The 72,089-nt window shown below is 42.1% G+C and overlaps 1 long non-coding RNA gene across 1 annotated transcript; it reads left to right on the top strand.

The window, feature by feature from the left end:
* Nucleotides 1-39,363: 39,363 nt before the first annotated feature.
* On the top strand, nucleotides 39,364-67,005 carry LOC140691353 (uncharacterized). Its single transcript, XR_012066981.1, has 3 exons — nucleotides 39,364-39,405; nucleotides 55,105-55,245; nucleotides 66,012-67,005. It is a non-coding gene; the product is annotated as an uncharacterized lncRNA (long non-coding RNA).
* Nucleotides 67,006-72,089: the final 5,084 nt, after the last annotated feature.

Here is a 72,089-nt window from a genome sequence, read left to right as displayed (position 1 = left end):
TTTCTTCCAAACTTCTAATACTGGCCAACAAACCCCACATCTCTGATTTGACCTCTTTTCTTACCTCTCCCTCGAAACCTGCCTTCTTTCTGTTCCTCTCATATAGTAGCTCATGCCTACTCAAGACCTTTGCGCAGCGGTTTCCTGGAAGGCTCTTCCCACACTTGATTGCAAGGTTGGCCCTCTCTGTTCTTTTCAGGATTAAGCTTCAGTATCATCTCTTTAGTGGCAACTTCCCTGACTACCTTCCTCCATCCTACCTCAAACATACATTCTCTATTACATCGCTTTGCTTTGTTTCCTTTGCAGGAACCGACTATCTGAAATTCTTGTTGAGTGATTGATCCCTTTCCTTTTAAATTTGTCTATCTCCCCGATCCACCCCCACCACCGTGGAGGCCACACAAGGGCGAAGGCCTGGTCTACCTTCTTCACAGCTCTCCTAGTGCCTGGAACAATGTCTGATAAATGATGATTGATCAATAAATACTGTTGAAAAAATGAATGGTAGTCTGTAAAATCATCTGTTGTGTGTTTGTTTACAATACCAATTCCTGGGTCCCAACCTTAGAATATCTGTTTCAGCAGTTTGAGGATGGATTCCAAAGACCCTAGGTTGAGAAACAAAGTCCTCAAGTGTGTGTCCTTTACTGACTGACTGAATTTCCTTGGATAATGGCTATTAGAATTCTTAACTTCTTTTAGAAAGGCACTATATCATAAAAATAGGATCTATCTCTCTTGGCTTATGAGCTAGGGTAGATTTGATGTGGCTCCCAAACCCTGGGGACCTCATCAGACCACACCTCTGATCTACTGAAGCAATACTTCTGGGTATCAGTTCCAGTCATTTTTAGGTCTTAGAGGATCTCCAGGTGATTCTGATAAGTACTGAGTTTCGTGCAGCACTGGAGTGTGAGGGGAGGGACCCATTATTAGAACTGATAGGACATGAAGCAAGGACTGATGTTAATTCTTCACATGCATATACTTGAGGCTTGTGAATAGCATGCTGTATCTGATAGAAATGCTTTTGGGGCAAGGAACGACAAAAAAATTCTCATCAACAGTAGATTAAACAATGGGTGCTTTTTTTCCTCTTTCATAACAGGAAATCTGAAGTTAGATGTTTCCTGGCATTGATTCAGCAGCTCTGCAGTGCCGTCAAGGATTCAGATGTTTCTGCCTTTCTCTCCCGCCATCTTCATATGCTTGCTTTCTTCCACAGGCTTGTAACTTCGTTTGCATAAAGCACACACAGCTTCAGGCATCACGTTCATGTTCAAGGTAAAATGAAGAGTGAAGGGCTCATCTTTTTATCTAGAAAGAAAAATCTCTCCCAGGAGCTCCCTCAGAAGACGTCGTGTTTTCCTTTGGCCAGAACTTGGCATTCTACCCTCGCTGCAAGGAAGTCTGGGGTGTGAGCAGAACAGCTTTCCAGACCATAGTGGGAGGGAGGTGGCCAGTGAGGAGGGGAAGGGGGATGGCTTTCAAGTGGCCAAGGAGCAGCACCTGCACCCATGCCTGTTGTGGGAACACTGTTCAGGCCAAGGTGGTGTGCGAAACGGACACTCCCTCCTTCTCCCGCTCCATTCAATACATGCTGTTCTAGGATTATCTTTTTCTTCGCCTAAAGGATTTTTACCAAGCGACTGATTTTCACTTCCAAAGTCTTTTTTTTTTTAAATTGAGATGTAATTGACATATAACATTATATTAGTTTCAGGTATGCAACATAATGATTTGATATTTGTACATATTAAGAAGTGATCACTACAATTAGTCTAATTAACATCTCTATCACCTCACATAGTTACAATTTTTTTTCTTGTGATGAGAACTTTTAGACTCTACTCTCTTAGCAGCTTTCAAATATATAATACAGTATTATTAACTATAGTCCCCATGCTGTACATTAAATCCCCAGGACTTATTTATTGTATAACTGGAAGTTTGTACCTTTTGACCACCTTCACTCATTTGCTCACCCCCCACCACTGCCTCTGTCAACCACGAGTCTGTTGTCTGTATCTATGAGTTCACTTTTTTGTTTGCTTTTTTTTTTAGATGCCACAAGGAAGTCCTTCTCTGCCTGATTTATTTCACTTAGCATAATGTCCTCTAACTTCCTCCGTGTTGTTGCAAATGGCAAGAGTTCCTTCTTTTCATGGCTGAATAGTATTCCGTTATCTATCCATCCATCCATCCATCCATTCATCCATATCTGTATCACATTTTGTCCATCCATTCATCTATCTTTATACATTCATCTATTGATGGACACTTAGGTTGCTTCTGGGTCTTGGCTATTGTAAATAATGCTGCAGTGAACGTGGGGATGCATATATCTTTTAAAGTTAGGGCTTTTGTTTCCTTCAGGTAAACACCCAGAAGTGAAACTCCTGGATCATACAATAGTTCCCTTTTTAATTTTTTGAGGCACCTCCATACTGTTTTCCACAGTGGCTGCTTCAATTTACAATGCTACCAGCAGTGCACGAGGGTCCTCTTTCCCCACATCCTTGCTAGCATTGGCTATTTCTTGCCTCTTTGACTACAGCCATTCTAACAGGTGTGAGGTAGCTTATTATGGTTTTGATTTGCATTTCCTGATGATTACCAAATTCTTGATTTACCCCTGGTGGTAACAACAACAACTTACATGTTTCAGGCATTATTTATAAGCGTTTTCTATATATTAACTCATTTAGTCTTCATGAAAAACTTATGTAGTAGATCCAGTTAGTATCTTCAGTTAACAGACGAGGAAACTGGGTTAATAGAGAAGTTAAGTAACTTGCCCACAAGGTCACTCAGCTAGTGAGTAGTAGAGTGGGATTCAAAGCCAGGCAATTGGTTCTAAAGTCCATGTTCTTAACCACAATAATATACTTTACTCCCTTGCGTGGGTACTTAGGCTACAGTTCGCTGACTAAAGGAACGTAACTCAGTCAAAGGTGGGCTTCGTTAGTTGCTGTAGGAAGGGACGCACATCAGGGGAAGAGTGAGGAGCCTCAAAAGGGGAAACCAAATGAGGGTTTGGGGAGCAAGTGTGAGTCCTAGGAAGGTCTTGGCAGAAATGGCTCAAGGATTTGTGTACCAGACGAGTTAGCAGAACGCTCAGCGACCTTATCTTCAGAACACATGAGGCTGTGTGGAGTTACTCTTAGAGCAGTTGGGTCTGAACAAGCTGGAGTTGAGAGAGTTCGAGCTTAGTTTGTCTTCACGTCATGTTATCTGTTTTGTGAGTTGCCCAGTTTTGCAGGTGCTGATTTATGTTTTGATTTCTAGTCTCCTCACCAGCTAGCTGCCAGCAGGGCCACTTTTCATTCATTACTCATTCTTCAGTCTAAGAGGAAGGGAAGGTCATTATCTTTCAGGGAAATGATGAATCCAGATTCATACCACTGTCCAATGGATTGTAGTAGCATCTCCTATCTCAAGAGACAGGCCTTCTGAATCTTTTTGTTGGAATAATTATTTGTGGAACCTTCTGGAGAGAAAGTGGCTCTGGAATTATGCACACTTAGTGGCTACAACACAGACCCCCTGAGACAAGAAATTACTTAAATGAAACATGATCCATGTGTCCTTTAAGCTACTTAAATCTTTTGATAACCAAGCGCCCTTTTCCTCTGATGTAATGCAGGTGGTTCCACATTGTCCATGTCTGGAGGATGAATCTAGTAAGCGTTGGGGGTGAGGATGTTGGGAGTACTATGAATAAAGGCTAAGAGTGTCTACCCATAAGTTAGGTCCTTGAACCAGCAAAGAAGGAAGGAAATAACCAAGAAGATAAAGAACAAAAAACTTGCAAAGAAGCATGTGGCAATTAGTGGCTTTGGGCACCTGGGGTCTCGGGCATAAACCATCTATTTCTCATTGTCTTCTGCTTCTGGACCAGAACAGCCCTGAAAACTTGACTCAGTCATAGATAGTGCAGAGCGATGGGGGGGGGTGTTATCTGTGAATTTATTCCCTCTAATATAAATGGTCCTTTATTGAGTTTCTTTAAATGTTTTTTTTTTCCCCCAGAAAACTCATTTCCTCAATATTTCAGTGAGAACTCTTAAAGATACATGTTTTGGCCAAGAGAGAGGGGAACTCCATTTCAAGTACCAAGAAAAGGCTCTGAGTTCATGTTCTGTGTACTTAAGGTCAGGTCTACACCAGTGCAAACATATTTGAATAGACAACATAAAAGGGCAATCCGTCATTAATTTCCCCTAAAACACACTTGCACCTGCAGACTTCCTGGAGGTTCTTCTGTTTTTTGTTTTTTGTTTTTTTCTTTAAGGGGAGTGTCTTGAAGTACAGGGACTCTCAAACACCTGGAGGCCAACAACTGCAGATGTCTGCCTGAAGGCAGAGATTTGATCGAGTTGATGAAACCAGCATGGTATGTCCTAGCAAAACAATGATCTACAGATTACAAAGCTTGAAGTGGTTTTAATTCTGAAGATATGCAAATCCTATGCCTGCAAGAGGGGTGGGAGATTCCGCAACAAAAGTATGAAATGATTTCCAAATGTGTACCATCAAGAACTAGAATTTTGGTTGACATTTACGGTTTTGTTTTATGCACATCAATTCTATGTTGTTTGAATATAGTAAGACAATCTGTGGTTGCATCAAATACGGCTGAAGAAGAAAAGAAAGGAAGGTTCTTTATTGCCTTGCATTCAGGATCTGTTTTGTCAGTGGTCCAATGTGGGACTCCCCTAACTTTTCCCGGAATTTGAACAAAGTATTAAAGATATCAATATTTACTTAAAAAAATTTCTAAAATCTTTTTGGCTACTTAAAATATATCAAATACTGATATTTGGAATAAGTGGGAATGATTAAGTAAATTTCTTTTGATTAAGAAATTAGCTTCCCTTTAAAATAAAGAGGAAAGCAAAACTGTTTGCTCAGAGTTAAATCAGCCAAGATGCCTGTTTGAAAAGATGTTGGGTTTGCTGATCCCAGGCTGTTCTTTTCTGATTCACACAGAGGCCTGTGATGTTGTGGACAAACCTGCCCATTTTTCGAATGACTACAGTTACCCTGCTCCGAGTGAGAATCTTTATGGGACTGTGTAAAAATTAGGCATTTCTCAGGCTCTTGTCACATCACGTAATTGCAAAAGTTCTTAAGTCTAGGTCAACTTGAGCAAGTTTGTTCTTGATTTATGTGCTATTTCCAAAAATATGTCCAGGTATGTATTCGCTTTCAGAATAGACTGTATCTCCATTTGCAAAGGGGCGGTGAGGTAAGCATGGATATGATTGCACATCAGCCTGGAAATCTAGGACCAGCTTTTTGGATTTGGGTCGCACCGATTTAAAAACTTGAACTCTTCTGGTCACTTCTTGTTTGCTAATATCATCTTCTCAGTTTTGTTCTCAATTATTTTCTTTGTTTTGTGAGACTAAGAAAGAGCCAGGAGTCCAAAGCCTTCCACTCCTCTGCTCAGTTAAATGCAGGCAATTAGGTGGAAATGCACCTTTAAATACAGGTTTGAGCACATCAGCTGTAATTCGCAGACTTACCTGGATCCAAGGGTTAACCTCAAGAATCTCTTGACTCATGCTATAAGTTTTTCAGAAATATTTACTGGGGAAAAAAAAATCTAGACTCTGAGCCAGCTAACACATGATCTCTCCCATTATTTAAACTGTACATTTAGAAACCATCATGCTGTTCACAGTGGCAGGGTGATATGATATAGGGCTGACGGAAGATTATTTAGCTTCAGGAATACTAAGGGGAGTCTCACATTGGAAGAATCAAAATATTTTTTTTTTTGCTGATTTCTAAATGTTATTTCAGACAGATTTATTCTATGGCTGTTAGAACTCCAGAGAATGAATATATATATTGAATATATATATATCTACCCAGCCAACAAATCAACATATTCAGAGAGGACTCTATTTTTTTTTTTCAAAGGCTTGGTGTATTCTCCCAGATTCATCTACAAACTGATAAAATGATCCACCAACACAGGCAAAGATGCAAGTCAAGATCATTAAATATCAGTTGCAGGCTCTCTTTTCTCCTCTAGCTGTATTGACCTGCTGCTGTTTCTCTATGGGGTGGAGCACGGTTGACTTTCTCCTTCATTGTGTCTTGTGTTGAGAAGAAGCCAGTTTTGGGTGGAGGGAGAATGAGCTGATCAAATCACGTTTAGACCAATGATGAGAGAACACACACCCAGCTCACCGCTTCAGCGTGGGTAGCAGAGTCATTTTCATACCCAGCTCACCTTACCCGTGGCTCTTTCACATCAACCCCGAAGATGAAACTAGGAAACCCCAGGAGTTAACTGCATATAACCAACCGAAGCCATAAGTGGACTGAGTGTCCTCTAGGAACGGACAAGACTTCTCCCCTGAACGTTTGCTTGTTGAGCAACCAGGAATAGGATAATAAAATAGTCTTGAATGGAAGACTAAAGAAATTGTGCTTGAATCAGGATTTTGGAAAAAGTGACTTTAACACTTTATTTTCAAGTAGGAGCAATGATTAGACCAACTAGATCTGCTATGGAATTAACCTCTTCCAAAGTCACGAGAAATCTAGTGATAAGAACTTAACTGTCCCTTCACCCCCCCACCCCCACTTGCCAGCCTCCTGTCCCCCATTTTTCAGTTTATTCTCCACTTCTCTGTCAGAGTCCTCTTTTCCAAACTTCCAATCTAACCATGTTATTTTTCTGCCTAAAAGTCTTTGATGGATTCCCGTTCCCTTAGAAAATAAAGTCCAGTCATGTCGTGTAGGCACTAGAGGTGTTTCATAATCTGGTCCCTGTCAAAGTTCCTAGACTCTTCTCTCTTGACCCAGCTTGTCCTCAGCCATACGAAGCTTTTCACTGTCTCCTGACCCCACTGACTCACCCGTGTGGTTCTCCCTACCCAGAATGCTCTTTCCCCACCAGGGTCTATGCATCCATGACAGCAACTGAGCTCTGTCCATTTTGCCCTCAAAGTAGAAGCAACGCCCCTGCTCTGAACTTGCCACGTGGCATTTTTGGTAGTTAGGTACGTGTCTGTCCTACCACACTGTGAACTCCTTGATGGAAAAGATGATATATTATTTATCTTTATTCTCCCAGTTCCTTGCATGGATGTGGTACATAACACATATTCAATAATTGGTGAATTGCAGAGTGTTTGCTGAACGGCAAATTTGGGCAGGATATGCTGCAGACGTGTGATAATAGTGTTAAAATATTGACTTATTTATTTTTGGTTCCCGTTACTTATTCTGCTAAGGCAGTGATGTCCAATATAAATAGAATGTAAGCCACAGATGCAAGCCACATATATAATTTAAAATTTTCCGGTAGCCACATTAGAAAAAGAAACAGGTAAAATTAATTTTAATAGTGTTTGTATTTAACCAAGTAGGTGCAAAATATTATCATTTTAACATGGTATAACATAAAAACGATTAATGAGATAGTTTACATTTTTGAAAAAGTCTTTGAAATCCAGGATGTATTTTTTCCACATCGCAGTCTGGACTAGGCACAGCCCAAGTGCTCAGAAGCCTCCTGTGGCTTGCAGCTGCCATATTGGACAGTGGCGTTCTAGAGATTTCTACTGCTTCCGTTCTGGAAGTTGCTGTGTGCTCTGTAACAACAGCTTCAAGGCAGTGTGAAGACCTGGAAAGCCAGGGTGAACTTTTTATCCTGGCTTTGGAGTTTCAAAAGTCTAGGTCACTGTGGGGAAAGGATAGCTTCATGCAGGGGAAATGAAATAGATTTGAGAGAAAGTTTATGACGTGAAAAGGAGGCTTCCCACACCTTCTCCCATAGGTCCGACGTGAGCAGGGTCCCCACGCCAGGCAGTGGGGGAAAGCTGAAGGAGCAGGAGAAAGAAAACAGACAGTGAGTGCTCTTGAGAAGGAAAGGCTCACACCTTGCTCTCCTCTCTCTCTCTCTCTCAGGTTTAGAGGAAGAGGACAACTGAAACTCAAGCTGGTTTGGGGACATGGGAGCGGCGGAGGTCTGGGTTCCCTTTTCCAAGAAGAGATGGAAGACGGGAGATGGCACGTAGAAAGGCTGCTCTGTAGTGTGTCCAGGCTGGTGGCCTTGAGATGGACTCACAGAATTCCCATGGGCCCTGGGGTTTTGTAATTAGCCCCACGCACGCAAGTGTAGCTCAGCCACAATGCCGGCCGGTTAACAGCCCCGTTGGGTTTTCTGTAGCTCATTGTTTTGTAGGAGAGGCAGAAGGATCCCGTGCCCCAGAAGGAGAGAAGCATGAATATTAGCAGAGAGAGGCATCAACAGACAAACAGATACAAACAGATACAGACAGGCAGGCAGATGAAACACACTGACCCGGAGGAGCCTTGGGGATAGGCAGGGAGGACAACTGAGCAGTGACCTACGTGGACACGGAATCAAAGATCGGAGAGAAACAGGACAGCTGGACAGATGTCAGCATGCACAGGTGATGGCTCCGATAAAACGACACCCCCTCAGGCTTGGGTGCCACATACGACTCCCTGGAAATTAGACTCTCTCCGTGGAGAGACTGACAAGCTTAAACTGACCGGGCTTCGGTTTCTCTTACCAAAACATGAAGACGTAATTAAAATGAAGTTCCGTTATGAGAAATACAGGAAGCTACGTCTCTCACAGAGCTGATTTCGTGGACTGAGATTCATGAGCAGATCAAAGGACATTCTGGACTCCTAGTAACTGGCTGTGTATTTTTAACAGTATTTAGAATGTAGTCTCCTCTCACCCTTAAATGTTTTTATGCAAGAAGGCCTTAAAGTCACACACACAAAAAACCTCTAAATGTTTTCACTTGTGCATTATAATTAAGTATAATTAACTAAGTGTTAGGAGATTCAGAGCATCTGAAAATGGAAAGACAGATGTCTCTGCATGTAGTCAGGAAAGGGGAGAAATGAAAATATAGAGGATGCTGAGAAATACAGGCTTGGTGAAATTAATAATTGTCACTACTGCTCCAGATTCGTGCTGGCCATGAACCGTGATATCCTTCTACAGGGCTGCAGTGTGCCCTGTTACTCTTTGTACCTCATTTTACGAATTATTGGAGAGAGAAGGGGAGGAAACCTAAGCTGTATGAAGATGAGGATTCGGTTGTAGATTTCTCATAGGGAAGGAACCAGAGCTCAATGGGCCTGAATTCAGAGGGCGTGGGTGAGCGCCTGCCTGTCTATGTAAAATCCATGCCCTGTCTAATCATCGTAGGTGGTTGGAGGTTATGGGGCTGAGGAGGAATGCAGGTAAACTAAGCCTAGATTCAGGATAGAATATATTTAAGAACCAAGGTTTGATGAGGTCACACACAAACTCTAAAGTTACTTAAACGTTAGTCCCCAAGAGACTTAACTTCATATTCTTTGGAAATCCTCTCCTTTTCCAAAACTAAAAGAGAGAAATAACCAAGAGTTCACTGGTCCCAGAGTAAAGATCTTAAGCCCACCACTTCCAGAAAAACCGTTGATTTGACTCATCCTGGAAGTGTACCTGACCCAGCCGGTCAAGAAGAAACAGATTTCAAACTTTCCAACAAGCTCAGAAACGTACAAGGGAATTAGCTGGCAAGTGACAAATTGAGACCCTTCTGCCAGAACAACCTTCAAATCACGTGACTCGTCTAGGGGTTAAATATATTGACAACTCTTAAAGAGCTAGAAAAAGAGAGACTGAAATACCAAGAAAAGCTCCGTCCCTGGATAATGGGGCTGGGCCTTGCCTCCAGGGCTGGCTTTCTTCTTTCCACCACCTCCCCAAGGAAGCCAGTTCTCCCCGCCCCCACCCCGACCACCAGGGCCTTGTTAAACACTGTTTTCCCTTTTTCCGGAGATGAGATAGAGGATGAGAGAATGCAATGTTTCACTTGTGCGATGGGGCTGAGGAATGCAGAACAATAGTCAGGCGCTCTCCTGACTTCCGCGTCAGGAATCTTCGAGGCGATCTCGGCGGGCGATCACTGCAGTGTGGTGGGAACTGCAGGTGCTTCTGGCCATCTCCCGTTTCTTCAAAGGTGAAAGAGTAATTTCAATTCTTGCAGAGGTTTCTTAAAAGAGAGCAGAGGAAAGCTTGGGAGCTAGAACTCGTGCCAGCAGAGAACGTTCCTGAAGATGTTCGCTCTGTGCCCGTGTCAACATCCTCTCCTTGGGATCCAGCTGATTTTTGTGGTAGTTGTAGCAGCGGTCATATTAGCAGTGGTCGTTACAGGTGTAAGTGGAGTTAGGAGAAAGGAGGAAGGTGTAGGAAGTGAATACTTATTGAGTTTTATTATGGTGCCATTTATTATTGGTAGCAAGCCCGTAACCTGGAGTAATGAATTTAATATTCATTATAACGATTGTTGTTGTTATAATGAATTATTATTTCCATTTTACAGATGAAGAGACTGAGGCTTAGGGAGGTGAAAGAACTTTGCCAAAGTCGCATAAACAGCAAGTGGCTATTTTTTGTCTTTTATCTAAATTTTATTTATTTTTTGAAGGGGGAAGATCATTAGGTCTGTTTATTTATCTACTCATTTTTTTAATGAAGGTACTGGGGATTGAACCCAGGACCTCGTGCATGCTAAGCACGCGCTCTACCACTGTGCTACACCCTCCTCCTGTTTCTGTCTTTAATTTTAACAAGAACATTGAATGCCTACTACAACCAGGACAGTATACATAATTGGTAGGGCCTGTTGCAAGGTAAAAATATGGGACCCTTAGTTTAAAAATATAAAAATGTCAAGATGGTGCCACAGAGCCTTAAACCAAACTGGGGGCCCTGTGTGACAGCACAGATCTCAGGCCCAGGAAGCTGGTCTTGACTGTATCAAATGTCTGGGGGTGCAACTATGAATAATACACCCAGCTCATGTCCTTTAGGACCTACAGTCTGGTCAGGGGAGTAGACAGGTAACCAGCACATTTCTCTTACTTACCAGGTAAGATAAGGCTGCAGACAGAGAAAACGCCACTCAGCCTGGGGCTTCAGGAAATGCTTAGTAATTATTATTTGTAGTAAATGCAATAAGGGAATGACTTCTCTTAGCTGTCTTTTCTTTCTCACTCCTTTATTTCCTTCCCTGGTTAAGAAATCTGACACAGCAGAGAGAGAGAGAGAAAAAAAAACAATGTGGCCGTAATAGTGATAAGCCAGTGGGAGAAGTGGCCTCAGGGCGTGCCCGAGTGGGCTGGCCCCCACACCGCTCCTGACCGAAGCCCCTGCTGCCCGGTCCCAGGCCCTATGGGGCAGTTGGGAGCCTGGTAGGCTGCCGAATAAGGGGACCTGCCCCACTCAGTCCCTGGCACACGGAGAGCGGAACTGACTGCCTGGGAGCTGGCAGACCCAGTAGAAGTGCTCAAGGTCTTCTCCAAAGGAGCAGGGTGAGTGAGCAGCAGAAAGCTGTCAGGAGTGGTGTCCAGCGGGTTCCCTCCACCTGGAGTCACACGGAGGGCAAAGTGAGCCTCTCTCCCAGCGGGTCTCATAACTTGTTTTAGGCTAGGTTGGCTCATGTTTTAATCTGAGGACCAAGCTTTTACATTCTGGCATCTTGTAGGTCCATCAAGATGGAAGTGGTCTTTTACTAAGTTCCCTGATCTTTCTTATAATTCTATAATGATTTTTGAAGCGTGGGAAAAGAGTCTGTAATCGGAATATTATTCTTTCGATTTTGTTTCAATCCTTAGGGCATGGGGAAAATCTTTCTTTTCTTTAGACAGTGAGAGGCTTCTGGTTTATCCTTCTAGAGGCAAAAGATTTCCTTTTAATGTTTAATGTTCTGGGTTAGATTAGAGAATGACAAGGTTGAGTGAATAGAGCTTGACCTGACTGAGGTAAGTAGATGAAGACCCCAAAGCCTTCTTTGTTAGAGCTGTTTATTACACCAGTGATTAGAAAACAGGGAAATGTTTTAAAAAAATTGGACTCTGTATTGGATTTTCTTTTCCCTTCTTTTTAAGTGAATGTTATAAATATGTTTTATTCTTATTTGTTTACTAATGGTGTGAGAAATTCCAAAGGCAGTTTCCCTGGGGTGTGTGTGTGTGTGTTTGTGTGTGTGTGTGTGTCTAGGACAGTGTCTCTGAAAAATATGATTCTTGATTCTTAGGCAAACTATACCAGAATCACCAAGGAAACTGTTTAAAAATGTGCATTCCTAGATTCCACCATACCAAATCTGCAGAAGTCTCCATCTGTACTATGCTCCGTAGATGAGTCATTTACAAACTGAAGATTCGGAGGCCCAGAAATCCATTTAAAATAACCCATCTCTGTCAGTACTCAATACTTTACAGTGGATGTGAAGTAGGGATGGGGTGGTCCTGAATGAAGGTTCAGAGGAGGAAGCATTGACTTTGGGCTGGGTGGCTGGGTGAGGCTATGAGCAGAGGGAAGAGAACAGACTTGAGCAGAGGGAAGGGAGGATATTTCAAACGGGGAGAGGGTGAAGGCCATGGGGAAACTTTTTGTGGGTCCTCTTCAGGAGGTGGGAGATGTGTATTTCCTCTGGGGGAGGCGGGGGGACGTGGAGAGCATACAAATCACTGACCCTTTCTGCAGTTTTCTCATTCCTGACTTAGAGTGGAAGACAGTCACTGTCTCATGGACAAGACTGTCACTCTCTTGGTCCTACATAGATGGAGGAAGAGATGATGTAGACGCAATCTACAAAGAAGGTATCACAATGAAGATGTTGACTGATTCCACGGGAGAGATAGAAGCCAGGGTTCATAATCTCTCTGACATGTGGACCATAAAGTCTCCTACGTCTGGCAGGCCAAAGGAGATGAATGAATACATTTATCAGCCTTCTTTGAAGCCGTAATTTGGGTTTTCAAAAGTCTCATTGGGGAATCTACTTCTACATCAATCTGCACCCCCTGTCAGCTCCCCTAATGAGCTTTCACTCGCACCCCTTGTCACCCCCCACCCATGAGCACCTGCAGTAGGGGCCCCTTCCCTCGGGAAAGCAGAGCCAAGTTTGAAGCTTGTTCTGGGGTTTGCTGAAAGGTGATCTGTAAGTCAGCAAGCTGAAGGTTGGTGACATAAACCCATAAACCAAGAACTTGTTTTAGAAACACAGTTTAAAATATATTTACAGGATTCTCTGACTACCCCCATTTCATATTTTGTAGCACTTTGTCTATTTAAGTCCATATTATTAAAAAGAGAAGAGGGGAACCCACAACAAGGATTGTGGGTTTTTTAAAAAAAATATTATCTTTTTTTTAGTTGAAGTAGAGTCAGTTACAATGTGTCAGTTTCTGGTGTACAGTGTAACATTTCAGTCATACGGATACATACATGTATCCTTTTTCATATTCTTTTTCATTATATTATCTTTGAATACAATGCAGTATTAAATTTCTACAGACTAGGCTGTTCTTTTATTTATTTTCACACTATATTAAGAGTCCAGGTCGGAGCTCTAGTTACAAAGACTTGGGAGCCGGTTCAGACAGCAGCCTTCCCTGTGCATGCGTAGAACACAGGTGGCCATTGTGTTGAGCTGAGGTTGAGAGGATCTGATCAACTGTCATCTGACTTACTCTGCATCCCCTCCTACCCCCGTCCCATGCAGCCTTTCTTCTTCTTTCCCTTTTTTGTTGCAATGAAATATATTTCCTCTTTACTTCCAGGAAGTACATGAGAAGAGAGTAGGTCCAGGGTACCTTGTTTGATCCTGGGGTAGCTCAGGAAATCCTAAAAGAAACTGAATCTTTGGAGCCATACAAGACTTTCCTACCAATTGGCTCTGTCCCTGGGTGCTTTGAGACCGCCTGAACGCTTGCTTCTTTCTCCCAGGGCCTATCTTACCTGAATTCTACCCACTGCCCCCAACTTCTAGAAGTGTGTATACTTGGAGGTGCAGGGAGTGGAGGGGAGTGGAAGGTAGGAAAAAGATCACAGGTCAGTGAGACATGAGCAGCACATCTTTCAATAAAGAGAAACCTGTGTGTTGAGATTTGACCCTCCCAGGTGAATCACCTGCTTGCTGGGCTGCTGTGGTCAGTGGCAGTTCTGGCCTGAGGCAGAATTAAGCTGCAAGGGATGTTTGTTTGGCACCCCTTACATTGCTCTCTACACCCTTCGCTCCCCAGTCCTCCATATTCTGTGGTATCCTTTCTCTTCTGACAGACCTACCTAGTGATCATACAGACCAACATGATGACATTTACTTTGGATTCTGAAACCAGCTTGAATGTTTCTCCGTGATGGCAGCCAGCTTCTTATGGTCTCCTATACCTGGCAGGGCATATGCCACCCAGCTAAGCATATAACTTAGCAAGGTGCTCAGTAAATATTTGTTCATTGAGAACAAAGACCAAAGAATAAAATCGCTTGTGGTGAGATGTCAGTTAATGTGATATGCAAGATATTTTGGGGAAAGAGAAACTTCCTTATACTTCCAGTCATATATGTAGTGTTTTTATAGGGTGTGGAGAGCTAGACACTTCTCAGAACTGTAAGGATGTCTGTTGGGGCTATGATGGCCCCAACCTTCCTATTGCAATGGTATCAGCACATGTGAGGTAGAAAGATTGGGTAGAAGATATGGGGGAAGGGGACTTCAGGTCTTCTGAAGACATTTGAATTTCTTCCTAAATCTTTCAAAAAATCTCTGCCCACCATTGAAAAATAAACAGCTTGCTTGGGATCAAAAGATTTATGAATATTTGCGTCCTTATCCATCTGAGCCTCTGAAAAGGAGCAGATGCATGAGAACTATTTAGCAACAGTGCACACTCCACTGTTTAATTACTTATATTAATACTTCTTGGAAAAAATGTGACTTTTACAGTTATGCCAGACTCTATAATATTTGTTGAAGTGTCATAGTTTCTTTAATCCTAGTTAGTATAATTATTAGCCAATTTTTCCATTGTTGAAGGATTATTTTTGTTGCCAGCTAAAATTACTCTTTTCGTTTACATCACAAAACTCTTAAGTGGTTTGGTGGACTGTGAAAACATCGCAAAACTTCCCTTGAGATGCACTGGATACATATTGGAATAATTTTTATTCCTCTGAGTAAAAAATGGAGAATTTGGCTGTTCTATTCTTTCTTACCTCAGCAGATTTTTTTTGGACAAGAATAATTGCCATAACAAATTATTTTTCTCATTCTATAAGGGGCAGTGTCTAGTTCAGAGTTCATTTTGGTATATTTCTTCTTTACAAAATGCAGAGGAAATAAAGCCAGAGGTCTTTGGAAATTCTAACACTGTGTAGTAGCCAAAGAACATAGTGATCGTTATTTTCTCAACAATTTGTACAGTCATACTTGTCACTGTAAGAGGAAATGGTAACTAAAAAAACTAGAATGGGTTAATAAATTGCCTCATTCATATACATATATATGCACATACACAAGTCTATGTATGTATGGTTTTCTTGTCGGTGTGCAATGCTAATTAAAAACTGAAGGAGAATTTGATTTCTTGTAATAACATATAATGGAGAAGAATTTGAAAAGAAAAAAATCTATATGGATGCATATGTATAACTGAATGACTTTACTAAAATTGTACACCTGAAACTAACATTGTAACACCTGAAACGCACATTGTAAATCAACTGAAACTAACACTGTAAATCAACAACACTTCAATAAGATGTCCTTTTTTTTTTTTTAAATTGAAGGAGAACTTGAATTTTTAGTTATTTTTCGTGGCTTCTAGGTTAAATTTCAAATGACAAGAATTCCCTCATTTTGATTTGTAGCTCTTCTTGGAACTAGAACATGTTTCAATTAGAAAGAAAGAAAGTAGGTCACATTAGTTAAATAAAAATCAACAATGCCTAATTCAAAGGCTCGAGGCCAATTTATCCCATTGTGCCTCTCATCTTTTTCATCCTTGGCCGAGACCCAAGTGCAGAACTTTTGATCATTTATCTCCTAAATCCACAGCCTGATACTGCACCATGCTCCCTCCTCTTGATCTGTTCTCTTTTTTCCCACTATGCTTCCTGGAAACCCATTTCAGAATGTACCGAGATGAATAAATCTTATTTTTTTTCTTTTAGCGGTACCCCCTTGAAGTGTTTTGTGGAGTGAATGCCCTGATGCACCCACACCGAGGCTGGGCCTCCTGGGCCTGTGGGTAGACTGCTGCCCCAGGAGAACACGGTCAGAGCTAGACTGCACTAGATAAGACAGGAGATGGGGTAGATGGAAGGGCCATGTTAGTGTCCAGGAAGAGACAGTGAGACTCAGGAGCTGGTAACCCGATGAGTGACTTGGAAAGACTACCTAATGAGGATCTTTGGAAAGAAATGAGGATCTTTGGAAAGAAATGCTATGTGCTGAGTAATGTATCTCCCCGTGCTCAATCCCAAATTCTTAAGTTGATTTTGTATGTTGAGCTGGTGCCCTGTGTAGCAGTTCTTCTTTGGGGGGAGAAGGTGAAGAAGTTTGACATGAGGCAAAAATAAAGTTGCCCTTGATCTAAAGTGTCCCGGTATGTCTCTCCTTTTAACTGCAGAAAATTTCTAGAAAGACTGGTTCACCGGCTACCTGCACTCCCTCGCCTCCCGTGTACTTAACGCACTCTCCCTGGTCAAGTAACCCCTGCCTGTGGCTCACGCTGCTGTTCATGGCTGATTCGCAGGAGTGTTCTCTGATCTAATCTGCTCTCCCGAACTTCAGGCTAGCATATCCTTTTCCACCTGGATGTTCCATAGACCTGAACTTCATCTTGAGACTTCTGGGTTTTCCATCAAAGTCAGCATGTCAAATCTGTTCTCCTTAAATCTGCCTCCCCTTTTCCTACACCTGCTCCTTCTTAGGCTTTTCTGCAACCTAACGTTACCAGGACGGGTCAAGCATTCTAAGCCAGACATCATAGGAGACCCGTTCTCCAACTGTCAGTCGCCTTCCACAACCTACCCTCGGTGCAGCAATCACTTTATATTTGGCATATAGATTTTTAAAGATTTTTCTCTGCTTATTTACAAACTTAAAAAATGGGTTCTACTAAAAAAAAATGGAATTTACCTTCAATACCTTGTCTGAGCCCTGTATAATTTCTCATTTAGAAAAAAAGTACGTGAAACTTACAACTCCCTTTTTTTAAAGACGGCATTGTGTTTGTATTCGTCACTCGTCTTGAGTTCTTTGATGGCAAAAACTGTCTTACTCATCCCTTCCTTTGCTTATCTCTTTCTCTAGCGTCTAGAGCTTAATGTAGTGGATCATTTATTTATTGCCACATAACAGACTACCGTGAAACGTGGAGGCTACAAACAGCAGATCTTTATTTGCTCATGATTCTGCGGGTCCGTGACATGTGCAGGGCACGTCTGTGATGTCTGTCTCTGCGCTCCGGGGTGTTGGCTGAGCTCATTCATGCCTTTGCGGTTAGTTGGCACATCAGCTGGGGACTGGCTGGTCTTATTTGGCTTCATGTCCCTGTCTGGCCCTTGACCGGGGCAGTTGGCTGGGGTGTCTTGGTTCTCTGCCGCGTGACCTGTCCTCTCTAAGACGGCTCGCCCTGGCTTCCTGGTACAGAGGTCTCTGAGCAGCAGGAAGTGGGGAGAAGTTGCAGGTCTTCTTCAGGTCGAGACCCTGAAACTGTATGATTCCACGTCTGCCACATTTTTATAAAGTCAAAGCAAATGGCAAGGTCAGGCCAAATTCAGTGGTAGGAGAAATAAACTAGACCTCCTGATAGGAGGAACAGCAGTCACACTGCACAGGAGCCCGCATGTGGGGAAGAGGGATTCACTGGGGCCACATGTTGCTTCTGGCAGGTAGTTAAGCTTCACAAATGCCTGAAGAATAAACCAAGTGGATGGCTGGGTGGAGGGACAGATGGTAGGACGGATGAGAGACCAGTGTCTTTGGCATGCTACCTAGAACACTGTGTTAGGAACCCCAGTCCTGAGATGCGTTATTACTAATTATTTGACCCTGGGCAAGCCACTTTCCCTCTCTTATCCATGTCTCCTTGCCTCTAAAATAAAGGTAGGAGACTAGAGGTAGTCCAAAGCTTTTGTTGAACTAACAATTCTGATTCTGTAGCTATTAATCATATAATTATGCCACAGGTAGCAATGACTGCTTGACACTTGCCTTCCTGAAACGACTTGATTCATTTCTGGGCATTGCACGTTGCTAAGGAAAAAATCATGTTGGTGCTCATTTCATAGGAACATCCCAAATGGTGTTTCTATTGTCAGTCGGCCAACTAGAAGCAAGAACACGCCTGTAATAGGTATTCTCTTAGTTTTATTCTTTTTGTATTAGAGGTTCTTTTGAAATGACTGTCAAGACTTCCTACTTAACACTATTAAAAATGTGATTCCTGTCTTGAAATGCAGTGTAGAGTGTAAGGGCTTCCTCTTCATTCATCCCTTTTCATGGAGGCTGGTTGGGAAAATATTGTTGGATACTTAGACAAGATTAAGTTTGCTTAGATTTGTACTCACTTTGCAGAATAGATTCTTTCAACTTTTTTCAACTTTGACTCTGTTTGGTATAAATCAAATAAAACATGTCAACCAGTGAGTTTGCAAAGGCTTAATTGCCAGGTATCAAGTAAGTTATTTCCTTTGTGCACTGAAAATAATATTTAATCTTTCAAGCCCCTGGAAGATCTTCAAATTACATAGTAGGACAGAGTTGAATTATATAAATATTGTTTGAGTTTTACCTTTTCAATTCCTTCTTTGATATAAAGCGGGGTAACATGCTATTGATTTTTTCAGTTTTCTGCTCAATATGAATTCATACCACTAATGGTGGTGGGATGAATGGGGAAGAATGAAGGGGGAAAGCAAAAGGCAGTGTTCATAATAGTCCTAAGAATTCAAGGCCATGGTATCTGCCTTAGTTCATTCACACAATAAGCCTTTTGATGTTCAAACTAGTCTCCTCCTATACATTTTCAGGTTGGTTTTATTTAGATGACATTTTTTTTTAAAAGAACCTACATAGTAAGGAGTGTTAATAAACCCTGAAAAAAAAATCAGATGCAATGAATTTGCGTGTACTCTTATATTAGTTAGGTCTAAGACCTGTGCTAAAATGAGCAACTTGGTTCTATGAGTGGAATTGCTTATAAAATGAACAACTGAGTTACATGTGTCTGGATTTTCGTGAATGACCAAACAGCTAAAAATACAAAGCATTCAAATGAAGAAAGAAGGATTAAAGTACAGGTCATATCCTGAGAAAAAACGGATTGTGGGGGAGGCAGGGGGTGGTGACATGGAAGGGAATAGGGGGTAATGTCCAGCTGGAAGCAAACGATGCCCTGTAGCTCAGCTGACCATTAATAATTACAGCACATCCTGTGCTGAGGTAGTTACTGCCGTGACAAGTTTAAAATAAAAAGACATCATGGGTAAATAATGCAGTAGAGGTTGGTGGAAGGGTGTCAGTTCTTTTGCGGGGAGGAAGTTTAAGATTGAAAAGAGTGAAGGGTCAGCTAAGATTAACATTCAGTGGTTTTTCTAGACAGCCAGCTGGTCTCTGCCTAATTCCTTGAGTAACATCTCAGTATTATGCATGGCTTTCTTATTCTATGGCAATCTTGAGGGTTATTTACGTATAAGCCTTCTACTTCCAAAAAGGATTTGAAGCAGCTTACCATAAAAGGCACAGATATAATAAACCCCTCACATCATTAACAGAAGAGTAAAAGGTAAGAACTAAATATGGAAAGCAGTGAAGTGGTGGGAACACATTAGAAACAAATGGCTCAAGAAGTTAAACACAGCTCTGAACTTCTCAACGGTCAAGACAGGAAGTTTTGGTAACTTGGAAAAAATTTTCTTGTCCTCCAAATAACCTTATGGGCAACTTAGGTCATTTTTAAAGAAGAATATAAGCAATAATTAAGTACATTCAAGAAAATTGTGAGAAACGATTAAAGAAAATCTAATCCCACCACTCTTAAGGAACCATTAACTTTTACTTTTAAAAAACGTATCAACTTCTAGTTTTTGTCCTTATGCAAACATGTTTTAATAGTAGGGCAATCACACTGCATTTTGTATTCAGTTTTTTTTTCCCATAATGGCTGAATATTCTTCAGGCACTGATGAATGCATATTGTGTTTTAGACTGTGAAATAGTCAATCATGTTGTTACAATGCCCTTTGCATAACCATCTCAGTTTTATTGATCTTGTTTCTCTTATTTTACTATTGTAAAGAATATCTCCATGTATATAACCTTTTTTCTCTGCTGATGAGTTAGCCCTTCATTCAGCCAATAAATATTTATTGCGAATTTGTGTGTGTATGCCGGTCACTCTCTGTGCACCGGGGACACAGAGAGAAGTATTTTCAAGGGAGGAAATGTGTGCTGCTTTGCCTGGACAAAGAGATACCAGGAGAGACTTCACAGTGAAATGTGAATGTTCAGCTAGTCCCTAAGAGTTAAAAAAACATGCGTGCCCAATTTCTTTCCACATAGATTTTCTCAAATCATAATGTCGATATTGTAAAAGGTTTCTTCTTTCCTTCATTTTCAAAACTCTACCAGTATTTGTGTTATCATTAAATTAAAGGGAAAAAAAAACTTCTAGAATGCTTAAAATTTATCTCAATTTGCTTAGTTCACTTAGAGTGTATTTGAAAATAATATAGTATTTATGTAGACTCTGCTCATGGTCTTCGTGCTTTCACTTTTGTGTGGAGGGAAAAAAATAAGACTTTGGAGTTCTGTTTAGAAGATGGCTTTGACACTGGTTAGTGATGTAAACTGGGGGAAATTACCTAGCCTTGCTAAACTAGAGTTTCCCCAAAAGTGAAATTAAAATAACAATACTTAACCTTGCATGATTGTTGAAAAGATTAAATCTGAGAATGCCTAAAGCCGCTGGAATATAGTAGGCATTTTAGGAGTAACTTATCACTTACTGGAACATTGGTTATAAGATTGGGGCGTTCTTTATCACATTAACCCCATGTCCTATTTGGTGGAAATAACTTCCTCACTGTGTTGCTCTTCTATTTTCAATTTACAGTTTAAGAATTTTATATTTTAAAATTAAAGTTGGGTAAGTTATTGTTTTATTAAATATTCGGGTTTCTGATAGTCACTCTACTGGAAGATGATATGTAATTCTCTAAACCATCTGGGATTTTTTTGAGTATCTAGAAATTTAATGTTTGACACAGCAAATATTGGTTGAACTTTCATACAAAATTTTATTTTACAATAAAAACTACTGTCTCAAAGCATGAGAGTTCAACATCACTACTATTTTCTTTTCAATACCTAAAAATCGCAGGTTCCCCAAGCCGGCTGCAGCAGACCTGCGGCTTGTTGAGATTGCTCTCTAAGGTGAAACCGCATGCTCGATGTGAGATCAATGAAGTCATAAAGGCTGAGATAATATTTATAGAGTTATTCATGTCGACAAACACTTAGCTCTGTTCATTGTGTATTTTCTCTTCATAGAGCATTACAGAAAAAGGTAAATATTTCTAGGAACTGTCGCTATTCATGTCTGAGTCTATGACCTGAAGCAAAAATTCTGTGCAATTACGAGATCTAACTTCCATAGTCTGTAAATTAAAATTCTATTTTTGACATGGTTTTTCAAATGGCATCTTACTATTCACATTTACGAGAAGATACAGGAAGTATTGTTTAATGGGGAGAAAAACCCATCTGCAGTCTCGCCTGATCGATTTACCTAACCTCACCTCCCACAGCTTTGAAATTTACACCAGAAACTACAAAATGTGAAGGGCTGATTATTAACTGTCAAAAAACGAACAGACAAAAGCAGACAAACAACAGACATCGATCATTTCAGTTTCTGTGGATCAGTTTCTGTGGGAGCCTAGCCTGCCCTTCGGTTGTCAGCTGGGGCTGCAGTCACCTCGAGCTTCATCTGGGGGAGGCTACACTCTAAGCTCACTCGTGTGGCCGGTGCAGGTGTTAGATCCTTGCTGTGACTGGCCAGAGACATCGGTTCCTTGTCACATGGGCCGCTCCAGAGGGCAGCCCGCACCAGGGCAGTTAACGTCCCTCAAAGCCAGCGAGAGCCTAAGAGGAGGCGCCCAAGACAGTGGCTATAGTTTTCTCGTCGTCTAATCTTGGAGGTAACAGCCCATCATTGTCAATTTCTTCTTTTTGTTAGAAGCAAGTCCTTAGGTCCAGGTACCCACCAGGTGAAAAAAATCACACAAAGGGGTGAGTGCCAGGAGGAGGAGACCATTGGGGACCATATTGGAGGCTGCCTAACTCAAGGAGGGCTGGAGTTTTCTTGCTAAATCTTGTGTTTTCATGTGTTCAGTGGCATCCGTCTCAGTAAATCCTTACCTCTATCAAGAACTATTTTTCAGTTCTGGAAAGAATGAGAGATCTTTAGTTATCAGCTGCTCCACAGTGTCGTTTCGTTGGGGAAGAGCTATTACCAAAGCATGACACCCACGAAAGGCAGAAGAATATTGGTAGGAGCCAATCCACCAGGCAGGATGGGCTGCCAGACGGCGTGCGTGAAAAGGATAAAAAAAAAAAATGGGGAAAATGTACACACATCAGTTACTAATCTAAAAATTTTTTTCACTGTCGTAATCTAGTCCCTCTTTAGATTATGGAAAGAAGAGAAATGTTTTGTGATCTTTCTAAAAATTATTAGGTGCCGCTGCATTTAAGGGAAAGAGAAATCAAATTATAATTAACCCATTAGGACAAATATCTTTTATGATGCAGCACCTGCTTGTATTCGTCTGATTGTCACCATGGTTTCTGTTAATCTGTCTCCTACCAGCTGGCTAAAGAAACTCCTAGCGCGCCAGGCTGCTGGGATGAGCCTCCCTCAGAGACACCTTGGGTTCATGGCTCCGAAGCAGGAGTCTCCTTTCCTCCGATATCACTGAGTGTGGCCGGACGCTGATGGAAAGACGCTGCGCAGTGATCGTTCCTTATTTTCTTTATGTTAGTCTCCCGGCAGGGTAATAACCCCGAAGTCTTCGTGCAGGCCCTTAGAAAACAACCCTCCAGTCTCACAAGTTTTCATTGTCCCCTGTGTCCCTTTGAGCATCTTTCATGTTGATGGCTAGAAGTTATTAAAGCAATCCCTGATAGCTATTTTTATAAATCTTTAGCCACTGACAGGTAGAATTCTTTCCACAGTCTTAGGCGCAGGAATGGTACACTATAGAGCTCCAATAAATGAAAGCTACTGTTGTCATATTATTATGACGCTTTTCTCAAAATGATCCTTGCATGGGGTTATTTCACCTCAACTAATGACCATGCCCTGTTACTTCTGCATGGATGTGGACAGAGAACCCCAGAGTAATAAGCAGGAGACATGAAATCCCCTCCTGCGAAGGGCCACCCGATCTGGGGTGCAGCCCTTTGGTACTGTTCACCATTCAGTCGTCCTCTCTTCCTCTCCATTCCTGGTCTCTCATTGTTCTGTTGAACTGGTCAGCTGACAGTTCACAGAGCCTCTCGCCACCCAGCTCCCCCTACCATTCCAGAGCGTTTCTTTCTGTTCCTCCTCTGCGGTACCTTTAGACGTGAAGCTGCAAAGACTCTTCCTTCCCTTTGAGTAATGGAGCACCTACTGCCATCCACACGCCTCTCCACTCGTTCATTTCTTGATACTTTAATTCATTCTTTTAAAGGAACAGAGATAGGGTTTCTGGGCTCAAAGAGCTTGTGGTCCAGTGTCGGGTGTTGAGACCTGAGCATGGAGCAGGGGGATGCAGGGAACAGTAGCAGAGAAGTGGCGTGAGGCTGGAGTCCACACCCCAGGGTTTGGAGCAGGAGGGTCACTGCTGCCCAAAGTGATCAGAAAAGACATCGTGGAGACCGTATGGTGGGGAGGGTCCTGACAGGTCGAAGCAACGGGAGAGACATTCCGCACGGTGAGGAGAGCATGAAGAAGAGTGTGGAGGTGATGGGAAGAAGGCGTGCGCAGGAGGTGGCTTTGAGCAGGATGGGGAGGGAAGTGCGCTGGGTCCGCGGCGTGGAGGCTGCGTCTGGGTCCCAGGCCGTCCCGGTGAGGAGCACACCAGTGACAAAGTGGGAGGCAGGGGCTGAGCAGACGACTCGGCTTTTCCAGGTCTCAGTTCCCTCACCTGGAAAGGGAGGCGGTTTACCTCACAGAAGTGCTGTGAGAATCGAAGGAGACCATGAGGGTACCGTGGCAAGATCGTTTAGAAACTATTAACCGAGGTGCACCCCCACCTGCAGCATCGTTGTCCCTTCTCTGTCCCTCCCCCTGCTCCTGGCCTCAGGGCTGAACGTGGCAGCCTGCAAAGGAGAGGGGAAAAAAAAGAATGGCTTCCTCTTTCAGCCTGAGGGGGATGGAGAAGCCTGGAATGGGACGGAAAACAGGGGATTATTCAAATTGTTGAGAGTCTGATGAATGTTGGGATTCTTCTTGTTGTCACCTGAATCCCCCCAGGAGAGATGAGGTGGGGACCGTGGGGCCCTGGGTCCCAGAGGGCAGGTCTCCTCACGACCTCCTCGACTGGTGAGCTCTCAAAGCCCCCGGGGAACGTGCAGCCTTAGAAGGGAATGGCTGTGCAGGGAGTCTTGGCAAAAAGGGGCCACTGAGAAGGCCCCCTACCCACAGAGAATCCCACATTCTACACTTGCAAGAAAGTCACGGAGTAATCTTCCCGCCGGCACCTAAGTAGCCAGGAGATGGGAACTGGGGCTGTCTCAGGGCTGAGTTACGGGACCAGTGCTTGAAGGTGCATAGATTTCTCGGCAAAGACAGAGCACGTAGAGAGCCAGGCACATCCCCAGACCCCACAACGGTTTGATGTGGTGTGAACCCTTGGATCTCCCATAAAACCCTGGAGAAAAGAGCGTTCCAGCTAAACCAATAATTCAACTTCGCCAGCCCCCAAGAAATAGGAATCCAAAATAGAAATGAAGTCATTAGAGGGAAAAAAACGAAATAAGACATTTTCCTTGCACATCCAGGTTGTGGACTGGGAAGTATATTCATTCGAGTAACATCCAAAACTTTCAACTGACTTGCATCGCTAAGAACAAAAATGAAAGAAAAAAGTCAGAAAGCGAAGTACAGATGGAGAATGCCTGGCCCTGGAAGTAGCTCTGAAATGGAGTCTGGCTATTAGGATTCTTTAATTCCCTATTCTCAGCCCCAAAACAGTAAAAACTGTGGCCCAGCTGTTCTGGTTGTGAAGGGCAGCTATGTAGGGCAGTGTTCCCAGACACTTTCTCTGCTCCCAAATCAGCTCCATAAAAAAGTAAGTGTTCTAACTATCAGGCAAGTCGATACTGACAACCACAGCAGATTTGGTGCCAAACGTTTTTATCTTTGCGGCAGATGGTGGCCTGTTTGTGAAGCAGCACTTTGCAGGGCAAGGATGCCCTTCAGCCCTTGAAAGAGCTGATTCCACTTCTCATTCTTAAACGCAGGAACAGCATCAGGCTCTGGAAAAATCCTCCAGGACAACTTAACTTTTAGCACCCGCTGCCTCGTGGAAGATCATTGCTCCATCCCTGGCACTTTCTTTCATCCTATAGCTGAGCTTTGTTCATTGGTTGCATCCATTAATATTTATTGAACCCTCTCTCAGCCAGACAGCATGATAGGGGCTGGCGATACAGCAGTAAGAAGGCAGGACACCTTTCCTCAATTATTAAGCAATGACGGTATGTGTTAGTAACAATACATCTGTAAGGTGAGTGGTGGTAGGACCTACAGATGAAGAAACTGAGATTTAGGTAAGTTAAAAACCAGCCCGAGGGCACATAGCTAAAGAAGGGAAGACCAGAATTCAGATCATTCTGGATCCAACGTTCACAGTACTTTCTAGCGTCCAGGGAGGAATGAAGGCAAGCAGGTTGGGGGTTACCTACGAGTGGCCTGCTGGGAGCTCTGATTAGGTGCACTGTGAGAATCTGAGAAGGCCCCTGACCTGCCACAGAAGGCAGGCAGGTTCCCAGAGGAAGCCACTGTAACAGGAGGACTGTCAAACAGAGCAGCTGAACCAGAGCATTTGCTCTGGGTCTTGGTTGTGGACATTAGCATTTGTCCCTCATTCTCCCATGGATGCAATTTTCATCTGAAGCACACATTCTACAGATTTTTCCTCCCTGGAGCAAGGATGGCTGCTTTTCATCAAGGCTGGATTGTTTATTACTTCTCTTCTTACACTGCAGGTCTAAAGATGGAATGTTCCCGTTCACGGACTGTGGACACTACCTAAGAGGGGAGGCAGTGGTGGGGCCAGCTGGTGCTGACGCAGCCCTGTGGCCGTGGGCCAGCCCGCAGCCCGTGCTGCCACCCCTCACCCAGGAACAGGACTCGGAGTGGGACCACCAGCTGTCCTGGTTGGCCAGCCTCCAGCTGCGTCTGTGTGAGACCATGTTGATCTGAATAACTCGTGGCCAGCAAGTGGCCTCACTGAGTGCCGTGGGGACTGGAGACACAGCGAAGGGGGAACCGAGCTAGAAGAAAGCAGTAAATGATCATCCTTAGCGTCGCACCTCTGACCAGAAGGACAAAGAGATCCTCTGTTCTAGTCAACTCAGCTTCTAACCTTGAGCCCTTGAAAGTACCCAGGGGGTCCTTTCAGAATTACCATCGCCACCCCTCCATCTTGTCTTCTCTGATTAAATCTGCCTTTCCTCAGGCATCAGAATTAAAGAGAACTGGGACCAGTCACTTCACTATGTTCCCAACACTGTTTCGTTACAAATGTCCCAAGACATCGCAGAAATTACTATGTGTACTTTTTAAAAAACAGTGTACCTATTTTTAAAGTATTATCCGTAAGGTATAGGTTTAAATACACATCGAACATCTTGAAGGCCGTCTATTCTATAATATTGGTTTTCTCTTTTTGGTTGTACATAGGAAGTGTTTCAGCTACATGGGGATCAAATACGCCCAGGAGAGAAGACAGTCCGGGAATTTCACCACTATTTGTAATGTTTCTTTGGAAAATATTAGAAATTAAAGTAACCACGTTCTAATCGAATGTTACTAACACATTAAGCAGGCAATGGCTTGCATGTGCTTAAGGGGCCGTGATTTTCCACTCATTGGCTGTTTTTTGGGTGTATGTGACAGGTAACCCAGTGACATGCATCAAACTGACAGACGTTCTTCTCTGTCGCCATCGATGGGTCAGGACTAGCCCCGGCTCCCCAGAAGTGAGCAGAGCCGTGTGAGGCTCGCAGAGGAATGGGGCCACCCTCTGGGCTTTTGTGGCTTGCTTATGAAGTTTTAAAGCAGCCTGCCAGGAACAAAACAGGCAATATTCGTGTAATTGTAAACAGATCCTTAGATCCTTTATAGCTGGGATTCTTTATAACAGAGCCGGACCTTGCTTACTCACTCTGTGACTGCCCAGTGAGGCCGTGTGGCCGGCAGCCCTGTGTTCTGCTGAGCAAATGGTCGCAAAGTGATAAATCGCTAATCAGGGAGGTCTTCCTGAACTAGGGACGTGAGACAGGCATCTCAGTAATCTGTTCTGAGTGTCTGCAGGACTTGGGTCAGGCCGCCTCCGTGAGAGGCCAAGGTGCGGCAGAGAGAACTCAGAGGTGGGCCTCAGGGAGGCAGGTTCCAGGCCTTCTGGCCTTTACAAATTGCCTGGCGTGCCCTAATCCCTTACTTTTTCAGGAGCAGGTTTCCTGGGTCTATAAAATATATTAGAGCCGGGTTTTAAAATGGAGGTGATTGGCAGTGTAAAGTTTGGTGGCTAGGAATACGGACTCGAACCAGCTCACCTGAGCTCAAGTCTGGCTGTCACTTGACAGCTTTGTGACCTTCCATCACTCTCTTACCCCAGCGCCTCAGTTTTACTAAAATGGGGATAAAAGCTATCTCAGCTGGCTGTTCTGAAGAGTGAATGAATTAATATTGAGAGCCTGGCACATAGTAAACTCTCTATAAGGAAGTATTCCCTTCCATGGTTACTGCTGTGTTTTCTGGAATCTAGTTCTGCAAATACATAATTTGATGATCATGTTAAAGTCTACTTTGGTTATTAAAAATCACATGCAAACTTATTTACAATAGCCAAGATATGGAAGCAACCTAAATGTCAATCGACCGATGACTAGATAAAGATGTGAGATATATACACAATGGAGTACTACTCAGCCGTAAAAAAGAAAGAAAGAATGCCATTTGCAGCAACATGGATGGATCTAGAGGTTTTCATACTAAGTGAAGTCAAACAGAGAAAGACAAATATCATATGATATCACTTATACATGGAATGTAAGAAAAATGACACAAATGAACTTATTTACAAAACAGAAACAGACTCACAGACATAGCAAACGAATTTATGGTTACCAAAGAAGGAAGTGTTGGGGAGAGATAAATCGGGAGTTTGGGATTAGCAGATACAAACTACTACATACAGAAGATAAACAACAAGGTCCTGAGGCTGGGTATAGTTCAGTGATAGAGTGTGTACTTAGCATGCACGAAGGTTCAATCCCCAGTACCTCCTTTAAAAAAAATGTTTTTTAAGTGGGAGGTGGGTAAGTTCAGTGTTAGAGCACATGCTTAGCATGCATGAGTTCCTGGGTTCAATTCCCAATACCTCCATTAAAAAAGAAATAAGGTCCTACTGTACAGCAGGGAACTATAATCAATAACTTGCAATAACCTATCATGAAATAGAATACGAAAAAGAATGTATGTGAATAATTGAGTCACTGTGCTGTATACCAGAAACTAACACAACATTGTAAATCAACTATACTTCAATAAAAAATAACATGCAAACAAAAACATATTACACACAGCATGCAGTGCTGACCACAGTCTTTCAGTTTGTGCTCCCTGTTTAACTTTTTCCTATGTAAACATAGGGACAAGTTTCTCCTGCTGGCTCTTGAGACTATTAAAATTGATGAAGAGTGGTGGTGTTTCTTAAAATCCAGGCCTGCACATGGACCACCCCCTCCACTGTGGTATTGGACAGCAGGCTGCACAATGGTAGCACAGAAGCCAGAATCTCAATTAAATAACAAGAAAGCCAGCCAGGTCCAGGCACATCAGTGTCTGACACAGGTGGCTGAGTAGCAGGAAGTGGACCTCTGACAGGTCACATCGTAATGCACATGGTGTGATGGAGAGTTTACGCCCTTCATATATTTTGGAGGCTTCTGATCTGTTTGGCGTTTGTCATGAAAAATACGTTGGGTGTTGATAGTGATTTGACGTTGAAATAAATATATTCTGTTTTTCTTCTTGTGAGCTTCTGCATCAGTTAGAAAGAATCTTGAGCTTCTAAGGAGGATCGTTTTAACACCAGTAATGACAAACCATCATTCTTAACTGTTTACTTATGTGAATCAGGATTTCCTGTGAAACCAGAACAAGTTCAGAAATAAGCTGGATTCTGAGGCTCCTGTAAGGAGGCAACTGTCACTCTCAAAATTACTTTTTCATTTTGGTGGTCATTGAAGTGGCCTAATTGTTTCTCATTGATTGGCTTAGTAATAAATGAATATTATGAATTTGTATTTATTAAAAAAAAATTTACACAAAACAGAGCTTTTGTCATTTTACAATAGGGTGACCTCTGTCCTGGTTTGCCCGGGACTGTCCCAGTTTCAGCACTGAATGTCCATCATCCTAAAATTCCTCAGTTGTCCAGGTCCAACTGGGATGGCTGGTCACCCTGTCTATATATCAGAGTCCTGCGTAAGATTTGCTGTTACAAAAGGATTCTGCTGCCAGACTTGTTTGAAAATAACTATGATAGATGATGTAGTAGGGCCAACAAATGGATTGTTACCCAAACGTGGACACCCTTGAGAATGAAAGAGACACAGACAAGAAGCAAACCCAACATTAAGGCACGTGTGATTCTACATGGCTAGTATTCTCTCCGATTGCAAATTAAATTTCAGTAGAAATCATCTTGAATATCTCACACCACTCTTTGCTTAAGGATCATTGATCTGCACATGAATTCGTACTTTTTATTTGATCATAAAAGATGAGCAAGATGAGCCAGAAGAGGTCTCTGCTAATATCTGGCTCCACCTTGGGACTGGTTGGCTAAAAAAGATTAATCCCTCATGTCAAAGGACTTTCTTGTGATTCGCTTCATTTCTCAGCGAAGCAAATGAAAAGGAAAAAATGTTAATTAAAGGTTGTAGTAAGTTAGGCTCCAGTTGACTAAGGCGTTATTTTGTCTAAAACAATCTCTTGGGTGAATAAACGTTAACCATTCCATGAATGAACAAAATTCATGTGGTCTGTTACCTCCGCATAATCTCAAGAAAAAAATACTTTAAAAATCCAGCAACTCACAAACTTCCTGTTCCGAGAAGGATTAATGGTGAGAGGGATGTTTGGGGGCATGATAGCCCTGCTCCTCACGCCCATACCACTGCTTTTAAGGCAGAGGGCAGGATCTGGTCTTCCAGCAAATGTGCTCTGTGCGATCCTGTCCGCACACATTTGGCTCCTCACTTCCTTCAACTGCTTTATTTTAGTGATTATTGCGAACGTTCTTAGCTCTGCATCAGCAAACCCCCACTTCCCTTCCCCCACATCCTGCCTTTTTTTCCTGGAAGGATGCTCAAAGTTCATCCAGCCCACTTCTGTTAAGGTAGAAATAATGCACTATGGCAGTGGGTCCGGTGCTGTTACTTCAAACCAGAGGAGACGCCCTGGATGATTCTGGGATGTGCGGTCTATCCCACTTTCAATCTTTCACCCTAAATATGATCAGAGCACTTTTCAGTAAAGGGAAGTCCTTGCCCAGTACTACTTAAGGATTTATACATTTTTATTTTATTTTATTTTATTTTTAGGTATAGCTGTATCTGCCTATTTTCTTTAAATATTTTTTTAGGAACAAGGAGTCTTTTCTGTTGAATTACATATTCACATGACAATTTGGGGATACACTTTACATTTTCAATCTTTTCTTTTCATGTTGAACATCAGAAGATTGCATAAATGATGACAAATGAGCGTTACACTCAAGCCCTTTCCTTAGCGCTTCACGGCTGCCAGTGTTTGCACAAATCTGCTTCATCACTCTGATTCACTGGCTGATTAATGTCTTCTGTCTCTGGTCTCGTCTCCTCCTTTTTCCAACACCCAACTCAGGACTGTTTTAGATAATTCTAAGACCCATTGTATTCTCTACAAAGTAAGCACTTTTAGAAAATTCCTAAAAAGTGTAGTCCTCCAAGGTGTAGCTTTGAAGAATGTGGTGCAGTTTATATGTGAAATTAAATCTCTGAATTTAAATGATTGATCCACTGATTAATATAAAAATGGATAAATCCATTTTTTGTATGGTTAGTAATTTGGCTATTGGTAGGACCATGATGTAAACAAGGAGGGGTTTGTTTTAAATAGTTGCAAATAAGCATGTATGCAGATCTGATGTTACTTAAGGTCACACTATGGCTGATCAGAGCTTGGTCACAGATAATAAAAATCCCTCATGTCTACTGAGTGACCACGTACAGACACCGATCTACACATTGTGCTTTGTGTTTGTTACTCACGTTATCTCCATCACATTATCGAGGTAGGTACTTCATTGCCCCACAGAATTCAGGAATCTTATACAAACTTCCCCAGCTGGCAAGTTGTAGAGCTAGGGTGACCAGATGTCCCGGTTTGCCCGGGGCTGAGGGAGCTCTGAAGAAATGGAACTTTCAGTGTGAAAGTCAGACAGTCTCTGGCAAACCGCGACAAATTGGTCTCACTCGTGGCGTGGCCAAGAACTGAACCCGGGAAGCTGGGCTGCAGAGGGTGCTCTGCTAACTACCATGTTATACCACCTCTCCTGGGGGAGTTCAGCGGCATGCCTTTGCGAGGGGCATGCCTCGCCTTTTTTCCAAAATAAATATTCAAGAGCTTGAGTAAGCCACTGCTATTAGGGTGGACCTGGGAGCATCCGCACTGACAAGGCTTCCCTACTTCTCTCTTTAGTTGCATAAACCTGAACATGTAAGATGTTCTTATGTAAGTCAACTCAAAATTGCAATTTTCTCCTTTCAGGGTGTAATTTTTTGAAGCCCGTCTCGTATTTTTCCTACCTTACACCCCCAATTCCTAAAGCTTAGTATTTCCAAGCGCCACTTTATCCTCACATAAGGAGGGAGCTTTTCTGAAGTTGCTCCATGCTACAGAGCTCTGTTGGATCCAGCAGAGGATTCTGGCTCTGTGTGACTCTAATCGCCTGGTTTACATGATTAAGCGTGCAGAAAATTCAAGGGTTTTCTCCCAAATCCCTAAAAGAGGAGGGCCAACATGCTTGCTTTCTTCTCAAAAAGCTGTTCCTCCTTGGATCCTGGACTCTGAATTAGAGATGATCTTTCCTTTCCAAAAGAGGAGTCCCTTCTACAGAAATCCTTAAAGAGATAACACTTTTGCCTGAATCTCTCTCATGTTGGGGTCTTCGGCAGTTTCAGAGGCAACCTTTACTTTCAGGAAGTTTTTTCTTTTTTCGTGTTGAGGTTTGTCTCATTTGCAACATTATCAATTCTATCTCCTCCTTTCCGAAGCAACCAACCTCAGCCACTTCTTGTTCAGCTATTTGAAGGGAGCATGAATGTCTCCCTTTAACTTTTTCTTCTCCAGGCTAAGGATGCTGGTTTCTTCATTTATTCCTCCACGTCAGTGGTTTTCATGTATTTTTTCAAATGAAATCTTATGTTGAAATGGAGGGTGAAATTCTTCATGTGTTTAATCAGTATATTATTATAAGTTTACATTTCTAACATTTCCTTATTATAAAGTCAGTTAAGGGTGATAATGGGACTATACGTTAAAAGCCAGCAAATGGAAATGGAGGCTTACAGAGAATTGTGACAAAATGGCCTCAGCATCCCGTTATCGTCTGTATTGGGGAAATCCTGAGTTACCAGGAGTATCTGCTTTTTAAAGCAGTACTCATCGCAATCTGAGGATACTCTTTAACTAAACTGATGGAAATATCTGAAAGAGGAGTACCACGACATTTTTGTGTCAAAATTTAACTGCCAATAATATCTATCACCTGCTTGCTTTTCTTATGATGCATACATAAGTCACAGAGAAGGCTTACAATTTGTGCCCAAAACTCTCTCTCTCACATGAAGTCACCATGATTCAACAGGTCATGGTAGTCCCTTCTTTTCATACAATTCATTACTGTATACACCGGGACGAGGGCACCTGCCGGACGGGGTGTGCAGGAGCCTTACCTGACGTGTATGTGAGCGTGGCTTACCTGCACTCATCTTCCTGGAGAAAAGTACTTACACATCATTGTGCGTAAGCAGGTATATTCAGGATTGCAATTTGTGTGTGTGTTTGTGCTCAGGGGTCCTGCGTGATTGTTATCCTACTATTTTCTGAATTTTTGGAATGTTTTACAGTAAGCACATTAGTACATCAACGTTAACCTCAGAAATTATGTATTTCTTCTTTTTAATTATCAGCACATGCCTGTCTCAATATTCTAAGAATGTATACTCTAATAATGTAAAAATAATTATAGAAAAAGAAACTGCAGAGAAGTCACTAATGTAATTAATGGGATGAGAAGGAATGTTTCTTCCTACTACTTGTCACGTTTTCTTTTAAGAATAGGTAGTTTTGTTTTTGTTTTTGTTTTGGTGATGGTTGACTAATCTTTCTTCAGTAGGATTCAGTTAAAGAATTACTAACAAACTTAGACATTTTACTCAGGACTTTATTTTTAAAAAGAGACTAGTGCAAAGCTGCAGCATTTCTGATCATATTTGCAGGTGATGGAACAGCATGCACAGCGATGTGATGAGGAGCATTATTCTCAGGATGCCACAGTGATGGCATGACGCAGCAGGGCAAGTTAAGGGCATGAGGGTCTGCAGTGCATCAAATTTTGATACCTAATATATTTGATTATTTTTACTATAGTTTTAAAATATTTAAAATAGAATTTAAAGTAAAATTCAACTGGAACATTTGAAGAACTTCAGAATATCACCATATAACCTGGTTTGAAATCCCATGATCTGTCAATACAGTAGAACTATTTCATCAAATAATCCAAATTATATTTTATACCTCTAGATTTAATTTTAAATTACAGAGTGTATTCGTTTGCTAGGGCCGCCAACATGAAGTCCCACAGGCTGGGTGGTTTAAACAACAGAAATGAATTTTGTCACAATTCTGGAGCTAGAAGTCCAAGGTCAAGGTCTGGACAGGGTTGATTTCTCCTGAGGCCCCTCTCCTTGGCTTATGGATGCCTGCCTTCTCCCTGCATCTTTCCATGGTCTTCCCTATGTACATGTGTTTCCGTCCAAATTTCTTCTTCTTATAAGGTCATCAGTCATATTGCATCAGGGCCCACCCTAATGAGCTCATTGTAACTTAATCACTTTATTAAAGTCTCTTCCTTTTTCTTTTTTTTTTAATGGAGGTACCAGGAATTGAACCCAGGACCTCATGCATGCTAAGCATGCACTCTACCACTGAGCTACACCCTCCCTGCTAAAGTTTCCCTCTAATTATGGCTACATTCTGAGGTACTGGGGAGTAAGCCTTCATCAAATGAATTTTGTGAGGGACGAGGTTCAGCCCATAGCATGGAGGTTCATGACTTTCTATGTTCTTGTTCAAAAAACTTCTTCCTTTCGCAGAAAACGATGCACAACTTCCCAATTTTTATTTTGTCACGTATGTAGGCACAGTTGTAGAAATGAGACGTTAACTGTATTTATGCATTACTTACTCTGCACTCACACAAAATTGTTAAATATCTTTAAAGAATCATTTGACATTTTAAGAAAAAAACAAACCTGTTTTGGGGGTTCTGGAATGATTTCACCTTTGGCTATTTGCAATTATCACACCGACTTGTGTAAACCAACCAGTATCAAGTTAAAAGAAAATCAGATCAATGGTTAGAAAAATCAAAACAGATGCTCATTAGGTTCGTCTAACTCAGAATTAACCCCACCTTTCAAATTTTGTGGGAATTGTGTTCAACATCTGCAGAACAAAGCAAATACATTTAATTCACCACAGCTTTGAGTTTATAGTTCAAATTTGGCCTCTCTGATCTATTCTATTTGTGCTAAAAAGCTAAGGAAGTAAGTTATAAAAACAGAGAAACTAGGAATATTAATTTTTCTAGTCCAAGATCATCACCCTCCTTAGGTTTCACTTTGTGTAACTCGGGGAAGTTTTTGGTATTAAAATCGAATACTGTCCATTCTCAACTTACAAACCAGATATGTTCCAAAAATTCACTTGAAAGTCGGTTATTAGGTACTTTCAAGAAATTTTCCCATAGAAATAATGTTATTTATGATGAGTATTTTCCTCGGCCAGCCCATAAAACCCTGTTTAATTCCCATCGCAAAGTATGGTACTGGTAGCATAGTGCTATGAAGACTCTACCCAACTAAAATACTGCCTTGATGGAAAAAGAAATAGTGTCATGAGGGTAATATACATTTTTCAATCTATCAGTGTGCCTTTCTTGTTTGTCTTTCTCTCTGATCCGCCAGAGGCATCCATCGAGATCAGGGGGGTTGAGGATTGCTACCACAGGAATGCAAGGAGTCTGCACTCAGCTTTTAACAACTGGAATAGAATTTTTGAGACTCTAGTCTTGAAATCTAGAATTTATCTGGAGAAGAAGGGTTTTTCAGCTTCTAAACCGCTCGTGCCAGAGCCACATATCTACAGAGTTGGACCTTAAAGGTACTCGAAGCCAGGGCTGGAGCGAGCTCAGAGCACCACGGAGATGCCCTCCAGCTGCAGGAAGGGCGGGGTGCGGAGCAGGAGAGACAAGCTGGAGGGGAGGCGAGCTCTGAGACTGGGCTGTTAAAGACCAAGGAGGGATTTAGATGGATCGAAGGCAAAGCCAAAGGAAGCGAGGCTGTTTCATTCTCCTCGCCATTTTGAAGTCCAGCAAAGAGGCCACCAGGCAGGGTATCCTGTAGCTGCGGGAGGCAGCCATCACCGGTCCTCCTTCAGGCCCGACTGAGCAGAGTTCAGACCTCAGGCTCACCAGCTGCCTCTCAGCAGACTCTGGCCTGACAGTTCCAGGCACTCGCCCTGGCGTTCTGCAATGGAGAGTCATGAAAGCCAGGGGCTGGACACAGATCCAAGAGCCTTAGAAGGCACAGAGTCACTGCCCCTGGACATCTATGTTCTATTCACTTTTCTTCATTGCACCCACTCCCAGCAGGGTGGGAGCTCACCTGGGGTCTTAGATTAGTTAGAGGAAATAAAGAAGCTTCATTTTCTTTGCATATCACTCTACATTTCATAAAGTTTATAGACCATTTATCATTTTAAAAGCACCTAATGTGTGCTTAACCTCAATCTTTAGAGGAGTCCTAGGAGATAAATATTATTCTTTAATCACTGAGGAAATTGAAAAAATTGGGTCCCAAATTACCCAGGTTTGGAAGGGGAGGGTTGGGATTTGAATCAAGATGAGTCAAGCTCTGGAAATTCATGCTTTTCCAAAGAATTCAGTTACTGTGTGGAGTCTCTGGATCACATATTCCCTTGAATTCCTTTTTTCTGGACTGGGAAAAGGGTGACCATAGGTGGTGGCTCTCAGGGCCCTGCCCTGGGAATGGATGAAAGTCAAGGTGTGTGGAGTGAAGAGCAAGGCTGAATACACCTGAGGCTCCAAGACCTCAGGTGGATATAATCTCCTAGTGATGGTTTTGGTTCCAGGCTGCTTCCCTGCGGATGCCTTCCTTATTTCCTCGGAGATTCACTTCTCTGCATTTTGTTCCCACTGCCGTCACCCGACCAGGGCCTCCCCCTCCTCTTATGCCCTATATCCCTAAACTCATCACCCTTAATCTGCTTTTGTGATGTGCCAGCGTTCTGAAGGGTGTCTAGTTCACAAGACAATCTGATATATCTTCCTGGAGACTCGCGTTTACTCAATGATAATTGAACCATTTCTTTTTGAAATATACATATATATTTATTGAAGTATAGTCAGTTTGCAATGTTGTGTCAGTTTCTGGTGTACAGCATAACGCTTCAGTCACACATGAACATACATATATTCATTATCATATTTTTTCACTATAAGTTACTATGAACCATTTCTTAATATTTCAGTATTGAGGGGGAAAACCAGTTTCTTGTGAATTTGACATGAGGACAAGATGGCTGGTGAAAGCTGCTTTGGACTACAACCCTAGACCCCTGGGGTATGCGCTTAATGACCTCTGCTGTTTACGGTAGTGTGTTTTGATGGAAACCTTGGAGAACCAGAGCCCTAACGGAAGTGTGTCTGAGATTTCCTTAGAGGCTTTTCTGAGGATTCCTTAGAGGCTTTTCTGCTAAGAATAGTGGGCAAGGCAGGCTTTCCCCGGAAAAGTAACGAGGGTAGGGATTTACCCCCAAGAAGCCAAAATACAGAGGGAAGGTGACAAAAACAAATTAAACACTGATTTTAAAAGCTTAATACTTACTTACCGAGAATAATTAGCTAAAACAGGAAGTTAGCAGATGGCTCAGCCTTGTTATTAAAACCCATCTGTGAGCCACGCGACCAGCTGGGCTGCTCATTTGAGGGCGTTCTGTCCTCGTGTCAGTGGCCCTGCTTCAGCTCCCAGAGCTGCCAGGGACGACCCTTCTCCCCGCACCCCTCCGGCCTCAGAGCCCGTCCTCTCTCCTCTACCTGCCCCCAGCCTGGTCCTCTTGAAGACGTTTTTGTAAGAGACGCTAAATTAGGATTTTGTATTCACAAAAGAAGTCAATCAGCTGCCCCATATATGATTGTTTCTGGGTTGAAAGGGAAAACAGTCTGGGGAAGCGAGAGTCGGGGGAAGGCGGTGTGTGAAAGGGAGGTATTGGTGATCGTACTTCAGCAAGGGGGCTGCTGGGACGGTGACAAGAACAAAGTGGCTTTGCGGGGGGTTTACACACCCTTCCTCACTCTCTTCCCTTCTTTCCGAAGCCACCTGCCTTCACGAGATGGAGATGGATGGTCTGTGGAGGACCCCTCAGCCGGGCAGCCGTGTTGGGATGGTTATGTGCAGTGACACATGGTAGGATCGCTTGTAACCACACACACTGCTGGAGCCTCCTTCATCTCCTGTGGGGCTGGCATCCTATTCTGGATCTACCATTCATCTGCATTAAGATCAGGATGCTAGGAATTTCTAAGCAATTTTATTCTACAAATTTGATAACTCCGGCAGCTTTAGGGCCATGTTGTCTACATTTACTGGGTATCTGTTGCATTCCTGCCCTGTATCATCTTTTTTTTTTCTTTCCTAGTAACAGCATGTGCATTGTGGTTCAGAGAACAGCCCCACCCCCACTGGATTCAGCCTGGCTGGCATAATCAAACAGAATGTTTTGATCTTTCCTGGCCAATAAAAGAGCACCTTTAGTGTCTGCTTTAGTGGAGCCAAAGAGCTACCCTGGTTCCTGTTGAGTCAGAGATCTGGTTTTTCAACTTCCCTTTTATTCTCAGAGTTATTCAATATCCTTCCAATAAATGTCTATCTTTGTTTGTGTTAGCTAGATTTCCTCCATTGGTATATTTAGATGTCCCTTTTTCTAAGAATCTGTTCCAGTATCCTTGAGGCTACTGAGGTAAGTGTCCTAATATAGCTGGAAAAATCAGCCACTAGACATTGCTCCAAATCTCCAAAGCAGTGACTTCTGTTCTCAATGTCAGGAGACTATCAGTTGCCTAAGGTGAGGTGTGTTTCTTTTGCCAAAAGTCAGTGGTTAAGTGTATGGGCTGAGTTCAAACCCAGCTTATGCAACTTAATAAGTGTGTGACCTGGGGAAAGTTACTGTGGGGTGGAAAACAGCACGCACTACAAAGGCCATTGTAAGGAGTGTGTGAGAACACACAGAAAGTGCTGGGAACAGGGCCTGGCCATAGTAAACACGAGCAGTCAATCAAACATCAGCTCTTGTTATTTAAAGAAAAGTTGCTTTAGCTTGGAATTTTATAACGATTAAGTAGTTTAGATGCTCTGCTAATGACTCATCAGAAAATGAACGTGCAAGATAATAAATCTAGTTTGAATCACTAAATATTATTTTTGTATCTTATTCTTCCTATGAGATTATAAACTCTCTTAGAGTTAATCCTCAGTGTTGTAGAGGACACCTGTGTACCTAACAGTGTCTTGCCCATTTATTAGTCACTTAATAATTTTTACTGAATGAATTAGCTCTAATCCATCACCTGGGACTTGTGTGCTAGGCAGTTGTGCTAGAGATGGAGGATGCAGCGGAGCACAGCATGGCCCTGTGGACAAGGAACTTCTTTTCTGGTGGGGAAGACACACATATCCTCAATAGTAACACGAATTAGACTCTGGCAAATGCCACCATGGAAATTGGTTTACTCATTCTTTCATCGCAGTCAGTCATCAGCAAATGATTGCGTAGCACTGACTTGGCAGCAGGCCCCATGCTAAGAAAAGAGATATATTAGGGAAGCAGAGGAATGCGGTCCTGGTCCTCACTTTCTAGAAGGTACGTGCTATGGAGTCCAGATAAGGGAGACCCCAGTTCTGACTATGATGTTGGAGAAGGGTTCCCATCAGAGGGAGCGTGGAGAAGGAATCTGCCCGCAGCGGTAAGAGAGGGCATTTCAGGAAGCGAGAACAGTCCACGGCGATGTGAGAATGGATGACATCTTTGACAAACAGTTAACAGATTGGTGTTGCTAGCACTCAGAACACTTGGAAAGAGCTCCCAGGAGGTTCTTACAGTTCGAGAGGCTGTGTTTTCCATTTTATTACATTACTAAATACCTAGAAGTTCAATATATTTATTGCATAAATGGCTGAAGTAGGGAAATGGACGTAGACCTGGGTGAAAAAATGAGGGGTTGATCTTGAGCTTCTGAGAGCGCCACGCTCACGCCTTTGGATTTATTCTGAAGCCGCTAGCGGGGTATCAGTGCTTTGAGGAGGAGAGTGATACTGTCAGGTGAATGGAAACAGAGAGAGGGAGACAGCTGTACGTTGAGAAACAGAAAGGAGCCACTCTTCAAACGCATGAGTTGTATGTGTCGTACACTGAGAACACTGAAGTAGAGACTAGCCATCTGCTGGGGACGTGGTGTAGAAGATTCTCTCTCATGCCACTGAGTAGGAGTCTGAGTCAGATGGCGTTTCTGCAACCCACCCTGAAGACCTCAGTTGGCTTCTGAAACACTCTTTTCTTAGACCCACTGGGAACAATCTCATTGGTCTATCATGTTATGCACCTTCCTGTTTTCAGATCTAATCAAAAGGCTAATCTTTTTAAAGAGCAGAGTCCTCTAAAAATAACATGACTAATAAATTCAAGGAAAGGTTGGAAGAGAAGGACCGCCCCTTGCAGTGTTTCATGCAAATTAATCGAAAAGACTGTACCAATTGAACGCTATATTTGGGCAGTGAAATTGGTTAATTTTTCAGGTTTCCGGGAAATGGGATGATTTTTGGCTCTAAGGGTGATACTTTTGTCTCAGGAGCCTTGGGCGAGGGCTGGCCAGGTAGAAGGATTGAGCAATGAGTTTATTGCACTTTAATTTTAAGCCTTATTGTGCCTCTGCTGTGCAGTGCCTGGCCTGGAAATTCTGAGCATGAGGTGTTAGCAGTGACGATAGCTTCTTCAGGTTCCCCTCTTCCTCTCTCTTTCTCGTCCCAACTTCCCTTTTTTCCAATGAACAATAAAACATGGATAGAGAAAATCCTCGAGAATCTGTCCACATACCCTTTGTCTGCCCTAGGTATCTGCTTTCCACTCAAGAGGCACAATGCTAACAGGCTCACAAGAAGAGCTGGCGGACGGCACGCAGTCCGTTCAGAACAGAAGAGGAACGCAGCTCTAACGCAGAGCACGCTTGCTGGCAAGCGAAGGCGTCTCATCCAACGTCGATGGATTTGTTCACCTGGAAACTGTGAACATTAACTCCGCCTCCCTGTTTTAACCGTTTCCCACTTAGAAATTGCGTAAGAAGAAAGATATTTACATCAATGGTAGGAAAGGCATACAGCAATGAAAACAGATTAAATATAGAGAGAAAAAAATCTCCAAAAAAAACTAGGAAGTTTTCCTAATTTAATTTTACTCTACAGTGTTGAATAAGAGGTAGACAAATGTGAAACTGGAAACAAGCTGTTCCAGTTTAAAACTACAAAAACCTTCCCTTTTTTCCCCAAGTTATGACTTTGAATTTTACCAGCATGCATGGTGTACAGAAATGCATAGCACATAGAAAATGCAGCTTTAGAAATGACTGGATCTGGGTAAATTCAGAGGAGCTTTACTACGAGATGACAAATACATTTCTCTTGGTCTAAAATGCCGTATTAAAGGAAGGTTTAATCCATGCACTGTTATCCTTTCAGTTAAGATTGTTATTTTTAAATGAACTGTTAGGGTCTGAGTTGGTGGCACTTCCAATCAAACTGATTAATGTCAAGATGAAAACCAAGACAGGTGGCAATTCAAGGGCAGGAGTCCCCATTCCGAACAAAACTGCAGCTTCAGTGGCCACGAGCTTGTTCCAGGGCAAAGGGGGAGCCAATATAGTCCATTCCAGAGCCTGGAGTCCTCTTTGTCCCCTGTGGCCTCTGCCCTGATGCTGTTCCCCACCCCTCCCACTTTGCTCCTCCTGAAGCGCTGCCCGCAGGAACCTCTGCCTCAGAGAGCAGTGCCTTCCACCTTGGACATAGCCTTGTTTCTTGGGGAGCCTGTTAGCTCTATTCCTCTTTCTTTAGTCTGAGAGCCTCAAACCATCACCAAGCAACCTGGTAAACCGATGTGCCCAGAAGTGCTCATGTGTCATCCTCCCAGGTAACCGTACTGGCATTTTGACATGTGCTTCCTGGAAACTTGCCTTAACTCTGGGGAGTGACTAATGGAGGTGGGGGAAGGGTACTCCCTGTTAGCCATTGGGGGAAGATATTTTGGATCGAAAGCCTCCGAATAGAATGTTCCTGCCTTTTTTTTTTTTTTTGCCTGATTTTAGACCTGTTGCTGCCCAAAACCAGTCTGCAGAGGAAACCAATAGCAGAACGACCTTTTCTATATCTGTGGTCATTCTGTAGGCGGGCTCTGGCCATCGGCATCCTCAGCTCTTGTGGTGGCGGCTCTACTTTGCCCTTCTATCCATCACAGAAAGGGTTTATCAACCAAATCATTGGACAAGTGTTAACACATAGCCACTGGGGTAACTGCTTTTCATTAACACCCTGGGATGGATTTATATTAGGCTTTTAATGAGATTAAAAATCCCCCTGCCTCTGATTACTTATCTCCTGGTGTAACTCTTCCATCTAAATGGACTTCAGTTTTTCTGGGGTTTTATTAAAGTTGTTTAGCTTGTACGACAGCTAATAATTCTAGTTTCTGGGGAGGAATTAAGTGGCTTATGTTGTACCTTGGCAGGGGTACATTTGGAAATGGAAGCAGACTGAAAGCGCTCTGATTAATCTAGGAAAACGAGCCGCCTTCCCCAGCTGGTAGGCCTTCTGCCTCGGCAGACCTGTTCCTGATGCCAGAGCCTGATCTTGGGGCTATTTTTTCTGTTTTGTTTTGTCTTTTTTCTCCTTCTTTTGTTGTTGTTTTTTCTTGGAAGAATGAATGCAGCACTACAGTCACGGCAATTGTCCTGTATTGAATTAGGGTTGGGCCTTCGTTCATTCTGAGCTCCTTTGGTCTGGGTGTTTTGGCTGCCCCTGGGGTGAGGGCCGAGCAGCTGCGGCACACGGAGCGGTGCGGGGGGCGATGCTACCTGGGCCCGCGCTGCCCTGCCCTTTCTCCCCAGGAGAGGAACGTGCGCTTAGCGAGGGACCCACACTCTTAAGCTCGCTATGAGAAACAAGGACATAGTCATCACAGAACAGTACACTCTGAGCCTATTCTCAGCAGCACGGTAATTTGGACCGCAGCTGCTACAGTTATGGCTAAATCTTACCAGATGACATGAGAAAAACTAAGTTAAAATAAATAGACTTGAGCCCACGGATCCTTGCTGAGAATAATGGATTACATAAGGGGTGCTATTTACGGACTCGAAATGCTCAAATTTTAGCTACAAACGTGGTGCTTCACTTAGTTCATTTCTGTTGTGAATTCATATTCTTTGCAAATCTGCGCGTGAATTATCGTAAACAGAGAGGCCAGTTCTGCTTAAGAAAGCAGCATTGCACGTCGTATCAGGAGACTTAGGGATTAGCAGGGCTTCTGTTTGGGAAATGACTGGGCAGGTTGGAAAACAGACACCAAGGCTTTCGTGAATAGGTCATCCGTGTAAATTCAGCACAGGCAGGGGTGGAGAATGTCACTACCCATATGGCCTGAGCCTTCTGGAAATGCCTTGGGAGGCAAGCACATACTTGAGCTGTACTGTCGTACCAGGGTTGCAGAGAACAGGAGGGGAAAGGCTAATTTTGGTCCTAGTAATCTGGCCTCCTTACCGTCATATCTATTATGCGATTTGAGAATCACATTAACATTATTTTATCTTATCATCACCACCTTATAGCTGAAGAAAATGCAGTCCAAAGAAATTAAGCAATATGCCTGAGTTCACGTAGCTACACGGCAAGGCACGGCCAAACCTGAGGTCTCCAGATGCCTGCCTTGGTTCTGGTCCAGCTCAAGTGGAGTATAGTGTTTCCTCCCCACCTCTAAACTTTTCAACTTGTGGGCTGATCCAAATCTGTGAAACCCTTTGTGCTGTTATCAAGACTCTCTGAATCCATTGGTGTACCCAACATGCCTGTGACTTGACAATATCTCCCCTGTTTATGCATTGTTACTTCTCAGATGTATATAGCTATTCTTCTGATTAATTAAAATAGAAGTTCATTTAAATGTTTCTTAACACCTACTAGTAGCATCTGATTGTATATTTTCCTAAATAACACACAAGAAAAGTATACACGCGGCTGTGTTTAGAAATTAGGTTCGTTTGCTGTATGTTTTTCTTTCTCTTTGTTGCTCACATTAGTGGATTATTCATTGCCAGGAGGAGGCTGCATTTCTTTTATCCTCCTTCCACACAAATTCCCCGAAACAAACGATGACGAGTCAGTCATTCCACAAATGTGGGAGGGGAACTGGGATGCAGGCAATGAAAGAGTCTCCATGTCCTTTGTTAGCAACCCAGAACGTCTGCTGGAGAAAGTACATGTACCCCAAAACTCTCAACGTTCTCTAATCACCGAGCATCTTCATACCTGAGCATCAGGTCCCTCCCTGCAACCTCTGATCACGAGCAGGAAACAGACGTCTGGCCCAAGTGAGATGCAGACGAACTCTGAAACAAACAAACACACAGAAACTTACTGAGCAGGGAGACAGATGACTCATGAACACGTGCCTGTGTGACTTGGTGAGGTTGTCTTCCCAAATGAAAGTGCTATGGCTTGTCCATGTCGGGCAGTCATGGAAAAGTATAAAAAGATATTAAGAGCTCCCTAACTTCGAAGTATGGGAAGGCCAAAGACATCAAAAAGACATCCAGCGTTTTGAAGACAGGAACTCTGCGTGGTAGTTTGGGTGTGCCGAATTGCAACAAGGTGGGGAGAAGCCTGCTACACCCAGAAATCAGCTTTAAACATGCCGAAGAACACCCACACATACAAAAGGCACCACGGACGCCTTAGTGCAAAGCGACAGCATCCTCCAAGACTAGGGGAGGAAATAATCTCACTTTCTGACATCCGTCTTTGGTTGGATTCAGCATCTTCTAGATCCAAGATCATAAGTGGATGAGATGGAAAAAAGCAACCAACCCACCTGTGACCTTGCATCAGGGAGTTTGAACCACCGTCCCACCTGGAGCCTCTTTTTCCCTGAATGTCACTCTAATTTGAATGTGCTTCCTTGTCTCAACACAGTATTTCACTGACTTTCAGCAAATGATGGTGGGGTGGTTTGTCCCTCAGTTCCTGCCATAAATCTAGAAAGCACAAAAAGACTTAAAGTTCATGGGGATTTCAGAAATCCCCACGGTCTTTTAAGAACACTTCTTGTCTGTTTTCCTTTAAGAGCAGGGTTCTGTCAGTCTTGCTCACTGCTAAATCCCCAGCACCTAGAAGACTTGCCAACTCTTGGCATATAGTAGGCACTCAATAAATATTTGTTGAGGGGATGAATGAATCCATCCCAGTCACACATCTCTTCTTATGATTATGAGAAGGAAGATGCAGGGGAGGCCTGGCCACCGTTGTGAGACTGGGCTGGCTTCCGCTGGCATCCTCTTCAGCTGCAGAAAGGATAACCAATTGCCAGCACTGCTTGATTCATATCAGCCTTTCATCATGAACACTGTTGTCTTGCCTCTTTTGCCAGGGGTCAGATTAGGTGAGGTTAATTAATCAAACAGTTGTGGAGTGACTATTATGTTTCTGATACCAGGCTCTCATGAGCTCTCATGTCCAGTCTCTCGCCTGGGTGGGCTTGGAGAGACAGCCCAGGAGAATGTGAGTTTGGTTCTGTGCTGAAAACATTGGTCTAGAACTAAAGTCTTAGGATGTTCTTGCCTTTAGATACATTAACCAACGCAAAACCATCCCATCAACTATGGCTAACTTCATTTGTCCTTACGATGGTTGTATTTTCTGAATTAGTCATACTGTGGGTTTATTTTTCTAATCAGAAAAAAGAAAAATGAAAACATCACCTGCTCCACCTAGGACTTCAAATAGGATGTGGCATTTAGAACGCATGCCTTAATTCTCTTTTTTCAGGGTCTGAATAGCGTATCCGGCTATGCAGAAGGGAAGTAAAACAATGTGAATGCAAGAAATGTGATCACGTTTGCAACTGGCCTGAATTGACATTTGTGGCGGTTGTTCTGGCTTCCAAACCTGCTGGGGTCTGTGGCCACACTAGTCATTTTGGTAAAGGAAAAAAGTGCTATATTTTATAGAAATTCCAAGTTCTAGAGGAAACACCTGAGACTCGATAAAATGCAATACCAGACTACATACAGTGCATTTCCAAGGCATGGCGGTGTCAGTGGAGAGAGCAGGGGTTCTGGGAGTATGTGTTTGAAATCTGACTTTCTTTCTCTCTCAGTGTTCCGTGACTTTGAGTAACTTAGTTACTTTAGCTTAAGTGTACTTATCTGAAGACAGGCCCTGCTGTTACTTTCTTTGCATCACTGTAAGGATTAAATGCAGTAATGTACATGAAGTACTTGTGACAAAACTTGCAACACTGTGGGCACTGGATATACGTTCATTTTTTTGACTCTGTACGCATGTTCCAGGTCCCTAGGGGAGACCTCCTTCGTCTCCGATGCCTAAGGAGGGCAGATTATTGGAAACAGTGATCTTAAAACCTTTGCCTTCATTTAGGAACTCAAAAACTGGCACCTGAAAACTTACTAAGGGGTTTTGAAGCCTCATCTCTGTGTATGTGAAAGAGATATTCAGTAATGGTTTAAATGCGATACGGTAGCTTTTCATTTCTCTCCAAGGCTTACTATGAATGTTTAATTGTAGGAGAAGGACCAGCCAACAGCTTCCACATCTGTCTCTGCTAAACAGAGGAGGTGGTGCATTAGAAAACCTGATGATTCTGTATCCTCTGCCCGGGAAATGCGAAGGAAGAGGTCAAGTCACTTAGTTTCTGATCAGATACGTTTATTCCTGCCCTGTTGACATGAACAAAATTGGACAAAAATTCACAAATATTTTAGTAAACGAAGACCAGGACTCTTCCTATTTTAGAGTGAACACAGAAATGAATAAAAGCTAGTATAAAAAATGGGAGGGAGGAAGCAAATAAATAAATCTAGGGTGTCAAAAATTTGAGTTTATGAGAAGGTGCCATCCAAAGGGCAATTGTTTAAAAATGAGATATTTTTAATTTGCAAATAAATCACAAATAGAGTTTCTTAATTTTAGTTCCCTTGAAGTTTTTTTTTTTTTCTGTTTTATGTGTTGGCCTTTGTTTTTGTTCCTCAGAATCTGAAACCCTTCTCTTCAGGGTGCAGCTTACTAGGGTTGAAACATGGGACTGAGACTCGGCCACTTGGATGCTCCCTGGGGACTCTACATCTTGAGGGAAAGGTGCAAAGACACCAAGACAGTTTAGACGTGCTTCCCAGGGGCTACTGTCCAGTGTCGTGGTGTCCAGCCATGGCCAGGGTGCAGGTGTCTATGGTGACGGCTCACTCAGAATTCCTTCCGGGGATTGCCCCATGGTTCTTGTTCTTCTTGGTTCTGACTTTCCCCCCTCAAAACCTCTATCCTCTCGCCTTCCTATTGATTGTGTCATCTAAGTCACCAAATTACTTCTAGTAATTTCCTTTCTTGCTTAACTAAGCCAGAATGTATTTCTATTGCTCGAAACCGAGACTTGACTAACACATACTGAGTTTTCAAAAATGACATCAACTTTTAACTTTTCAAGAAGACATGTTTAGTGAGGGGAAAAAAATCTTATATTTAATTATGGAGGGGATAATAAGAGAGTAGAGGACAGGACCAAGCGAGGTTCACCTGTGGAGACTTCCCAGAAGGACATTTTAGAAGGATTTGGAAGACATCATTAGATGAGGGTTAGCCTGGAGAGGGTGGGAAGGTGGGGCAACTGGTAGGCATATCAGTTATAAAGAAAGATAAGAGCCTTCTTTAAAAGGAGCAATTCTTTTAAAAGAGGCTGGAGGCAGCTGAGGGGCCTCAGAGAGAGATCCCCAGTGTGGCTGGTTGGGTGCCATTTCCTATCCAGCTCTCTCTGCAGTTTCAAACCTCCTAAAGCATGGGAAACACAGTGGAAGGCGGAAGTTGGCCAACTCCAAGAAACACCTGGAGACCAACCACATCTTTTTTCAATTATGCTTTGGACTTGGACAGGGAGTGAAAATTCCACTGAGGGCCCAACAGGTGATCTCCTCTGGGCTATGGACAAAGGCCACGTGTTCGTGCTACTAGCTAAGCTACCTGTTTTGTGTCTCAGCCAAACATAATACACGACCTATCTGAATAGAAGGCAGTGAGTCATGCCGCCTGCGAAACTCGCTTTCGTGAGGGGATGTGTAGTTGTGCCTGCATGTGTCATCTTCCCATAACCACAAGACACTACTCCTTGCTTCCTGAAAGGTAATTAAACATCATGTCCCTAGGGGCTTGGGAGGAGCCCTCAAAACTGCTAGGAGAAATCATAAGGATCAGGGCTTACAGTGCTGCTGAAGAGTGAGAATTTCTACAGCCCAATAAAAAATTGGACCCTCCTGGCCTCTTCAGCAGTGAGGGTGCCCAGAGCCATCTGGAGAGCAGTGGGCTTACTTCCTCCCTGCATTTGTTTTGGGGTCCTGAGTAGCTGTCAATACCTTGAGTCAAACTGCTTAGGGCTGGGAACAAAGGATTTCTGTTTGAATCTTAAGAGTTTTAAGATACAGAAATGGCAACTTCAAGTGATGACAGGGCACGCGATTGCTGCTGAAAGTCAACAGGAAACTTCAGAGCATACACTAGACTCTCCGCTTTCTGGTTCCTCTCACGACGTATCCTGTTAACTGGTGGGTGAAAACTTTGATGTCAAGGTATTCAGGAGTGTTTAAACATGCAATAGGCTGTGTGTTTAAGAAATTGGTTACTTCCCCTACTCTACGTTAAGTTTCTCTAGATTGTTACTTTGTTATAATTTCAAAATGATAGAAAAGTTGTAAAAGAAATAGTACAAGGAACTCCATACGTATGCTTTACCCAGATTCACTGATCTTTTATATTTTGTCTTATTTGGTTTATCATTCTCTGTGCATGCGTGTCTTTTTCTCTCTACATGATGTATTATTTACATACATATATATGGAAAGAGAGAAATAAACACACATACATACAGAGAAAGAGGAGAGAGAAAGAGAGAAAATAGTCAAATTTATTTATTTACACCAATCCCTATGTATTTCCTAAATTATTTGAAAGCAAGTTGAAAGCATTACGCCTCTTCAAGCCCAGCTATTTCAGTGTGTAAGAAGAACGTATCCTATATAACCACAGTACCGTTATCAAGTTCAGGAAAATTAACATTACTATAAAACTTTTATGTACTCTCCATACTCCAGTTTTTAATCATCCCGATAGTATCCTTTATGATATTTTTTTCCTATGAGATAGAATACAGTCCCGGATCATATATAGCGTTTAGTTGTCCTGTGTCTGTAGTCTCCTTTAATCTGTAATCATTTCACAGGTTTTCTTTATCTTTCTCAATCTTGAAATATTTGAAGAATCTCTGCACGACTCTTCAAAGTAGGTGCCCCCACTTCTGTTCTCTTAACATCTCTAACTCTCATTGCTAAGTTCCTGCTGCATATTTCAACCATTGACCCTTTGGCTCCCTTATCTCTACTAATCTTTCTGATTTCCCATTTCTTCCCTCTCTCCATCCTGCAATCAGATTTTCTGCACTCCTAGTAGAAAGAGAGGAAATCATTCCTCTCAGGGTCCTGCAATACAAGAGCAGGCTGCAAAACAGTCCCTGTGCTTGTGTGGACTCAATTGTCTTACTCTCCTCCTTTAATTGACCAAATGATTTAAAGGTGCCTCTTTCTTTAAAGTACGGAAGTTTATCCAGAAAACCTAGCACAGTTTGTACCACTGCCTGGCTTTCTCTCTAAGATCAGGCCCATTTGTAAAGATTTCAGCAATTAGATACATTAGCGATACGTCTTCCAAATGTTATTTAGGACCTGAATTCAAGTGGGACACATTCCTAAATGTCAGGTAAATGGAACCATCCAGACATTCTCGGTCTTCGCTTCTTCACACTGAGTGGACAAGGCAAGGCTCCTGCTCCTTAAGCAATTTCTCTTCTGCGAAACACTTGAGAGAAGGGGCAGCTCCACCTTACTGGGTCCAAACGATCTTCGCTTGGCATTTCTTACCCTGGCACTGTGATGTTTTCCTCAGAACCAGGGTAACTCTGGCAATTGGTTCTCGGCAATCGAAGGAGTCAATTCACCATTCCAAGGCCAGTGAACAGGAGACTAATATGCAAAGATAAACTCTTAATAATGACCCTTGTTTCTATGGAATCTGAGTGCGATCAAGATGTTCAGAGTCAAGTTAAAAACTCTCCAGCATTCACTGTGGTCTCCAGGGGAAGTGGGGCTCAGTGTTCTGAGTAAGGAGCTCTGGTTTCTACTGAAGACCTGAACTTGCTGGGTAGTCTGGCCAAAAATTACTCTCCCCCGTTATTTCCTTCCTCTGTGAAACGGGACTAATTATATCACAGAGATGGTCTGTGACGCGGCTAGGAAAGGGGTAGCAAAAACCCAAACACAGCAATTGTAAGTATTCAATCAGGGCGGTGGTCATTTATGAGCTGTACTGCAAACTGCTGCTTGTGTTTCACTGTTTACCTCCATTTATTTAAAGTAACCTCTGAAAGAGACTATGATGGGCAATGCCTCTAGGGTTTTGCTGTCAAACATCCTGGATTAAGCAGCATTATTCAGAGGGCACAACGGCACTGTGCTGAAATTGGCATCCCCAGCGGCTGACAACAAGGTGACATTTATGAGTGGAGCCTTGTCTGGGCTTGGCATACACTGTCTCCTCCTCTCCCGATCCTTCAGATGTGATTCTTGATCACACTGCACATGTATGACATGTGTGTGCATGTCATACACACGTGTGCACACACACACGCTCTCTCTAATCACCATGTACCAAATATGGTCTGTCATTCAGTCCCTCACTGCCTCTCCTTCCGGCTGCCCCACCACACCCTCACCCCCTGCCCCATCTGTCTCTCTCTGTTCCCCCCTCCCTCACAAGCTCTCTAGTAGCAACCATATAGGAGCCTTCCCATCCTCTCTCTCCAATTACACGTATCCAGCTCTGGTCTCATCCCTGCAGAGTCCTTTTCCAGAAGACTCTAATCTGTTCTAGTGAAATAATGAACACTGTTGGCTTTATGTGTTTCCCTTTCTCTTGCCTTATTTCAACAAAATCTTCCTGCTGTCAGCGCCTTTAAGTATCATCACAGAACCATCGCAGAACTTCCTTTGGCCTTTAAATCACACTATTTTGGTTGGTGGTCTGCAAGGGGCTAGCCCTCCATCACGGAACTTGTTTGCTGATTAAGGAAATATTCTGATTAAAGGCAATTCCTGAAATAGAGCATTGAGTCCCCTAGTCTAGGCAAAAGAGAGCTTGGAATTTAAGGCCAAAACAATGGAGAGTGACACTGATGCACTTTGTTTCTGAGCCCCCAGGTCTAGAAGTTTCTAGAAGGTGCTCTCCTGCTCATCAAGGATAAGGTTCACGTCTTACAAGAGTAGACATCCTTAATAAGCCAGACACTCCCTGCCGCGACAGTAAGATCCTGTTAAAGCAGAATGGATTGCTCTTTTTTTTTAACAATCTAATTTTATTTCATTTTATTTTACTTTTTTAACACCTTTATTGTGGTACGCTTCCTGTACAGTAAACTACACATACTTCAGAAGTACACTTTGATAAATTTTGATAGATGTATACACCTGTGAAACTACCACCAGAATCAAGATAGCTCACATTTCCATCACTCCCCAAGAAGTGCAATTTTTGAATTCCCAATTTATCCCTTTCCACCCCGATTACCCCCTGGTAACCATATGTTTGTTCTCTATGTCTGTAAGTCTGTTTCTATTTTGTAGATAAGTTTTTTGTGTCCTTTTTTTAGATTCCACATATAAGTGATATCATATGGCATTTTTCTTTCTCTTTCTGGCTTACTTCACTTAGAAGGATGATCTCCAGGTCCAACCACATTGCTGCAAATGACATTATTCCTTTTTATGGCTGAGTACTGTTCCATTGTATATATACCAGCATGAATTGCTCCTTTGATATTATGAAAAAAATAATGAAGTGAAATAGCTAATTTGAGCTGTGAGGGTTTTTCAAATTTCTATATATAGTGACCAATATTAGTCTTGGATTTCCAGGCTTAGAAAGTAGAATAGTTTTCTGCATTCAATAATTCTTTCCCTGTATCATCACCTTCTTTCCTTAATAAATACTTCACTTTCCTTTCTCAATTTTGTTTACATGTATTTTCCCTGTGTTACTCCTTCCTCTTTACGCTCCCTGGAATCCTTTCTTCCCTTTCCACCATCATCCCTCTTCCTTTTTAAGAATGCTTGCCCACCGTTTTAGCTGATTTCCCAGTTCTTTTATCTTGCAGATGCTGGCTTTTCTACCTAATTTAAATGCATCTTCTAAACCCACAAATGATCAGGCGCATTTTCTCTGCCTCATTATAACCGGTTGTCACTGAGACAGGAGAAGGAACAATCAGTTCTATGTTGGCAGGAGCGACAACTTCACCAGACTCTCTGGGCCCATCACTGAATGTACCCTTCTAGAATAAAGTTGCCCTGATCAGCACACTACACTGGCCATGGAGGGCAATCCTAATTCACACCACCGTTCCCTCCCTGCCTTTGTGCCGCCGTGTACAGACTCACTTATCCACACACACACACACACACATACTGACTTTTATAAATGGGATTTGATATAGCCTTTACCTTGCAGTTTGCCTTCAAGGAATTTCATTATACTTTCAGATATGCTTCCTCAACTGACTCAGTTTTAATGAAACATAAATTAATAGATGGGGGCTTAAATTTGCCAATCCAGATAAAGCGTATGGGATCATTGTAATGTGACCTTTCTAAATAAGAACTTGCTGGAATAACTATGATGCCTTGGGGAGAAGTTGGCAATATCATTAGCTAATTAAGGAGAAAGAAACAATGACACCACCTTTGGAAGGAATCTAAGATGCCATATAATTCCACTTTGTTGTTGGGAAACCTTGATTAGTATGACATAGGTGATCCAGATAAAACATTAATTTCAAGACCTTCAGGGAGGGCGAAATTGACTTGTTTTCAGTTCCAGAGCGTATCGGTGGTAGCATCAAGGCTAGATTTCAGTTCTTGGCAATTTGTAGCACAGAAGTTTGGAATTTCTTTTTCCCTGAGGATGTTACCTTAAAGCTAGTATGGAATATACAAGATCTTACGGTAGCTCACAGAGAAAAAAATATGACAACGAATATATATATATTCATGTATAACTGAAAAATTGTGCTCTACACTGGAATTTGACACAACATTGTAAAATTATTATAAATCAATAAAAAATGTTAAAAAAAAGGTACTATGGAATTCCTTTAAAAAAAAAAAGTTTCCATGCCGTCTCAGAAGAGAAGCTTTGTTATGGTAACTTCCTGACCACCCGAACCTGGTACTCACTGAGATGGATTCGTGTGAATTGCGTATGGTAGGAAATAAAACACTTGGAACGGTTTGATCTGACATTGTTAGCGTGCTGATGACATGACCCCCCCTTTTTAAAATTCTGGCAACTCATTCTCGCTGGGCTTGATACATCTTCAACTTTTATTGAAAAGAGAATGACAACTCTATTTTGAAGTTGGCTAAAAGTTCACTGGCCTGGAAATTATTAAGTGGTTTGTCTCCTACTTACACGGTGAGCAATCATTATATAAACGGAGTGATAAGAGGAGGTTTCCTACAGCAAATGTACAGTGCACTATAATTTAGGTTCATTGGTTCATATTTGAGTGCTTTTAAAGGTTTGGGGCAAATTCAGGCAGATTATAGCAAGCCTTACGTCGACTCATTAGGCATCCCCAACAATTTCATGAGTATTAACAATTGTAAACCCAAGAGTGAAAGGCAGAATTTAGCACAAGAAGGAACTCCTTGTAGGTGTTCCCTCAAAGGACGCCAAGGCCCAGAGAGCTTGCGTGAGGTCCTCTGACTCTTCTCTCAGTTGCCTGGTAAGAAGATGTTGCAGAATAAATAAAATTTTCCTGACATGAGGAGGATACTAGTAATAGCTTTTTCAGAGCGGAGCACTTTTCCCCCCTTAGTCTTTCTCTGAAAGAGGGCTAACATTTGCTGGCCAATTGGTTGGGACAAGATACACAGGTCATGGCCCTAAAACAAGGCGTGTTTCCTGTGCACAGTCTACTGGCTTAACCAGAAATCGCATCCTTGATTTCATACAAGTTGAGAGTTAAGTCTTCCCGCAACTCGGCATGTGAGGCCAGAAATCTATGAAACACTTGATATCCATGAAAATGGGCAGGAGAGAAACATACTCTAGGAAAAGAAGAAACACAAATAGCTTAGTGTTTGGCTTTGAAATGCACTAAATGTGAAAAATCCACAGGATTAGACTTATTTTCAAGTCCAAAGAAAATCTTTACACCATTCTATTTATAAACAGAGATAGAACCATATGAAATTGCCTTCCTTTGTTGGTCAAAAATGGTCAAATACCAGCCGTGTTTTACGGTTCGACCTAATATTATGTAATGAGCTCTGTAGGTCACTAGAATGTGTCCATACATTTCAAATAACTATGATTTCTGCATTCATATTGGTCTCCTTAACAATTAATTGGACTCGGGGGGGGAGATATAGCTCATAGTAGAGTGCGTGCCTAGCATGCACGCGGTCCTGGGTTCAGTCCCCAGTACCTCCATCAAATAAATAAACAAACAAACAAACAAACAAACAAACAAATAAATACACTTAATTACCACCCCCCCAAATTAATTGGACTATTCTAGGGTTTACTTGGCTGCAGTGAATTGACAGTGATCTCAAAAATGGGAGAAAATGGATCAGCCATGTTCGGTCTGTCCTTTGCATGGGTCTAGACCTGACCCCATAATGGCACGTTTCTACCCTCAACAGAAAAATCGCTTCTTCAGGATAGTCTCATGGCATTGCAAGGAAGCCACCTGCCTACTTCAACAGGAATCACGCTGCTGTTTCTAGGCTGTGTCTCCCCTCATGCCTTGTCTTTCAGCCCCTCTTTCCTCCTCCGCTGTCTCTCTGATGCGCCCCTAGAAATGCTCGTTCGTCTCTTTTATCCTCCCTGCTCCGACACTTCTGCTGAGCTAAATGATGGCTAAAAGCGGTGGGATAGGCTGCCGACTATGATGAGTGCTTTGCGTGGAGCCCATCTGAGCTTTCTATTATATAAAAGTGTTAAGCTAGTCATTAAGGGAAGAGAAACCGAAAAGAAACCGTGTGAAGAAAAACGTGTCAAAGCAGACCTGCTTATAAATCTGTCGACCTTTAATGTTCTTGGAAGCAAGGACTTCCTCCTTATGAATGATGCAAGAAAAGACAGTTGAAGGTTTATCTAATGATAAACCCTGTGTTGGCATCAATTACAGGTGTTCTGGATGAGTGTATCAGGATGCTGATTTCAGGGGCTCAGACCAGACTTTAGTGGTCAAGAAAGCGACTTACTCATAGAGTGATACCGAAAAGCTGACTCAAACGTTGGACTTCACTGAAAAGGGCAATGGGATTTGGTAAGTCAGGTCTTGGTCTTAAATCACACAGGTGATGTAACCCCAAATAGTACAAGAGCTGACATGTATTTGAAAATGTCTAGATTCTACTTACTAAGCGCTTTCAGTTTCCCGCCCCCAAAAGTTAAACTCTAAGCTGTGCTGGCTTTGATCTCTTTTCCTTTTCTTTACTTATTCAATATATAGGAAAAATTTAGTCTGGAAGATACTGCCCTTATTTCGGCAAAGGATAAGAAAAAGTTGCTAGGACTTTTCAGAATGTATCTTGCCCCCACCCCCTGAGCCTTCACCCAAAGCGCTCACTAAACCAAACATTTTTTGAGGTTTGAAAGTGTCTGGTTCACGGTCCCCCCCCCCCCCTTTGGGCACACCTCTGCATTTCAAGATATATTATTATAAATATTATCATTTCCAGGCCAAACACAGGCAAAAAGTCCTGGAAGAACACAATTTTGCAGACGAAAGATTTTCAGAAAAATTTGGATAAGATGTGTATAAGCATCTGAATTTTGAGGGTGCTTAAAATAGAAAGTATCAAAGTGTATCACTAGCCCAAATCCTCATCTGAACCAGGTCTCTTCACGGTTATAGACCTTGAAGGCTGCCTTAAATTAGTCTGTCAAAGACCCTCCCCCCATTCTATTTAAGATCAACTTCTTGGTTTTATAAAACGCAAGGGTCAATTTCTCTAAGGAAGCTTCTGTTTATTTGGTAAGCCGTACTAATCCTTTTCCATCATAACAAAAAGACAATACAGTTTTTCAAAGAAGTAAAAACAGGCTGTTGCCGGAAATTTTCACATGCTAACTGGCACCAGAGTCTTGTACACTTTGTTTTCATGAGATATCTAGGTCACATGAATAATACGCTGGGAGGTTTGGGTGATTTCTCAAACATTATTTTTGGTAGTAAGAGAAACCAAACCCAAGGAGAATGTATATGTTTGTGAGCATTTAATTACATTTCGATGGGCGTAGAAAAGGAAACATCATTTAATCAATACTTACAAGCACCTTGTTAGGATAAAGCTAACCCGTGGTCTGGACGTCCTGAATCAGGTTCTTGTTAAGCTTTTTAACCTTTCTGATACTGTCATTCAAAATATTTTGTATTCTTTCCTTTTTCTGTTTATCTGATTTGACTCCAATCCATTTTGTGGTGTTGGCTGGGTTTTTAGTTTGAGTCAGATTTTCCATACAACCCAAAACTCCTTTGCTCTCACTCCGAGAATGTTCCTTAAACCCAGAACAGAGAGCCGAGAAAGCGCTTGTATTAACCTGCCTAGGAAACAAGTTTGTGTCTTTTTCTTCTTTGTTTCACCCCCGCCCTTCTTCTTTTAATAAAACTAATAACCGGAGGTTTTAGTTGAAATAATGGAGATGTTAAAAGTGGATCTGAAAATCCCCGGTAGCTGCTAATCATGGCGAACTTTCTAGTCCCTCACTTGCCTAATTCTTTCTAATTGATGGAGCAGACATCCTGGGTGTTTGAGATGAACAGATACATGCCTAGATTTATGTGGCCCCGAGGCTAAGCCAGCGGGAGAGCCGAGGAGTCTCCTTCAGCTGGGGTTGGGGCTGAGCTGCTGCAGTGAAGTTCGTGCAGGGAGAAAAAAGTCAATTTCCAAAGGACAGTTCAGTCTGCAACACGACCGCAACATTTTGTCCTCTGGTACCCTAAACGCAGAACCAATATAATTATCTGGGTAAATCAAACCACAGAGTGTTTCATACTCCAAGGTCACCATGAAAGGTTACTGATGGTGAGCCCATGCACTTCTCTTTCTTGCCATCAGCTTTCTGTTGCCCCAGACCTCATCTTTGTAAGTTTCCCCCGTTTTCCTAAAAAAATGTGCAACCACCTTGTGGTTCCTTTGCAACAGCCTCTTGGAAGCATGTGAGTTTGGTGGACTTACTGCTTCACCCTTCTCCCCAAATGACCTAAAGTTTTCCTTAAAACAACATTAAACCAATGGATCCCTATATTTCAATTTCTTAAAGTAGAAGAAGAGTAACTAGTAGAAGAGAATCAAAAGACGGAAGAAGAGAAAGGGGAACTGACTTTTATTGAGTGATTGCCATGAGCCAGGTAGTTTATGAGCTTCATCTCCTAACCTTCTGTGGTATAATTAAGGTATAGTAGGTTTAAATCATTAGGATAACTATCTGCATTCTCTGCCTCAATTTGGTAGGTAGATACAGCTTTAGGCTTTTGATCCTCCTCCTGATGGCGTTCTGTGGGTTAGATACCTCCAGACAAATGGATATTAAATGGTAGCCATCATAAGTAAAATCAGTTTTTTAAAACTCCTTTGCACACCCCAACTTAGCAGACTTCATGCTTTCTGGAGGCAGTGTATCATGGTGTGTAGCAGGGAGAAAGGCCTGAATTCAATTTAGAACTTTGATACTGACTAGCCATGTAAGTTGTTCAACTGCTCAACCCTTCTGTTTCTCATTAGTCCGACAGAGAGAAAAACAGTACCTGCCTCATGGGGTTGTTGTGAAAATTAAATGGCACCCAATAAGTGGTAGGCATTTTTATTATTAATTATCTAACTCGATGGCATCAGCAGATACCGGTTCTTAGAATATAAAGCTTAAAGTGAATGTAAGCAAGATTATAAAATCAAGGACAATGTGTGTTGGGAAAGGCTATATTCAGAAGGAACGAATAGGTCACAGGACTTCCTTTAGCAGTCTCTCAGATTTCTCCTTTGCCTTCACCTCCCACAGTGGGCAGAAGGCTTATCACCTTATATCCGAATCTTTACTAGCAATTTCTCAATTTTATTCACTTTCCTTATCATCCTAAAATACACCTGCGTTGCATCATTCTCCCTACTGAAAATCCATGTATTTCCCTCCAGCCTTTCTGTGAATGCCCACATTTCTCAGCACAGTGGTTAAAAACTCTCAGGATCTGACTCTGTTCTCCACTTACTCCAATTCCCATGATTTATAGCACAAACCTGTTTCATTTGGCTTGTAGCTTTGATATGCCAGCTTCATCTTTCTCTCAGTTCTACAGAGTCTAAAATCTTACATTATTCCCTTGCTTGAAATTCATCTCCCTTTCCTCTTTGTCTATCCAGATTCTATCTAGTTTTCAAAGCCCATATTTAAAAAATATTTTAATTCTTATTTTTATTGACGTGTGGTTGATTTACAATGTCAGTTTCACGTGTACAGCAAAATGATTCAATTATACATATACATACATACATATATATTTTCCAGATTGTTTTCCATTACAGCTTATTACAAGACATTGAATATAGATCCCTGGGCTAAATGGTAAGTCTGTATCTTGTGTTATCCTCTACATGCTAAGCTAATGGAGTGAGTGTGGGCAGGACCTGTGAATATGATGGGATAGTCCCTTCCCTGATTGGATTATATTGCACACAAATGTAATGGGACAGTCATTCCTGTGATGATGTTACATTAGTTAAGACTCCTTCACAGAGGGTCTTGGGAGATTTGAACCAAGAGAAACGCCTCCTGCTGGCCTTGAAGAGGCAAATGGCCACGTGGTAGACAGGGCTATGTGACAAGAGACTGAAGTTAGCCTCTAGGTTCCAAGAGCAGTGCCCAGCTGACAGCCAGCAAGAAAGAGGGGACCTCAGTCCAACAACTGCAAGGAACTGAATTCTGCTAATAACCAGTAAGCTCACAAGAGAATCCATTTCTAGACTTTTCATTATGAGATGAGATCGTGGTCTCAGCAGACACCTTGGTTTCAGCCTTATGAGCAGAAGACCCAGCTAAAATGTGCCCAACTCCTGCCCCACAGAAGCTGTGAGGTAGTACATTGTATTCGTTTAAGTCACTAAGTCTACGGCAATTTGAAAGCCAATACAGTGGGTGATTTTGAAGGCTCCCAGGACCATACTCGTGAGTTTTGATGTTTAGTTCCTGGGAGAACAAGGTGGTTCCTTTGTATACTTTCCCATGTGTTACAAAGGCCTTGTTTCTGTCTAGGAAACCATTCAGAGCAGCAGAGAAACTCGGAATGTTATGAAATAAGGGATTTACTATAGGACTCAGACTTCACGCAATTGTGAGAAGAGCTAGGAAAATTAAGGTCTAGAAGGGAGACTTGGGGAATTAGAGAATTAAGTCACTGACTGGACCTGAAGCACCCGCAGGGGCGGACTTCATTCTTAGTGGATAAGAAGGGCCAGTGAAAGCATCTTGTTCACCTTGGACCTCTAAAAATTTCACTGGGGTGGCAGGCTCAGTTTTTCTTTTTTCTTAAGCAACTTTATTAAAGTACAATTAAATACAATAAATTATACCCATTTTGGTATACAGTTTGGTGAGTTTTGACAAATGTATATATCGGAGTAACCGCTACCAGGATAAGATATAGAACATTGCCATCACGCTGAAAAGTTCCTTGCGTCTCTTGGCAGTTGCTAATTCCCCACTCCCTGGCCCAGGCCACCGTCATCTCCTTTTGGTCACTATAAATTAAGTTTCCCTGTTTCGGAATTTCACATCTATGCAATCAAACACTATGCCCTCTTTTATAAGTGGCTTCTTTCATTCATCATAAGGATTTCTGTTTCGTTGTTGCTTTCATCAATAGTTGTATTGTTAAGTAGCGTTCTGTTGTGTGGATATAACAATTAGTCTATTCATTCAGCATTTGATGAATATTTGGGTTTCAAGTTTTTGGTAAGTACTTAGTTGGAATAGCTGGGCACTATGAAAAGTGTATGTTCAATTTATAAGAAACTGCCAAACATCTTTTCAAAATAATTATACAATTTTACACTTCCATCAGCAAAATATGAGAATTTTAGTTGCTGCATTTCCTGGCCAAAATTGGTATTACCAATCTTTTTAATATTTGCCTCAGTAAATATGAAATAATGCCTAATGATTTTCACCTTTATTTCCATAGTAATTAATACCACTGAGTAACTTTCACGTACTTACTGGCCATTTATGTAACTTCTCACTTAAGGCAGTTTTTTTCTCAAGTCTTTTCGCTATTTAAAAAAATTAGATTCTTTGTCTTATTTTGAGCTGTGAGAATTTGTGTATATTTTGGATCTAAGTCCTTTGTCCTGCAAATATTTTCTCCCAGTATGTGGCTTAATTTTTCTAGTTCTTAATGATGTCTCTCAAAGACAAGTTTTTAAATTTGATGAAGAATAATTTTTCAGTCATTTTTCTAGGATTAGTGCTTTGGGGGATGTCTCTGAGAAATCTTCACCTATTCCAAGGTTGCAATGGCTTTTCTTTTTTTAATGATTCCTTTTAGAACTTAGTTTTAGCCTCTATAATTGATCCGTGATCTATTTGGAGTTAATTCTGTATACGGTGAATCCGAGAGATGAAGAGACCATCTTTTCTCTGTTGAATTACTTTGGTATGTTTGTCAAAATCAATTGACCACATATATTTGGATCCATGTCTAGGCGTTTTATTCTGTCCTATTGATTTATCTGTATGTCTAAACATATGCCAATATCACACTGTCTTGATTATTCTAGCTTTATAATAAATCTGGAACTTAGGTACTGTGTGTCTTCCAAATTTTTTCTTTTTCAAAATTGTTTTGGCTAATTTAGGTTCTTTTGGAATTTTCTATAAATTTTAGAACCGCATTGATAATATCTAAAAAAAAAAAGGCCTTTCATTTGGGATTTTGATTGAGGTTATGTTGTATCTGAAAAACTTATTTGGGGAAAATGACAACTTAGTGATATGACAGCTTTCAAATCATAAACATCACGTATCTCTCCATTTCTTTAGGTTTCCTTTAACTTGTCTCTATGCTGTTTTTTTGGTTTTCAGTGTACAATGAATCTGCACAGTTTGTTAAGCGTATCCTAAATATTTAATGTCATGAATGTTAAAGTAAGTAGTATGATTTCAATTCTATGTTTAATTTTTTACTACTAGCACATAGAGAGATACTTGGTTTTGATATATTGACCTTGTATACTGGAACTTTGTTAAAATCACTTGTAACTTAAAAAAAATTTATTATGATTTCTACATATACAATCATTCAAATGAAGACTCTTTTTAAACTTCTTTTCCATATTTATGGCTTTACTCATTTTTCGTGCTTGATTGCTTGGCTAAGACCTCCAATATGGTAGTGAATAGAAATGGTGAGAATGTACATTCTTGTCTTGTTCCTGATAAGAGAAAGCACTTATTCTCTTGCCATTGTTATGACCTTAGAAGTAGATTGTTTGTTTTTTTTGGGGGGGGTAAATACCATTATCAGATGGAACAAGTTGGTTTCAACTCCTAACTTGCTGAGAGTTATTATCATGAATGGATATTGAAATTTTTCAAATGCTCTTCTGGATCACCTTTATTCTGTTAATATGGTGATTTTCAAAAGTTAAACTAACCTTGTATTCATGAAATATATCCAAATTAATCATGAAGTATTATCCTTTTTTTAAAAAAAATTTATTTTATTGAGTTATAGTCAGTTTACAATCTTGTGTCAATTTCCAGTGTAGAGCACAATTTTCCAGTTATACATGAACATACATACGTTCATTGTTGCATTCTTTATCCTTTTTTAATATTGCTGGATTGTATTTATTGATAATTGTTTACAAAACTTTTTGTCTATGCTTATGAGCAATGTGGGACTTGAATTTCTTTTTTCATAACGACTTTGATTTTGATATCAGAGAACTCTGGCTTCATACAATATGTAGGAAGGTGTTCTCACCTCCTCTGTTTTCCAGAAGAGGATTGTTTGTGTAGAATTGTTATTATTTCTCCCATAAATATTTGACAGAATTTACCACTGAGATAAATTAAGCTTGGAATTTTCTCTGTTGAAAAGTTTTTAGTTTCAAATTCAATTTCTCTGGTAGATATGGGACAATTTTTCCTGTTACAGATTTTTAATTTCGTTCATGGTGGTTAAAGAACACGTATGATTCTTAATAATTTTTATTATATTGAGACCTGATTAATAACATAGCATATATTCTATTTTAGTGATATTCCATGTCTGTTTTTATGAGCGTACACTCTGCCACTGTTGGATGCAGTGTTATCTAAGTGTTAAGTCACATTGCTGAACAGAATTCAGATTTTCCCTTTTTTTACTGATTTTCTGCCTGCCTGCTCTGCCAATTTCTGGGAGAGGAGTATTGATGTCTCCACTTAAATTTGTTGATTGTTTTCTACTTCAGTTGCCAGTTTTTGCTTTATGTATTTTAAAGTTCTGAAATCAGTTACACACATATTAAGGTTGTTAAGATTTCTTTATGAATTGACTCATTTATTATCAAGAAAAGTCCTCCTTTATCTCTTGTAATATTTCTTGTCTAATTTATTGGGTTTAATCACTACGGCTTTCTTGTGATTAGAGTTTTCATGGCATGTTGTTTAATATCCTTTGACTTTAAATCTACCAATGTCTTCATATTTCAGGTGAGTTTCTTATCTGTATAGGCATATAGTTGGGTCTTACTTTTTAGTTTAAAAACCACTGCCTTCCAGTTGGTCATTTTAGTACATTTACGTGTGACATAATTAAAAATATGGTTGTGGTTAAGTTGAAATCTGTCTGTCTTACTATCTCTTTTTTGTTAGCCTTTTCGCCTCATCCTTTTCTGCGTTCTTTTGGATTAACTGAATTTTCTGAAATTCCTTTTTATCTCGTTTATTGGCGTGTTAGCTATTCCTCTTTGCTTTATTTCTTAGTGATGCTCAAGGGTTTAAAATATGCATCTTTAACTGATCACAATCAAACTTTGAAGACTATTATACCATTTCTTGTCTAATACAGGTACATTTTACTTCTATGTATGTTTTCATTCCACAATACACTGCTAATATATTTTGCCTCAAACTTTCAATTAATTTCTAAGTAATAAATGAGAAAATATGTGTTTTATTTCATGTATATATTTACAATTTTGCTTCTCTTTTATCCCCCTCTATGTACACTGAGTTTCCATGTGATTTTATTTTCCTTGAGCGTAAAGAACTCATTTTAATATTTCTTTTGATGCAGGTCTGCTGGTGATAAATTTTCTCAACTTGGTTTTTAAAAAGCTTTCTATTTTCCCTCCATTTTCAATAGACAATTTCATCAGATATAAAACTGACTTCTTTTCTTGAAGTTTAAAAAAAAACGTGGCATCCTTTGTCTCTAGGCTTGCCTTTTTAAAAAGAAGTCAGCACAAATCATTCTTTGTTCTTCTCTATGTAATGTTTCTTCACCCCCCCCCCCAGCCCCTGGCTACCTTTCACATTTTTCTCTTTATCGCTGATTTTCAAAAATTTGATTATGATATGTCTTAGTGTGGTTTTCTTTGTGTTTATCTTGTTTGGGCTTGTTGAGATTCTTGGGCATGTGGGTTTATAGTTCACAATAAATTTGGGAAAAAATTTCAAACATTTTTTTCTGGCTCCTTTCTTCTCTTTTTGAGGCTTTGACTACATATATATTTAATCAGTTGATACTGTCTCACACACTGAGGCTTTGCTAAATTTTTTCAGTCTTTTTTCCCCATTGTGCTTAAGTTTAGATAGTTTCCATTCTCTAGCTGACATTCCAATACGTTTATAATTATACAGTTACAATCTGCTAATCTGGTTGGATTAGTTTCCTATGACTGCTGAAACAAAGTACACTGCATGGCTTAAAACAATAGACATTTATTGTCTTACAGTTCTGGAGAACTGAAATCAAGAAACCCAGGTGCCAACAGGGCTATGCTCTCACTGAAACCTGTTGGGGAGAATCTTCTGTTGTCTCTTCTAGCTTCTGGTGTTTGTTGACAATTCTTGGCATTCCTCGACTTGTATATGCATTCCTTCCATTTCTGCCTCCGTTTCTGTCTTTCTCCCCATGTGTCTCAAGCCTTTTCTTATAATAACACCAGTCATATCGGATTAAGGACTCATATTACTCCAGTATGATCTCATCTTAAGTATTTACATATGCAATAACCCTGTTTCCAAATTAAGTCACATTTTGAGGTACTGGGGTTTAGGACTTCTGCACATCTTTTTGGGGAAGCACAATTCAACCAGGAAAGCTTTCTTTTAACTATTATGTATTAGAAGTTCTTGTTCCTTCATATTTACAATATTTACAATTGCTATTTTAAAGTCATCACCTGCCGATTCCATCAGCTCTAACATTCCTGGTTCATTTTATGTTGCCCGATTTTTCTTTTCCTCAGGGATAGGTCATGTTTGCCTACTTCTTCTGGGCTGAACGTCAGACACTGAATGTTTTGTTGTCCAGCGCTACTTTGGTTTTCTTTCAGTTTATCGGGCTTTGTTCTTGGAGGCAGGTTTCCTTTTGAAGCTTTTTAAAGGGTGGACCAAGATAGCCGTTAGTCTAGAGCGGGTTTGACCCTCCTAGTAACACGTGACTCTTTTGGAGTCTCTGTTGAAAGCCCCCAGTGTTCAGTGAGGTCTCTCTTTGGTCAGAACATAAATGCCTCCCGACCCTGCGTGAGCGCTGGAGGGGGTTCACCCTGTTGCCCTCTAACAGGTCATCTTTGCCTGATCTCAGGGAGTCACTCTACTCACTCAGAGCTTAATAATCAGCAGAGACTCAAGGCATCCTATGGGCAGGTTTCCAGAGCCCTGTCTCTGCACAGCTCCCTTCTTTCTGGTACTCAGCTTCACAAATTCCAGCTGCCTCATCCTCCTTAAATTCAAATTTCTCACACTCAGCAAGACCACTGTGTTCTGTGCTGCAGGCTGGACAGCATTTCCAGGCAGAAACCTAAGGTGATGCGAGATCTTACCTTGTTTGTAGTCTCAGGGAGCTGCCTGTTGTCCCCCTGTCTGAGCACTGCTGTTTGATGTACTTTGTCCACTTTTACAACTGATTATGGTGGCAGAAGAGTAAATCTTATGTAAAGTACTTTGTCATGGGCCCCTGAGTTTTGTGGAATTTGTATCCCAACTTCTAACACATATATGTCTTCCCAAGGTTTCCAGAGTCATTGTCACCTCTTGCTCCCCACAGTCAATCAGCGTGATATCTTCAATGTATTCGGAAAACACCTGTTCTGTGGGATGGAGGGTGACCAAAGTCCTGTGGGCTAAGCAATAACTGAGTGTAGAGAGTTAATATAGCTCTGAAGAGTGAAAGAGCATTCAGAGTATATTGCTGTCAACAAACAAAAAACATTCGCCAGATCAGTAACTGTATACTATATGCCAGAGGATGTATTGATTTGTCCCAGGAAAGTAACTACATTTGTAACAGCAAGTATAATAACTCGAGTCACTGCCTGATTAAGTTTATGATCATACAGTCATTCTCCAGAATTTGTCTGCCTCATGTACAGGCTCAAAAGGTTGTTTGAATAGGGATGTGTTAAGAGTCACCTTCTATGTGTCACTCAAGTCCTTGATAACGGCATTAACCTCTACAGTCCTTCCAGAAATGTGGTATTGCTTTGGGTTTCAGTTTGCTAGGGGGAGGAAAAGTTCTAGGGATTTTTCACTTGGCTTTTCCCATCATAATAGCCCTCTCTCCGTAAGTCAGAGAACCAAGAAGGGGTTCTGCCAGTTCCAGCCATGTTTTCTGGAATGTTGGAAATAACATGAGGTGGTTTTGGAGACCACTGGCTCATTGTGGGACATACCTGGGCTAAAACTACACTGATGACCTTGTAACCGAGCAAGACCCTGTGGGACCTTCGGGGACAGACCCCTTCCCTCATGTCCTGTGCTTTAGTTCCTTCTTGAAGTGCTTAGATAACAGTATCTGATGACATTTCCTGATTTGTTTTACAGATGCTAAAAACTCCACCAAATGGAAGACGTTAACTGCTTGAGGACCATGAGCACGCAGCCCCCAGACCTACTGGAGCCTGTGGACTGAGGGTGTTAACCCCTGTGATAGCGCCCTATTACTTCACCATCAGCCAATCAGAGAATTATGCACAAGATGTTCACATGCCCCGTGGCTCCCCTCCCTCACCTTTCCCTTAAAAATGCTTTCCTGAAACCCATTGTGGGGCTCAGGCTTTCCGAGCACTAGCTGTCTTTGCCTGGTGCCCTGCCATAAACACTGCCCTTTCCTTCACCCCAGCCCGGTGTTAGTAGATCGGCTTTCCTGCACGCGGGCGAGCGGACCCAGGTTTGGTTCAGTAACAACCTGACCTCCATTAGCCCCTTCTCCAACTGCTGAGTCAGTGTCTTTAGGTCTCAGAAATTAGTGTCAGTTCAGAGTCAGTGGCCAATAATTTCCCCCCAAAACTGGCTCTTTTCCCTTCTTCCGTGCACAGTCACCATGATAAATGGCTGTGGGGACTTGGGGAAGGCCAGGAAAAAGAATTACAGTATAAACTGTTGGCAGCATATCAAGGTCCTTCCTCCAGCTGAGCGCTGGCTTCTCCGAGAAGCACACGCTAACCTCAGGCTACCTCCGTCCCCGGTGTCTTCATGCCTGTATCCATGCGTCTGTGTGCTCCACCCCAGCCAAGCGCCTTTCTCCAGGCGGGAGACAGGGGTGCAATGCAATTATGTGAATCTGACCTCTTCACCTACATCACTATTCCTTCTCCTCACAATCTTCCAAACTGTGTCATGCAGGCTTTCTGCTTTCTTTTCCTCTGTAAAAGGGCCTTTTCCTACAGCATCTCTAGGTGGCATCTAAGCCTCCCCTCCGTAAGCTACAAAGGCTGATGAAAAACAATGCAGAAGGGCATCCCCATCAGAGAAGATGTCATATCACCCCTCCCCCATTGCAACTTTATTCTGATTTAAACTCGACTATGTGCTCCAATGCAAGGTCTTCTTATTTCATCCTAGCATCTTTATACCTCCTATAATTTTGGCACACGATAGGCACTAATTAAATTTTGTTGAATGCCAAGCATGAATGCTCGAGCGCAAATGTAAGCAAGTGTTATCATCAGCAAAAAGCTCAAATTCTAACTGCAAAATTAGGATGATTATTTTGGGTTCATAGTGACTCTGGGCCACTATGTTGAAAAGGTTTTTCTAGGGAACTAACCAAATCAAGAATCCTTCAGTATAGCCCGAGGAAGTCTTGATACACGGAAACCAATCATGTGAAGAAAGAGTTACCAGACTTATTAAAACAAAGGTAGCATCCGGCCCCTCCTTTTGGAGGACAGAGCTCAGAGTAACACTAATAGTTTTAATGATTCCATGTTTGAAGTTTGAAGTTCTGTGAATGATTCACCTTTAGCATATTTAAATGTATTAACTCCCTTGCTTCTGGCAATTTATTTTTGGAAGCATCTTCCTTATGATCCAGCTGGGGAGTCTGGTGGGCAAGTGTGCAGCCAGGTCAGAGTTCTAGGATCAAAGGGAAATGTCAGAAAGAACTGGCTTTCGCTCCTGAGTCCATAACCCACTCATTCTACCTGCCCATCACCTTCTGGGGGTGGTGCCACTCCTACCAAGGAAAGGAGATCCGATGGTTGTTCCTTTCTGGAAAGAGAAGGAATATGGGAGGGATGTGTAGGGAATACGGTAGAGCCAGAGCTTTCAGAAGATGTCTACCAATTGGGAAAATTATATCCTTTTTTCATTTGACTTTCATCTAAGGCAGAGGAATGAAGCACTTAGCAGGAAAGAAATCTAGGTTTGCCCCTAAAAGGGAAAATAAAGTTCTACCTCAGTTTCTCCATTACGGTGCCTCAGATTTTTTTCACTCTTTCTCTGCTTCAAGATATTCAGTCGAAAGCTTCCATGACAGATGGAACAGACATGTCTTGCTCATCATTTATGCCCAGAACCTTGTTCACATAAACCACATTTTAATATACTTTTTCAACTTGAAATTTTAAATAAAACTTCCGTACATGCATTTTTAAAGGCAAGCAGTACAGAAGATTATAAAATGCAAGGTATTTTCCCCCCACTTCCTTAACCTCATTTCCAAGCCCCCCAGAATCTGGCACATGAGTCCCGGTTTTATTTCTGCTGGTCAGTGTCTCCCTATCTTTTTGATTTATCAGCTGTGTGCAATATCTCTGATTCGACATTATAAAAGATGAGGAATTTATTTCACTTATACCGTCTCCCAACTCACCCTCTCAGGTCTCAGTTTTTACGGTTATGTTACTATTTTGGGGCAACAAATGCAATCCACTTTCCTCCTTCATTTCTTTACACCAACAGTGGTCCCCTTACTCTGAAAGCCCTGGAAGCCAGCCTTCTGCCAAACAGTGAAAGAGCTTCCCAGGCTGGGCTGTTTGGCTCTTTGTGGGTAAATCCTCTCTCACATGCTCAAGTGATCTCAGGATTAATTATAAAACATGACCCTTCTCGGAAACACCTGAGTTTTAATAGATCCCAAAGCCGTCAGCTGGAAGTGGCAGTCCCGACGCTCGAACTTTAAAACGTTGAGACTTGCTGTTTAAATCCTCCGGGAGGTCTTGCCGGTTTTTGAGCTGCAGATTTGAACTGGGCCCGACTAAGACGGTGGAACTTAGACTTAGTGACTCTGGATCATCAAATGTTTTCATTACGTCTGTATTCTGAGGCTTTCTCTTTGGCTGTTGTCAGATGTATCAAAACAAAACATCTCCAGGAAAAAAAAAAATCAAAGGACCTAAAATTAATGTGTTATTTCAGATTTCTTCCAAGCCAGCAAAAGAATGTCCCTCTCAGACTAACGTCTGATAATGCAAGCCTCGCGGGCCAGCCCCGGTAACGTGCTGATTTAGGGCTCCTGCCCGCTTCCCTCGCCCCGCTTTTCATCTTTGTCTCTCTGATGCAATCAGCACGCTGGCCTTAGGCTCACCTCGGTTTTGTTTTATTTTCTAAGAGGGGTGGAAATAAAACGCTTTGGGTTTTTCAATTGAATTTAAAATGAAGCTCTTCTCCCCTTTTACAGCAGATTCCCTAAGTCTTAGAGTTTGAACATTCTTATTTACATCCTGCCTTGGACTGCAGCACAGAAAGGGAAACTGCTCAGCGATCTGCTTTGGTAGTGCCCTTTGATTCTTAGCTGCGGATTCCCAGGAAAAGCATTCAGTTTGGAACTGAAAAGCCTTGCCGGGATCCCTGAGGTGCTATTGATATGCTGTGTGACTCAGGGCAGGTCACCTCGACTCTCTGAGCCGCAGCAATTCCAATGGAGCAATGAGGAGAGTAACCCAGGACACAGCTCACTGAGCTGTTGTGCTGGTGCGTGACAGATGGTCAATCACTTAACATCATCTCAAGCTCTCTGTGTCTAAAACCAAACTTCTGATCGTCTTCCTCAAATCTACTCCATCTTCAGTTTTTCCTAACCCAGCTGATGGCAGCTTCAGCCTCCAGTTCCTCATGTCATGCTTGACACTTTCTCTGTCACCTCAGATCCAATACATCAGCAAATCCTCTTGGCTCTGCTTTAAAAATATATTCTCTCTCTGCTACCTTGCTCTGCTGCTCCCCCATTCAAACCACCACCGTCTCACACCTGATCACTACAATGGCTGCTCGGTGGATCTCCCTGTTTTAACCCTGGCCTCTCTTGGGTTTATTCTCAACACTTCAGCCAGAGCAATCCTTTAAAAAGTGAACCCAATCATGTCACTCCTCCACTCAGACCCAGCCACGGTTTCTTGTTAGGGCTGATCTCCAACTGCCTTCCATCGGGATTGGGATAAGATACCGAAATCCTTCTCTCCCTATTGGTACCTGGCATGTCCCCAAAGTCCCTTTCACCTGAAATTCCCCTGGAATCTACCAGGGGCTCTCTCCACAACACACCAGCCCTAGGGGTAATGCTTGGCACTCCAGGGGAGCTTCTAGGATGCTGCCGCTATGCTGCGGCCAGACCTCCGTGCTGTTTGGTTGGTGTCTGCGCTGTACCTGCTGGTAAATATTTTGATTTCATCACCTGTGTTTGTCATCTCACTCAAAATAAGAGCCAAGTCCCCACAATGATGAAATTCTTTTCTACATTTTTGACTGTATCTCCTGCTACTCTACACTTGTTCATTCCATACAAGCCATGAGTGCCTCTTGGCATTTCCTCCGTCAAGCGAAGTATGCGCCTGCCTCAGGGCCTTTGCACTTGCTCTTTCCTCTGCTAGCAATGCTCCCTGCACCAGATTCCCATCTGATCTGATCTTTTACCTCGGGCAACTATCTGCTCAAACGTTACCTTCTCAAGACACTTCCAAACTGCCTGAGGTAAAATAGAAACCCTTTCCCCTTATTCACTGGTATACCCTCATCCTTGTTCTCAATCGTCATTTTTTCTCTATTGCATTTATCTCCATCTGACATGCTATATACTTCACCTGCATCTTCATTTATTGTCTATCTCTCTTCTCCCCACCGACTAGAAGGCACGTTCCCTGGAGGCAGGAATTTTGTCTGTTTTGCTGACTGCTTTATCTCCAGTGCCAAGAACAGTGTCTGACATGTAGCAGGCCATCAGTAACTATTCGTTGAGTGAATGAACTCTTCAGTGCCCAATTTTCTCATTTGAATAATAAGGCAAATAATACATCCCAGAGAAGTTACAAAGATTAAATAAATAATGAGACAGCATCCTGTAAGCTGTGAGGTCCTGATAACAGGTTAGCCGTCATCAGTCTCCCCTTGTTGGTAAGCAGTCATGGACCACAGGCTCCATCCTCCAACACCACTGCCCACAGTAGCCTCTGTGTTGTAAGGAATCTCTAAATATTCTGCTCTTGGTGTCCTGGGTGCCACAGCCCTGAATGGCCCATGGTACTGCTTGTTCACCGAACCCTGAGTGAACCAGAGAGGTTTCTCAAGGCATCAGGACGGGTGTGCAGGTCAGCACAGCGCATGGCATGTTCTTGCCAGCTCTTTAGTGCATCTCCCGTGGGCATGTGCAAGGGCAGGACCAGTGTCTGGTCATTTGCATCCTGGAACTTGCAACCATAAGCCCTATAAAGGGAAGACAGAGCCAGAGGCAGGAGTAGACACCTGCTTGATCCTCCCCTTCTGAAGTGAAGTCCAACACTAGTAATAGGCTGAGCATGCGGCAGTGTCTACATAACTTCGCCGGCATGTTTTTAAAATTTAAAGATTTGCTTCAGGAGACCTCCTGGAGTCATGACTAAGGGAACGGCGAGGAAAAACATGCAGGGAACTTCGGGTAGAAAACATCTGAACCTTCACATCAGGGTTTGCACGGATCTCTGTTACCCATCCTCATTTCTTAAAAAACAAACAAACAAACACAGCGAGGTGCCCTATGTGTTTGGAGTCTAAACTGCCTGGCTTGCTCTTAAGGCAAACCTGTTCAAGACCCTTGAAGACGTGTGGTCCACCCCCTGAAAGCACCACCCTCTTTAGAGCCTCTCATCCCCTGTAACTTATCAGAGAGTTGGTGTCTTCACTATCCACTTTGAGTAAAAAGAGAAAGACAAAACTCTCTTACTAAAGTTATTGGGAGCAGCCTGCCTTGTTAGAGAATCCGTTTTCCCTCCATACCTGAGAGATTGTAGGCATCCGCCCTGAATCAGTCATGAGAATGTGGCAAAACAACGTGATTTGGGAGCTGGCAGGCCTCCTGCTTCCCTGAGCGTTCATCACAGGGACTAGACCCCGTCAGGCCCATGCACGCGTGCACATCTGAGTTGGGCATCCTCCCGCCAGTCATAAGATAAATGTCTGCTTCTGCAAGGGTGGGCGTCTTCAGGTTTGCACAGTGATACATAGCTTTAAGTTAGTGGAAAATAATTTTGGAAAGCAGATCTCAGTTTCCATGTCATAAAAATATTTCTCGCTGGTATTTTTTCCTGACAGCTCAAACAAATATAATATGAGACTCCTACCTTGGCTTAGTTTTTTTCCCCCTTTTGGTTTCTAATGCCGAATTTATAATCTTCTCTAACTTCGTGTGACCACACATATTTAAAATTC

The sequence above is a fragment of the Vicugna pacos genome, chromosome 34 (genome assembly GCF_048564905.1).
Source record: "Vicugna pacos chromosome 34, VicPac4, whole genome shotgun sequence".
NCBI classification, from domain to species: Eukaryota; Metazoa; Chordata; class Mammalia; order Artiodactyla; family Camelidae; genus Vicugna; species Vicugna pacos.
The sequence above is the reverse complement of the archived record's forward strand: the minus strand, read 5'-3'. Positions and strand labels throughout refer to the sequence as shown.